Source organism: Lathamus discolor, chromosome 10 (genome assembly GCF_037157495.1).
Source record: "Lathamus discolor isolate bLatDis1 chromosome 10, bLatDis1.hap1, whole genome shotgun sequence".
NCBI classification, from domain to species: domain Eukaryota; kingdom Metazoa; phylum Chordata; class Aves; order Psittaciformes; family Psittacidae; genus Lathamus; species Lathamus discolor.
In genome coordinates this window covers 10309206-10380374 of record NC_088893.1, presented here as the reverse complement: position 1 = coordinate 10380374, position 71169 = coordinate 10309206, and the positions used below count along the sequence as shown (strand labels likewise).

At 49.6% G+C, this 71169-nt stretch overlaps 1 protein-coding gene across 1 annotated transcript; it reads left to right on the top strand.

Moving 5' to 3' along the window:
* The first annotated feature begins 37462 nt into the window (after positions 1–37462).
* On the top strand, positions 37463–70931 carry ADRB2 (adrenoceptor beta 2). The gene is made up of 2 exons (XM_065690711.1): positions 37463–38838; positions 68121–70931. The coding sequence occupies exons 1-2, from the start codon at positions 37665–37667 to the stop codon at positions 68153–68155; spliced, it is 1209 nt and encodes a 402-aa protein (XP_065546783.1). The 5' UTR covers positions 37463–37664; the 3' UTR covers positions 68156–70931.
* The last annotated feature ends 238 nt before the right edge of the window (positions 70932–71169 follow it).

Here is a 71169-nt window from a genome sequence, read left to right as displayed (position 1 = left end):
ACCAAACCCTCCTTGTTGGCGAGTACTAAATCTAGCAGCGCTGCTCCCCTAGTTGGTACGTCCACCATTTGCATTAAGAAATTATCATCAATGCACTCGAGGAACCTCCTAGACTGTGAATGACTGGCTGTGTGAGTCTTCCAGCAAATATCGGGGTAATTAAAGTCCCCCACGACGACTAAGGCATGTAGTCGCGAGGCTACTTCCAGTTGCCTGTAGAAAGCCTCATCAACTCCTTCGTGCTGATCAGGAGGTCTGTAATAGACCCCCACAACTGTATCACCCGTGCCAGTCAGCCCCTTGATTCGTACCCACAGACATTCCACTTGCTCCTCATCCGACCCCGGACAGAACTCAATACATTCTAGTTGCTCTCTCACGTAAAGAGCAACTCCACCACCTCGCTTCGCTGACCTATCTTTCCTAAAAAGGACATAGCCATCCATGACCACATTCCAGTCATGTGAACTGTCCCACCATGTCTCTGTAATCGCCACTAGATCATAACCTTTAGCCCGCACACAGACTTCTAACTCCTCCTGTTTATTCCCCATGCTGTGTGCATTGGTGTACAGGCATTTCAGGGAGCCAGTCCTAGTACTCTTTTTCCCCTGCGGGACAGGGTCTAAAGAGCTATCCTTTCCCACAAGTGAAACAAGAGATTGATAGTCCTCCTTAGCCCGCCACCCTTCAATCCCTAGCATGTTCCTCTTGGGCTTGTCCCCAACAGGCCCAGTTAAATCCCCTCCCCCCTTCCTAACTAGTTTAAAGCCCTGTCAATAAGCCCTGCTAACTCCTGCCCCAAAACCCTTTTTTTTCTCTGGGACTGGTGTATCCCGCCTGTCACCAGCAAACCAGGTGTCCCATACAGCAACCCGTGACTGAAAAACCCAAACCCCTGCCTTTGGCACCAGTCACGTAGCCATACATTAACCTGCAGAGTCTTCTTATATATCCCTTCACCCTCGCTTGCAACAGGTATGGAGGCAAACACCACTTGCGCTCCAGACCCTTTAACCAGCCGTCCCAGGGCCCTGTAGTCTCTCTTCATTGCCCTTACGTTCCTCGTAATAATTTCGTCACTGCCAACCTGAAAAACCAGCAGTGGGTAGTAGTCAGACGGCTGCACCAGTTCAGAGAGCTTATTTTTAACATCTCTAATCCGAGCCCCAGGCAGGCAGCAGACCTCCCTGTGGGGTGGATCCGGTCGACAAATGGGCCCTTCTGTTCCCCTCAGAAGGGAGTCACCCACCACAATTACTCTTCTTTTCTTCTTGGTTGGGGAAGTTCTGAGGCATGTGGGTGAGTGACTAGCCCTGGGTGACTCACTAGATAGATTTGCCTCACCATCTCCATTCACCTGGCCCTGAATTTCCAAGACCTCGTACCTGTTATTCAAGGGCAACTGGGAGGGAGGAAGGGATTGTGAGGGTTTTCGCTTACCTCTCCGAGGAGGAACCTCCCTCCATCCATCCTTGTCCATTAAGCTCTCTCCTTCTGTCTGATGGTAGGAGGGAAGGGGATCCATATCTTGTTGAACCACTTCCCTCTGCCCTTGCCTTAGGGTGTGGTTCCACCAATCTATTTCACTTTCACACTCTCTAATGGCTCTCAACCTTTCTACCTCCTCCCTCAGTTCAGCCACCTGCCTGAGCAGGTCATTTATTTGCTCACAGCGAACACAAGCAGTGTCACTGGCTCCCTCCAATACAAGTGCCAGGCTCAGGCATTCGCTGCAGCCAGAGACCTGCACAGCTGCATGTCTGCAGGAAGGCTCAGTCTGGATACCCACATTAGTACTCACTACAGCTTTCGATCGTGTTGTAACCATGATCTATCTGGTCAATCAATCCGTCTACGTCCCTCAGCACTCCTTCCCCCTCCTGTACTCCAGGCGAGTCCTCTCGATGAGGCGGTTGGAACGCTTCCCTGCCCGCTCGCCTGCCCGCTCGCCTGCCCGCGCGAACTGCCGCGCAAACTGCCTCGACCCTCTGCCTCGACGCTCTCTGTTTGCCGGCTCTGTTAACTGCCGCGCAAACTGCCTCGACCCTCTGCCTCGACGCTCTCTGTTTGCCGGCTCTGTTCCCCGCGCTCCCTGGGAAGGTTTTTTAGCCACTCCCAGCTGGTGCCACTCCTCCTGGCTCCGCCCCCTGTGAGTCAGCCCCTCGCGGGAGCTGAGCTTCCGAGTCCTGGGCAAGTCCTGTTGAGGACTTGAGGCTCCCTCCTCAGTGGCTCTTGTCGCTCTGAGGTGAGGCTCCTGGACGCTGATCTCTCCCCTCTCCGCTCCGGTGTTGCAGGCGTCCTCTCGCAAGCTGTGATTTCTAGGCTTGATGGATATACAGGAGTCAGCAAGAACTTGTCTCTTCAGGAAGTTTCTGGAACCAGCAGTCCATTTCCAAGGCTTTTTTTGAATTCTTGACAGTTTGAAGGAACTTAATTCATTGTTGCAGCTAAAACTTTCAGAAGAGACTCATGAGGCCATAAAGTGCTCAACTGAGTAATTTAACTGGAGCTTAGTGGTTAATGCATGCTTCGTCAGTAGTGGGTGGAAGACAAAGTGAGGGATTTCAGATTGGAAATACTCTTCAGGTATTTGGAGGCTCAGTGTCAGAGCCATTTCAGCGAGCTACTCACTACTCCCTCTGGGTTTGTTTTTAGGCACATGGGCTCATATTTTAGTCTATTCCTCAGCCTCCAACTTTTTTATATCCCAGATATACAAAGGTGCATTATTTAAGAGTGTGAGACACAGCGTACTGAAAAGGACTTGAGCTTGCCTGGAGGGTCAGACGCATATGCAAAACTTTAAGGACTCACTATGAAATCTCTTCTTATAAGGCCTTCTACTAAGTCTATCAAAACGAGAAGGAGCTTTTCCTTTGATTCTGATGGGCTTTGGAAAATGCCCTGTGACACAGCAGGGAGCCCTTATCTAACAAAATCTGCTCTCCTAAAGCAAACACAGTGCTCTCACTTGGAGATTAGATACTCCATCAAACCAGGTGCTCATTGTTTTCTTACTCCAGTGGGATTACAGAGAGGTTCTGCTGGGAAAGGGCTACTGGAGGGACTGGGCTAGGGTTACTTAGTTAAGGAGCTGATGCAACACGGGAAGAGAGATGCTTGATGGAACATGGCCAGGGGAAGATTGCTGCCTGATGTCTTCCTACTTATCACTGCCACTTCAATCAATGCAATCCGTTAGCTATGCAAGGAGAAAGTTGAGGCATTTTTTTGCCAAGCTGTTGCGCATTTAGGGAATGGTGAGAACTGGAAAGAGTTGGCGATGCCCCTTTTATGGCTGCAAATCCAGTGCCTAGGGCGATGTAGAATAGCTACTGGATGATGTCAGGGCTAGTGGGCAATGACAAAGGGCAGGGAGGGCTGTGTGTGCCCTGGACTGGGTTGATTTGTATTGCTGTAGCTATGATTCAGTTGTCTGCCACTTGCTAATGTCAAAGTATCATTTCCACCAGCAATAAAGAAAATGAACAGCTTATGGAACACTCCTGCTTCCTATTTCCCCAGGAATAAACATCAAAAGTCACATAACTCCTCTTGTTCTTTTACACCTTCTTGTGGCTGAGCTAATTCAAGAGGTCGAGTTGAACACCGTAACAGTATACACCCTCCCTGAGACATGGACATCACCCTAGGAGCCAGACATTCAAGGCTATTTATAGACCCTGCCCAGGCAGAGAGGGGGCAAGGGGTTTGTTTTAAAGGAAAACAGGCAGGGACAATCAGAAATATCTGGGAGAGCTCTGCTTCCTGCGAATTCCAACCAACACCAGCATGGGGTTTTCACTGGAGCACCAAGAAGGGGTTATGAAAGAGAAGGTTTTTTTTTTAAGGCCTCTATCACACAACCCCAAAACTGAAGGGAGGTGAAGCAGGGGGGAAATGCGTCCTGATAATTTGTTTGTAAAGTACCTGAGATTGTCACAAACTTCTCCCTGGAGCCTAATGTTCCCGGAGCTTGTACAGCTGCCTGGCTATAAAATAATAGGGGCACGCAAAGAGAAACGTTTTGGCTTTTGGCATGAGAACAGACAGCACTATTTAGCATCCTTTTTCATGTGAGAATGAAAGCTCTAATCTGTATGAACAGAGAGAAACCTGGGCTCTGAGAAACCCGCCTAATACGATAGAGGAATTCCCACTTTAGGAGACTTCCTTTGCTATCAGATAGACATAAAATGCTTATATAGGCTGTGCTCCATAATGCTGCCAGCACTTTCAGTCCTCATAACTAGCACTGCAAATGCACGCGGTGCTTTTCCAGCTGGTACGGACCATGGCTGCATCCCAAGGTGCCCAGGCTGATGGTAACCCAGGGGCCTGCACATTGCTGGCAGAGGCAGTCACTGACGGGAGGACCATCTTCATGGGAAGCTGCACAGGAATGGTTTGAAAGGGCAGAGGGGAGATGCTCAGCGTGGGTTAGTTATGAGTGGAGGGAGAGAGCTTGAGAAGGAACATGGCGGTGAGCAGAAGGGAGGATTGGTGAGGAAAAAAGGACTGTAAAGAACAGTGAGGAAGAAGGAAAGGAGCAGAGCTGGGACCAGGTGAACAATGTGCTCAATGGAAGGGTGGAAGAGCAAAAGCCAAGGAAGGGGTAGCCTGCGGGAATACAGGGAAAGAAACAGGGCATCTAATCCTGAGTCTCCTTAGACACAGCTACAACCAAGGATTTGACTGGGAATGGCAGCACCCAAAAGATGAAGAATTCCATCAGACTGCATTTGAGTGAATTGGCTATGATAAAGAATAGCCCTGGGATCCACCATATTCACAGGGAGTGAAGGGAGGGCGTGCAGCCTGTGGGGTGAAGGGCATTGCACTCTCTCACAGGAAGACGCCAGGCAACCCTCTAACAGCACAAAAGGAAACACGCCTTTTGCAAAAACAAAGTCATTGGGATCCTGGACTTCGAAGCTCCACGCTACGCCCAGAGCCGCTTGTGGCTGTGTTCATGGTGGCTGGGAGCCAGGTCCCAGAATTAAGTGGGGAAAAAATGCATTATCTTGTTCTGCTGAAAACCCGTGTCAGTGCTGCAACGACAGCACCCAAAAAGCTGGAGTGTGTAGACATGGGAAACACTCAGAGAGATGAGTTTCCAAACGCATCAACATCATTAGGGGTGTGAGTCCACTTTAAAACCTGACCTGTGTAGAGCTTTGTTTTCCACATCACCTTTCTGAAGGTAGTAAGTCACACAGATGTGAGTATTTAGTGCAGCAACTTCCAAATACAGCAAAACTCTGAGCTGCAGGCTCCCAGATTGCTGGCACGTCTCAGAAAAGGGTTCCTCAAAGCCATTCTGCAGTTTCACTGGAGCTGAACGTGCAGAAGGATGGCTTGGAGGGTAGCATCTGGAAAAGTGCACTTCAAGAATGAATTTGTTGGGAGAGAAATTAGGAGTCCAGAATTGATTGAATACTAAAACCAAGTCCGCTTCATGTTCGCAAATGAATACAACTAAACTGCTGCCTTTCTTAGGCTGACGCTGTTCCCAAGGGCCTCGATGGCAGGCACATGGAAACATGTACTGATCCCCAAAGTTTATTTGTGGCAGCACGAATTATCAGTTTTCTCAAAATGTGCCACATTTTGCAGCATTCAGTAATTGTTGCCTGCAACGTTTGCATCAACCAGTGAAGAAGCAAAGCGTGGCTTTCACAGAGGCTGAAGCCAGTGCTTTTTGCCATGGCCATGCCATTTGCTATGTGTGCTTTCACAGCGGGTTACCACCACCCAGCTGATGTGCAGCAACTTGCAGAGCTGCAGTGACTTGCCCTCGTGCCCCAGGGTTTTCCAGTCATCAGTTTGGGCTGCCCATGTGGGAGCAGTGGAAGATGTAACTGTTCCCAGCTATCTGTTCACCCCTGTTCAGTCCGGGGCTGCAGAAAGGATGGTGAGCCTCCTCTTTCAGCTGCGATTCCTCACTTGGGCATTAACTGCAGCTCGATGCACAGGCAGCATGAGGCCGGCTCTGCCTCCTTGCTGCTGGGCACTCACCCCTCGTCACAGACACCTCTGCTCTCTGCGATGGAAATTGTCAGAACCCACAAATCAGAGCCCGAAGCCTTCAAACCTTGCTTGGAGTTCAGCTTACATTGTTCTTAACTGATTAAAGCTGGTGTAAGCCAGGCTAATAGGAAGCTAGATGGATGTTTGCAGAGGGTCTGTCTGGCAGCACCCTCAAATGTGTGCTTGTGTGTGGGGGACCACTGAGCGACCAGATACCAGCTGAGCACAGTGCCTCCTCCAGCACTGCCCATGCAGGCACACACAGCAAGGGTCTCAGTCCTGCCTGTAGCAGGAAGCAGCAAAATCCCCTGAGCAGTGAGCTCAGCCCATGTACCGGGTTGCTTTCGCTTGCGTTATCTCACCTCTGATGCTCGCTGTGTTACTGTTAGCACAGAGGTGACCAACATACTCCTGGCCAAAGCCTGTGCCAGGGAGGGTACAGGTAGAGCATAGCAGGCCCAGGCAGTGAGCCCTGGGCTGTGCTGAGCCCATGTACAGTGAGGTGAGTGTTGTGCTGAGCTTTCTGGGGCTGACTGGGGGGGAAACTGCTCAGTGGGGTAAGTAGAGGCTGCACAGTCTGGTGCTGGTTACTGTCGGGGTCATCCTCATCTGGCCTGGAGAAGGCAGGACCTGCTGGCTGCAGACCGGTACAAACTGTGTTAAAACAACAACTCCACATCGGTTCTTCTTCCTGTTTTCATCCTCTGATAACCAAGGAGGTGATAAGCTCCTCATTACCTCTGAAATACCATCCCCTGTCCGAAGAGCTTTACATGGCAATTGCACACTAGTTATTCCTAATTATTTCTTTCTGGTCACTGCTCTTTCCTCCAGTAAATCACAAAAAAGGTTGGTCTGAAGATTGTGCTTGCGGCAATTTAAATAAGCAGGTGAAAAGAAAAGGTTGAACACTAAAACCAAGACACCCTTCAGCGCTGCAGTGTGGCATTGGCACAGCCCTGCGGAGGTGCTTGCCATCCATCATCTCTCCAGCCACGGCAAACGGGGCTGGGGGCAAAGGGGTTGGAACTCGGTAATCTTAAGGTCCTTTCCAGACCAAACCGTTCCATGATTCTGTGATAGCCACTTGGCACTCCCCACTGTAGCTGAGCTGGGAAAGCCCAAATGACCCAGCCTTAAATGCAACCAAGGCTGCAGCTTCCTCTGACCAGACCCTGGCCAATGCATCACCTCAGAGCAGCAGGACAAGCAGCGGGATGAGCAGCGGAATGAGCAGTGGGATGTGAGAGTGGGGCTGACGGAGGGCACATCCCAGGTCTCTGACTCACAGCCCTGCCACTTTTAGCCGAGGAGGTTTAAACATCTCCACAAGGTGTTCATGCCTGCAGGTTCCCCAGAGGAGGTGGTAACCGCTTAAATCAGCGCAGCCAGGGCTTGGAGAGCTCATGAGTCAGAGGTGTGAGTAAATGTGAAAACCCTCTGCAGCAGAGCTCCTCTCATGGAACACTCCCTCTTTCACACACTTAGCAGATGATTTTTGTCTTAATAAAATCTAAATGAGTAGAACATGGTGTGAGCAACAGCTAAGGAATTTATTTGCCCATGTGCTTGCTACCTCTCTCGCACACCTCTATTCCTCTAAATCCCATGGTACAGATATGGGTGGAGTGGAGTGAGTATAGATAATCTTCTTCATGGGAATATGTGCTTTTTTGCATGGTGAGGCTGTGTTAGCACCTACTACTTAGCAAGGGAAGAAGGAATCACTCTGTGGGGACTTGCAAGAAGAAAAGCAGGTGAACGGTCTTGAAATAATAATGGCACCATGTCTTTAGTAGGAAAGTCTATATAGGCCTTAGCTAAATAGTCAGGCTTCTGTGTCCAAATCATAGAATCATAGAATCATAGAATGGTTAGGGTTGGAAAGGACCTCAAGATCATCCAGTTCCAACCCCCCTGCCATGGACAGGGACACCTCACTCTGAATCATCCCACCCAAGGCTTCATCCAACCTGGCCTTGAACACCGCCAGGGATGGAGCACTCACAACCTCCCTGGGCAACCGATTCCAGTGCCTCACCACCCTAACAGGAAAGAATTTCCTCCTTATATCCGATCTAAACTTCCCCTGTTTAAGTTTTAACCCGTTACCCCTTGTCCTGTCACTACAGTCCCTGACAAAGAGTCCCTCCCCAGCATCCCTATATATATAAATGTATTTACCTTTCCAGCAGTTATTAGCTCTGCTCATGGAGAAGGAAGATTTAATGCTCAGAGTTGCAAGCTGTGCTGTCTGTAACTGGCCTGCAACTGGCAGTGGCCCAACTGCACTGGTCACTGCAGTGTGCCAGGCTCCTCGTCGTCTCAGGTGGAGGGGGGGATTTATTTGCTCCGTGGGAAAATACAACAAGGACATGTCTTTAAATGGTGGTAGACTTTAGAGGGAGATTATTATGGGATCAAGGGAAAACATTGTGCAAAACGGGAGTGGAGTGGGTGCAAGAAGTGGTGAGGAGAGCATTGGAAATGACCCTCCTTGGAAAAACACTGGTTGTAGCAGCCCCAACCCACCTTCTGCTGCATCTCTAAAACAAGGGATCTTGCCTGTGTGACAATCCTCTCTCCTCTATGGGCTGTGCTGAGCCTCATCAACCACAGGCTTGGGAACGTTCCAGGGTTAAAAGGCAGCTCCAAAAGCATGTGTGGGCTCCTAATGTCCCCCCAGGAATGGCTGTGTGTGTCTGGTGCCCAGGATGGGCTTGGACTCATATTTTTGCCCCAATACAAATCCCCACAGAGAGCTCTTTTGACAGCTTCCAGGGTGAAGTTGCTTGTGTGATGAAGTCCCCACACATGAAGCTTCTCAAAACCAGGACCAAGGACTCTCCAAGATAAATCCAGCCTAGCAGAAAACAGTCAACGGTGCGAGCACACGGCAAAACTCTGTGCATCGGTATCTGGGTGTAGCTGGATTTAGGGATTAGCTGAGATCAGCTCCGGCAGCTGACTCTGGGGCGCCAGGGAGCTGTTTCTGTGGATGGTACCTGTGAGAACCGTCTGTGAATGACTCAGCCAGAGAGCTTCACCATCCTTCAGAAACCATCCCACCTCATCTCCCTGCCCAGCCGTAACTGCAGCTTCATTGCCACCCCCTGCCATGCGGGACTGTCCCTGGTTTGTATCAACTGGACCAATTGCTCTTTATTTTTACCCAAAGCAGCAACGGAAATGGTCTTGGGAGCACCTGTGCTTGTCTTTATCTGAGGTTGTGGGAGAGCACCACAGGCTGGGAAGTGCCACTTCTGGGTGTTCCTGAGCCTGTGCTGACAAGGGGGATAAGAGACAGAGCAGTGCTGAGGTTGCTGAAGGAGTGATTTATCTTGCTGCCCTGGAATTCTTCCTTCAGGGCTTTTGTGGGTGTATGCCCAACATTTCCTTTCAACAGCAGGCTGTCTGAAGAATCAGCATAGACAGAGAATTGTGTTTCGTCAGCTGGCTATTTAAAGAAGGACAAGAGAAGTCTGCTCTCTGTTCTTCTTATGCCAACAAGCTGAGGATGTAGTGGTGGTTTGAGACACTTGTTTTCTTCCCTGACTCATGTGGTCTCCCTGTTCACATTTGTTTGCTTCTGGACATGTCATGCTAGCTTGCAGCTTGGTTAAAGGTGTATCTCACCTATCTAGGAGGGGTTTTCATTGTTTCAGGCCATGGCCATCATCTTTCACTGCGCCAGAAACAGCATCCAGTGAGTGTGCACTGCAGGCAGCATCAGGCTTTGTTCTGTCAGCCTGAATTTTAACTTATTTCACATAGTTACGATCAAACAGATGAAAGTCCTGCAGCCAATGGGTCCTTTACAGGACAGAGCCCAAGGGAAAGCTGATGATGACCCGAATCATCCGACCATGTTAAAGCTTTGGAGCTTTTGTTCCTTTACCCTCAAGTATTTAATGAGCGACTAGCATCCCCGGCTTGGTTTGCTGAAAGGGAGGTAGATGGCAGTGTCTCTCAGTCCCTTGCTAGCGTGGAGAGCAGCATCACCAGTGACACAACGTGGAAGTTATCAACTGGCATGAGATGGGGAATCTCCTTACACTCAGACCAGAGATGTTAGCGCTTTTTGTTCAGCTGCCTCTGAAGCAGTGTAACTGCTCTGTGCTTGGAACGTGCCTGCTTTCTCCAGGGAGAAGAAAACCAGAGAAACACAATAAATGGAAAGCCTCAAGCTGTTGACATATGAAAGAGAATGGAAGCGGTACAAATTAACCTGTGACTAATAGGACACTATAAACATCTGCAAGCACGAGAAGGGTGTACACACCAACATGAAAAGGAAAGCAATTTGGAGAACATTAGGGTATAGTTAAAAGAAATAGAATGACTAATTGAAGGAAGGTGTCCTGAATGTCAGGAAATAATCCCTAACTGTGAGCTGCTTGGGGTGTGGAGCAAGCTAATAAGAAGAATGGAAATACAATTTCCTGGATCAAACACTCAAGGTTTGAACCCACCACTGACCTGGCAATAGACCAGCTCCTAAGCCAGCTGCACCTGAGCCTGAGGTTTTGTCAGTTATCTTAAAAGCAAAAATGTTGTTAACATCTATAAAACACAGCTCAATTTGCAGTCAGCCTTCACCACGGGAATCCTTCATTCCTTGAAACCCCTGGTCAGACACAGACCTTTGGTTCCATAAAACAGCAACAGAAAGATCTCAAACACTGATTGAGTGCATTTGCCTTGAACCTTTCCTTCTCTTGAAGTTAAGCATAAAGCTAAACAACTTCAAATCATGATTCTATCTTTATTGTCCACCCTGGAAGGCACATTTGTTTTCTGATTCATTACTTCTGCGATCCGGGCCATCTTGAGTTCTTAAATTGCCTCTCTAGGGAGCTACTGCCCATCTGGGAGGGGTGCTTCGGTGTTTTCCAGCTCTGCTGGGGCCCTGTGGAGCTGACCCTCGCTTGCCATTCCTTTCTCAATGTCCCCTGCTGAGCCCTGGTGAGCACAGTGTGCCATAGGAACAGGAAGAGAGATGGCCTCTTGACAAAACTTGCTATTGTGAAATTCTAAGCTCTGGCTGAAGACAGTAACATTATTGGTGATAAACAAAAGTAGCCCAGCACTCAGAGTTTCTGTTGATCTTGAGTATTCTCCAGCCCCTTGAGAAGGGCTGAACTTTAGCAGAAAACAGGGATACAGGTCCCAGGAAAAGAGCTTGAAGAAAGTGGCCATCCCTGCCTGGCCCCGTGCAGTGCCATGGTTAGGTGAAGAGATAGTATGGAGATGCACTGGGAGGGGGTTAAAGCAGAGTGTTCATCATATGCATCAAAATGGCCAAGATCAGGTTAAAAAGGAGGAGGAAATGCAATGATACTCGTGGGACCTGAATGCTTAATATCAAGAGATAAAAAACACCCATTATATCTTCCTTTCCATCCCTTGACAAGCACAGGACTGCTCCGCATGTCTTTTGCTGGTTTCTAAAGCTTCCTATCAGTCTCCTCAGCCCAGCAGACCACACTGGCAGGAAACCCCTCCGAAAATCCATCCCACCCTGGTCCTTGCTGTCCTTGCGGTACAGGCAGTGTGTCACACATCACGGTTTCTGGGAGACTCCTTGCATTTTGAAATCTTGGGGCAGGAAGGAGAAGAAGGATCATTCCCTGAATGGAAATTCCCTCCCAGACTGCTGAACGCTGCTGCCTATGGGATGTTTGAATTCCTATGGTGACTTCAGAGCAGTGGTAAAGGTTGACTGAGAAGTGTCCAAGAAGCACACACAGAGATGTCACTGTTTGTGGGGCTGATTTAGAAAACACTGTGCATTTCACAATGCTGCCAAAGTGGATGTATAAATCAGGAATGACAGGAGAGCTCCCTTGGGAAGGTGTGTGTGAGCACAGGCACACGAGGGGTGCTTTGACAGTTACCCCCAGATAATTCCCACCGCGCTCTGGTGAACTTTGCTCTGTTCACCACACGTCATAGAAAGAGGCAATTAATGTTACTTAACATTTGGCTGTTTTTCCCAGATTAGATGTTGTTGACTCGTTTGGTAGCTGCATAACGTCCTTGCGAAGGTTAAAGGTTCCAGATCAAACTGGCAGAAACAGAGAAAGATCACTACGCCAGTGGTGGACATAGACCTTCTTCCGACCTTCAACTGTAGCTCCTGCCAGCTCCCTCAAGCTGCTTTTCTGTTACTATTCACATTTTTAATGCCGAGTAACTCTCTTATAACCTCAGAGCTTAAATTCATTGTTTCTGGTCTCACTGATTTACAGCATGGTATAAAATTTTAATCAAGTTTTGAAGAGAAAAGGCATAATTTGGGAGGATAAATGAGTCACAGATCTCACATGTTACAAGTGATGAAGCAAGAGACTTCTACTCAGATTGGAAGGATGTGACAATGACATCCTTTTTTGCCTGCTACTAACTCAATAGATCAAATAAGACAGCTACAAAGGCTTTAGGTGAAAGTAATTCACAATAGTGGAAAGCAGTGTTTTAAGGAAAAAAGCTCTGGTCTTTCTATAGGTCCTCTTGTACTGCTAAATCTGGTTTCATCTCAGAAGTCACTCAGAGACCAGCCATGTGGAGACTGCGCAGGGCTGTAGTGGATACTACTCACTTGGCAGCAGCAACCACACGATGCTGCACATCACTTCCACCCGCTTCACTGAGACAGATTTCTGTGTTTCTTGGATCACCCATTCAGAAATGAGCCCTGCCTGTGGCAGATTGCTGGGGAATGGCACGTGACGCATGTCTGCTCAACATCTTGTGCCCTGGGTGCTAAATATATTCTTGGCACTCAACGCCAGTGCTCGGCACTTGACCCACCTCTGCCCATGTCTCTGTGCCATGTCACCCGCGGTCTGAGCACGTTTCTTCTCTACAGTGGATGAGGGCTATGCTGAGCTCACCAAAGACCTGAGCCCTTAATAAATGACAGGTTATTATGCTTAGGTGGCCTTGAACTTTCTGCCCTCTTGAAATCTGTAGTGCGTCCCATCTTGATAGCCAAGAATAAACCTAAAGCCCTTCACAAACACACTTGCAGAGCAGAGCAGAGCAAACAGCCCTTCAGCAGGAAGTAGGTTATCTGTCCAACTGATCTTTCAACATGCTCTTCTGCTTAAACTAGTCACCTCTTCCAGCTTCCCCTTGGGAGCAGCCGCTGTGATTTGGCCAAGGATAGTCTGCCTGTACCTTGCATCATCATAGAAACAGCAGATCCAGCCAGTGCTCCCAGGTGATAACCTGTGGCCTGCTCATCCCTCTTGTCCTAGATTCAGCTAATATACATTGGATCTGTTGATACATTAGTGTAAGGGAATCTGGAGAGCAGGGCTGTGTGCCTGGAGGATGAAGACTTCCCTGACCATGGCCAAGGCTCCAGGACAGTGCCAGCTTGTCACTCTCTGCTCTGTACATCACTGACACAGGACTTTTGTGAAGTGTTTCTTCAGTTATCACCTCACCTGGAGCTTAACATCACCATTCCATTTGTAGCAGGAGAGGCTGTTCAGCAGACGGACAGCCCAGGAGAGCTGCAGGTGCCTCCGTGCACAGAGCTGGTGTCTGCAAGGACCTGTCTTTGGCTTTGCCTCAGAAATCACAGAATCACAGAATCCCAAGGGTTGGAAGGGACCTAAAAAGATCATCTAGTCCAACCCCCCTGCAAGAGCAGGGTAACCTACAGTACATCACACAGGAACTTGTCCAGGCGGGCCTTGAATATCTCCAGTGTAGGAGACTCCACAACCCCCCTGGGCAACCTGTTCCAGTGCTCTGTCACTCTCACAGTAAAAAAATCCTCATTTCCTATCTCTGACACACCGTGGGTACTTCACATTCCTTCTCCCCTCCTTTTTCCCCAAGCCACAGCCTTCCTGGTATTGTGACTGGAAGCACTGTTCCTGGAAAGGTCTTGCTGGAGTCATCGAGGGACTGATTTTCAGGCCTCATGTGGGCACCAGTACCAGAGAAACTGCTGGCTGGACTATCTGTCCAGCTGCTCTGTTACCATAATTGTGTGTGTTTGCTCAAAAACCATGTGGCTCTCTCTGCTGGCACTTGCTCACCAAAACAAAACAAAAACTAAATTTCCAGGCTTCTATTTTTGCCTTCAAATGCTTTTGAATTTTAGTTCAATCTCTGTGTACTGTCCCCTCTGCAAGACGACTGTTCTTCACTTTCACAGCTGCAGCTCGGCACTGTGAGTGCATGATCCTCAGCAAAGCACAGAGAGGGATCCTTAGGAGTCGTGTCCCAGGTTGGGCAGTCATTAGCTGCTCGCTTGGAGTGATGCTGAGCTTTGAGTGGGACCAGGCTGCATCTGAGCAGAGCTGCATCTACCCAGAGCTCAAGATGTGCCAGCTGAGGGAGGACAGATGATAACAGATAGAGCAATTTACTAGGACAAACATACCCCATTTCTCAGCACTGGAAGCAAACTTAGATTGGCAGCATAAATCTGTGCTGGTTCAGGGATCTGCAGTGTGAGGCTATGGGTTCTCAGACCTGGTCAAGCACCCTAAAACTGTGTTTAACTCTTGAATCTGTGATCTCATGTTAGCAAAGCTATCTAGAAGGTCCTTTTGGGCTGTCACTGATCTCTTTGACAGCATCTCATGAAGCAGCGAGTTACCATTCTCAGCTTAGCCATGGCTGCGTGACACAGCAGCAGCAAGAGCCGTGTGGGCTATCGGCATTCCTGCTTCCTACAGCTGGCAGAGACAAGGGTCAACATACTGGATGGGCTGGAGGTGGCCTCTGAGTTCATGAGTGTTTCAGCCTCCCTGACCCTGCAGTGAAGTCTAGGTGAAAACTGCAGCCCATGCTGAGCTACTCTCTGTTCCTCAGTTTTCATCTGGTTTCTCTCGGGAAAAGATACAAGTGGTGGTAGCAGCGCTCATGTTATAGATTTCTGAGCTCCAACAGCCCAGCCTGGGAACTACACGAACATTTAGTTGCTCTGCCTCTGTTTCTTCCTCTAAAAATGAATTAAAATCACAGTGACAAGCCTACTTTATCAATGCTGGACGCTGGCCAGGGATTGAATATGTGACTGCTCAGTTATTTTCAGCTTGGAATCCCCTATCATTTTCTATCATGGTTCCCTAGACAAAACGCTGCATTTCAACATCAAGATAAATGCAAGCATGAACTCGAAAAGGTCTACCTTATCTTGTCATCATCTGTTAACTGTGTGATGAGAATGGCTTGACATATGATACTTGTGGGCAATATTTTTTCCAGAGTGTTCCTGTGCTTCCAGATGCTGTTTGTCAGCTACCCCGAGGAGTCCCTTGTGAGTGTGGGGACACACTCTGCTCTGAGCCACACCAGGATGTGTCTGAAATACTTCAGTTGTCTGTAGTAGCATAACCGGATTTTTATCAATGTAACCGAGACAAGATTCCGTCCAAGATGTTCTAATAAAAACAAGAGTCTGCCCTGGGAACACAGAGCATGTGATAGGTTTTTTCCAGCTCACTCAGCACTGAAGAGCTGAAAACAAGATGGTGCTGCTTACAAAGCCATGGAGGTGCTGACATTCCTCGTGCCTTTCACATTACACATCACAGCAACAGGGCTACATGAGGCTCCCGATGTCTTCAGGGATGGAGGTTTTGCTTGGAGATGAACTTTGATACTGATGGACTCTGTAACTGCCTGATGAAATATGGGGCAGGGGCAGGAGGCCAGTGAATAGTAGGGAAATGTGGGTTGCTGTATGTACTGACACTGTTGTCACTACAGTAACCAAGTGTCCCCACAGTTGCGTGCCACCGTTTCTAGCCTGTTACGGTGTTGGCAAGCCCAGTTCTGTTTTCTTTCATGCCTCTGGATCAAGAGGGGGCTGGTTATGCAGAGGTGGTATATATGGCTGGTGGTGACTACATCACTTGCTAGCTACTCATGTTTTGATAAAGTCCTCTGCCATGGCTTCCTGGTATTTTGCAATCCGATGAGCAGTAATGACCAGTTCAACAAACATGAACCCTCATTAAATCCACAAAACATGCGTCAGGAGCGTGGTCAGTGGGTTTTTGCCAGCCGTGGACCTGCAAGACATGAAACCGAAGTGAGTTGATGTGCAGATCAAAACATGTAATAGCACAGAGCTCGTGAATGTGTCTCCTCCTTCTAGACCCAGATTATCAAGCAAGTGGCTCCGCAGCACATACAGGGAGACACCAAATGACAGGGGTCTCACTGCCCCCCTGATGGGCTGTCTCTGTTTCCTTTGAGAACAGCTAGCTCTTCTCTGCAATGATCCTACATTGTAAGTCTGGAGATATTAATTCTGATGTGTCCCCTCTGTTCGTGCCTGTGATTTGGATGCAACCTCTGGCTCAGGAAGACCTTCAGCTGCTGACTGCCAGAACTGGGAGTGCCTCTGAGAGAAGGGTTCGTGCACGTTTTGTTCTGCTGCTTATTATCTCTTCCTGATCATCCTCAGTTGGTCACAGCTGGAGGCAGAACACTGGTCAAGCTGGACTTCTGCTCTGAGCAGCTCAGTTTTGTGTTTTCCTAAGAGATGTTTAATTTCCAGCAGAAGAAAATGAGTCTCTTAATGATACAATACGGAGGCTGTTTGACCAGGCAGAGCCTGGGTTTTTTTAACTTTGGATAGGCAACAGGTTAAGAACAAGGGCAGACCATACAGCTAGTCTGTGAGGAAGTAGAATGGGCCTCATGGATGAAAGGTGTGAAGAACTACTCAAAGGCCTGGAGGTTTGCCCAGCTATACCTATTTCATCAGCTAATGCTGAGCTTTGGAAAAGTTTTCCTCACCAACACTTTGGTCCATCCCTCTTGAATTCCTGCTCTGAGAACTGGCAAGTTTCACCTTAGGGATGGAAAAGGATCAAGAAGAGGCTAGAGAAGCAACAGCTTGTTTGAAGAGGGCCTGCAACCCAGCCACTGTCCCATTGCTGAGTGCCCACAGGGCAGGGATGATGAAACCTCTGGTGTTTACCTTCCAGCATGTCAGTGACCAAGGATTCACTTCTACTGGTGCCAAACCTGCTCAGTGGGAATTGTGTCTCTGCATGGTGGCTTCCATCACAATGGAGATGCTGAGACCGCCCTCGCTTAGCATGTTGTCTTTAGCCCTTCATTTGCTGCGTCGGAAAGCATACAGTTAGGAATGAGGTAGGAGGGACACGAAGAACCCCCCTGCACAAATGCCCTGAGAAGCCTCCAAATAAAGGGAACCCAACTTTGCTCAGAGGGAAGCAAAAAGTAATTCACCATTGTGATTACTGAGATCCAGGCATCTCTGGATCTCATACTACCCTGCTCTGCGCATCTGTGGTCAGCCCTTGGTATCTTCTGCCGAGTGGGATCTCCAGAGGGGAATGGTGGATGCCTGCCTTCTGCACAGCCTGAAATGGCCTACCCACCCTGCCACCACCCTTTGTTCCTCTTCTTGGAAAGCAAGCACCTTGTTGCGGGGGCAGGGAAGGGGAGATGACGGCTTTATTGCTTGAAACAATAAGTACCACATCCTGCTCCATGTAGTGAAAACTGGTTTGCCCTTTTCCAGAACTGCTTCGTATGTGCTCAGGTTCACAGCAGTTCAGCCTTGTCAGGTCAAAGGCGGCCAAGTGCTTACGTGCAAAATTGTTTCATAGTGGGAACACAAGCAGAAATTCAAGGGGATGGACTGACAGCCAGTCGAGATCAGTATGAGCTGTACTGGGGAAAACTGCAAGGAAGGAATTAACATTGCATGGGAGGTGATGGACAGAGACTGGATGCTCATGATCTGGGGGGAAATGATGTTACAGTGTAGGGGAAGAGAGCAGTAGGACCACTTGCACTCCAGACCTCCAGTTTCCAGGTGTGTTGCAATAGTGGCAATGCTGATCTTGCGGATAGTGGCTGACATGAGAAAACACCCAGCGAATTACCAGAACTTGTAGGCTTGGGCTAGACTGGGGAGTGAATACAGATGTTCTAGTATGGATATCCAGGTGGTATGGTCATGAATACGAGCTTTAGTGCGTGTCTACCTACTGCTGATAGCACACACACGATGACATTGCCTTGGTATCATCTAATACCAACACACACATCATATTCTGAGTTTAATTAGTGGGTTCTAATTCAGATCTAAACCAAAAAAACCTGCCAAGACACATTCTGTTTGCGTGGTGTTTCTGCTGATTCTTCTCTTAATGCCAAAAATCACTGGACACTGCCAACCCATCTGAAATAAAAAAATACATAAAGATTTTTCTGTTTCATCGCTGCATTATTGGGTCTCAAGGATCTACACAAGTTTTAAGACATGAAAGAATGTCTTCCTGACATTTCCAGAGTACATTATTCACTCCTGCACCAGACATACAGTGGTAACGTGGCAGTGAAGTGTCCTGGTTCTGTTCCTGGCAGTGACACTACTCTTAAGCAATCCACTCAAAAGTATTCTCCTGATCCCGTTCTCCCACCTGGAAAGTGTGTAAATAAGCCAGGGTTCTGTGATGATGAATTGACTCTCTTCAGAGGTTTCCCCATGGAACCCAGTCATTGCATGACAGATTCCTGAGGTCAGGAGGCTGTGAAAAAGCCTGTGATCTCATAAAACATGGCCAACATCTCTGACAAATGGCCAGATCCCGCTGTCCTGCTCTGGCAGCAGCAAATGAAAACAAATACAAAGGCTAACGCCTGGAAGAACGTGTTACCCTGGGTACAGTGGAGTGCTCTTGCTCTCTTCCTGCTGGGACTGGAATGGTGCCGAGCTGACAGGACTTTGCTGCCTGGTTCTGCAGCTTCAAAGCCTGTTGGTATTTCCTTTGAGTCATCTTGGTGAAGAAGCTGATAAGGTTGGGCCAAGACAGCGCGATGTTAGTGCCTCTCTGTGTCTGCCTGGGGGTGCTGATCTCCCCAGGGCACTGTCACTGGAGCCCACTGGAGCCTGAGTCAGGGCTGGAGCTCTGGCTATTGCTCCTACTGTGTACAAACACACTTCGATTTGTATTAGCTCCTTTTGGGAAAAGCTCTGTAGAAAAGGTTGTGCCAAAAGGAACCAGTTGAAGAACAGATCTCATGCAGTGGCTGGGGGGAGGATGTTGCAAGCCCTATATCCCACAGGTCCCTCCATGATGTTTCATGTTTCAAGATGAGGTTTGGTGAACATTTGGACCCCCTGAAGATGTGGGAGGCCAAGTGTGCTCTGAGCACAGGCACGGCACGGGCGCCATGCAGCAATCCAGCAGCAGTGGACCATGGAGCCAGGACCTCTATCAACCAAGGAGCAAGTGGCAGCAATACAGGTGTATGTGAATGGAAGCTTTCTTTGATGGATGAGAAAAATGTGGAATCTTGGAGTCAGTCTCAGATTTTTAACCCAAACACTGAGCCAGGACATCTGCGATCGTTTTGGTGCCTGGTTCGGGGAATTAATTTCTCATTGCCAGTCCTGGACCTGCCTGTGGCACATTGTCCTCACAGACAGACACGTTTGAGCTGAACTCATCAAAATTCAGGAGCAGCTAAGATGGGATTTACTAGGATTTTCCTAGAGAACAAACCAAGAAGCAGCCTGACCCATCAGCGCCTCTTCTCAGCTGCTTATAAAAGTGCTGTTTCCAAAGACCAAGATGCCCAAAGGCTCTGACTGACCACACATGCAATAAAAAGTCAGAATAGCCTCAGTGGGGCTCTGCAATGTGCTGCAATGCCTTGCTAATGCAAAAGAAGCTCTTTGATAATTAAGAGATTGCAATTTGCTCTCTCTTTTTTCCCCTTTAGCTCTCGAAATTAATCACCCTTGCCAAGCTGTAGCTATAAAGCAGTTTTATTTCAAGCCTGCCCAGCAGATCTCAAATCCTGAGTATTCCCTGCTGCTGAGCTGTTGGTGTGTAGCAGTGCTGGAACTTGCAGAGCTGCCATCGTCGGGGGATGTGCTGGGACCATCATGGGGTCAGGAAGACTGCTAAACTTTGATTCCTGAATAGACTTGGCTTTGCCACTGGCTCCAGTGCCAGCAGTGTGAGGCCAAAGTTGCTTGGAAAATCCCACTGCCAAAGTGAAATATGGTAAGCAGCGTATGAAGGTCTGCTACCTGGCTGATTCACCTTTAAGGACTTTTAAAGACAATTCAGTGGTCCCTGTCTAAACAAGTCAATTTACGTATGCAAAACATCCTGATAAAGCTTTTGAGTTGTATCCCTGTGCCTAAATCATGTTCCGGTTTTGGTGGAATTTCATCAGTTTTACAGCAAGAAGCATGCTTTGTGCTGTGATTAATGTAGCGGGGATGGAGCTATGACTTTGCTTTTTAGCAAAGGGTTAGTTAAAAGACACAAAGGGAAGCTGGAAGAGCAACAGCTTCCAAGGGGGATGGATTGGGGTCATTTCCACCAGTCACTTCCAACTTTCCCTGTGATTCCCCAAAGTTCTTCCAAGACAAACAAAACCCTGTTTGCTGAGGCTTTCCCAATCCTCCCTCTGACACCAGAACTCTCTTTAGTGCAGACAAATTCCCTGAAGCTGTTTGCAGCAAATGCTGCCTAATGACTATCATGCTGCCAGTTCCTTACAGATTACTTCAAGATGCTGAGCGATCCTGCCTGTCTAATCCAATTGGCTTCACTTTGGATGCCTACGAGAGATGAAGTTGAACAAAATAAATGTAAACCCAAGCAAACCTCTGCTGCACGCTGCTGAGGAATACTGCTTGTCATGTAAAGGTCAAGTGGTGTCAGACTGCTGCTAAATCACAGCATTTTCTTTTTCCTGCGTCTGAGGAACAAACTGAAACAATAGGGCAGACCCGCAGTCGGAAGAGATGCAGGTGGCATGTGGGGCTGGAGACGGCCGTGGATTACCCACCACCAGTGGATGCTCTGGACCATGTGGCTGGGTGGACCACCACCACCTTAGCAGTGGGAGAGAACATCTGAGGGCACACACCCAGCATCTGGGATACGGGACTTGGAGGCTCTGCTCTGCTACTGATTGCCTGTATGTCCTTGAGCAATTCACTTAGCCTATCCATATTTAATCTTCCTTTGGATTAAAAACAAAGAGTATCGATACTGTTTCTCTGCTTCTGCAGGGGGCAGTGAGGACCTTAAAAGGTGTTTTATATGCTTTGGACCTTGTAAGTCCTGTAGATGGACATCAGTTCAAACTCACGTCAAACATTCTACATGGTGACAAGCAGAGATTGAGCTTTGTGTTTGCTATGGAGTGGTCATCACAAAATTATGTATCATCCTGAACAGTGCCAGAAACTCTCGTTAGCTTTATTTCTGCAGCAAGGGGCTTTGTTTACGTCAGCATGTATAAACCTTAAGGAATCTTCAGACTCTCTGCACCAGGCTGGAAGCTTGCAACAAAACCCTGGGATGAGGCTAATATTGTCCAGTGTCCTGGCCAAATGTACTGTACAAACCCTGGAGTTTTCTGCACGTTCAAACCGTATCCAGACTAGTTTAAAATGTTCAAAATCTAAGAGACATGGAAGCAGGAATAATCGACAACATCAGCGGAACAAGGAGAAATTCATCATGTGTTCCCAGATGTCACCACCAAATAACAGAGGAGAAGACCTGCAGAAGCTCCTTGTTTGTCTCTGTGTTTTCAGTCTCATTAACCCTGATGCATCTGCTATCACAAACATTGATCTCTGGTCTCACCTTTCCTTAGTTTGGAAGAGGAAAATGAGAAATATGATGTATAAGGGTCCTTGACACTGAAGTGACACTTTATTTTCTTATAGTCTGAATAGTTACAAAGTCTTGTCTTGACATTCTTCTAATTTGACTTCAGTCGAATAAAAATAAATACCAAAAGCACTTTTCAGCAGAAAGAATATTCTCTGGAGGCACATGTGGAAGGATATCAAGGAGGTGTTCATAGAGCTGAACAAAGTTACTTCCACAGACAGTGTGAAAATCTATTTCAAGTGCACTGCATACCTGAAACAGGAGGAAACAATCTTATTTCTGTGATTTGTTCACAAAGCTATTACCATCTCCTTTAATAGGACTTTGGAAAGAGGAGGTCAGCACTAATAATCTTCATCTACATGTCACTCACATACAGTCTTATCATAACGAGGCATCAGTAATGCCTTTTTAATCTTGCCTTTACATGGAAAACAAACCTATGCTTGCTATATAGAATAGGCCTTAGCTTAGTGTTCCAGTTTTAACCCTTCTCTGTTTGTGTCTGAAGTAGGAAGTATCCAATTTTTACCGATTCACCTTGAAGGTTATGAAATGCTCCTCCTGGCACTTAGAAACCCATTCAGTTTTCCTTTTCTTGCTGCAAAAAAGAACTGATATAATCCCTATTGTAATTGAGTTTTTTCTTCTCTGTTAAGTGCTTTGTTTTCTTCAGGACCAGTAGGGTTGTATTAGAAAGGTCCTTTCTTTGCATTTTGCAATAAACAGCATCCCTCATTACCCATAACCACAGAGCCCAGTTAGCATTCCCATGTGTTACTCCAAGTTATAACTTTGAAATGTTCTAAGGTTTAGAATGCAGGCAGCCATTTCTCAGTTCACTGCACAGACACAAGCTCATTTCAGTGCTTGCAAATACAAAGTCACAAAGGATGCAGAATACAGATTTCATGTTGTTTTCTTATTAAAACAGCTTTGGACTGTGGACCTTAATACCCTATATGGTCAGATATGAAGACAATTCACTACTAGGAGCACTGCCAGCTTCTAGTAGTGAACAGACAAATGTCCTAATCATTCCTCTGCTGCAGTGTATTCCATCCCTTGAAAATGGAGTACAGTATGGAAAGTCGAAAGGATGAGTTGAACTTCAGTCCTTCTACCCTAGGGATGTCAGGAGTTTCAATTTCAGATTATAACTCTGAATTATACTGAGCGTAGAGCCAAGCTGAGCTCCACTGTGATGTGGGATTTTATGAATATTCCTAGGACACTAACTAGAAATACATCTTTTCATACTGTATGACAAGAATCTGTAATAGGATCCAACATGGATAACCTTTACTGGGGCAGAGGGTTCATCCATATGGAATACCAAGACCATGAGCTGTGGAACAAACAAACAGAAGCTTGAATGGTTTGTAAATTTAGGTGTTGAGTGGGCACTAACAAATTAATCTAATTATTAGACAACCCTGGCTTGGCAACATTGCAAAAGTTCTCTCTAATTGCACATTGCTCTTTTCCTCTTATTCCACCTTTTCCTCTGCCTTCACCTGCTTTGACTTCAAGCACCCAAGAAGAATCAGATCACAACTAAGATGAGGGCACCAGCAAAGGACCAGCTTGTTCCAAGCATGGAGGCCCTGCTGCCGCTGTTACAGCACCTTGGACATGCCCAAACACATAGGACTGTAGTTTGTTCTCGTTGTTTATGTTGTAGCTCTGCAACAAGCAGCTTCTTCCAGACAGGTTTATGTCAGTCACAGCTTTAGGGAAAGAAGCTGCAGGCAAACGAACGTTGTTTTTGAAACAAGTCATCAGGCACAACGGATTATGCACATGCACACCCCTCCAGCGTGTCCAGAGGCTGCCTGGTAAACACTAGTGTCATTTGTGAGCTCCCAAGGTTCTGGCTTGCATCCATGCTGTGCTGTATGTGTTGTTGATGGTGACATGTGTCTTCAGTACACGCGGTTCCTGCTCTGGCTGGCATGCGTTTAGAGACAGAAATGGAGCCTGGGCAGTATGGAGGAAAATAAATGAACCTTCAATCTGAAAGGAGGAAGCCCCACACATGCAAAAAAGAGGTGTTACTGTCTTGGAATTAGGTGAAAACATTTCTTCAGCAGCTATTTAGTTTCTTCCTCTTTTTTTGTCTCCTCCACCAGCATGTTTTAAAGTTTATTAGGGAATTCCATAGGCTTTTGGCAGCATGTCAGCAAGACTTTAGAAGGGGCTCAGCAGAGGGTCTTTGGTCCATATTAAGGCCAGTTTTACAAGTGCTTCCCTTCTGAAGCACTGCAGGGATAATAAAAGCTCTTTCCTCCCTGCACTGCAACTAGAGACAGTACATTATAACTTTACTTCACACCAGCAGTTCTGAGTCATCTCCACGCTCAGAGGCTTTCCTTGCTGAAGAGAAGAGGTTCATCAGCCATCAGTATATGCAGCAGCTACTCCAGCCTAGCCACCCAGGCTGTGGTGCTTAACACTCTCCATCATTTCATTTGCCTCTTCACATCAAATTACTGAAATTCTACATTAATAGAACTAGTGCTCACCCTTGGGTGGATTCCTTATTTTCCTAAATCTTGTGTCTTTACATTCCAGACCCTGGCTTTTCTGGAAGACATTACTTCCAGCAATGGCCCCTTAGGGCCGTTACTGGGCAACTGACTGCCCTGTTTAGTTCTCTTCTGACATCCTGAACTGTAAGAGCAAAAGAGGTTTTAATAACATCTCCCAGCTACGCTAAGCATGCTGCCAAAAGAGCAGTGTCGCATGTTAATTTGGGTGCAGGCAGATACATTTTTGCTTACATTAAGGCACTGATACATGAAGAAGTGGATGAGTGAGCAGTTGCTGGCCTGCGGCTCTCTCCCTTCCCTTCTCTCCCTTCCACTTCCTTTTAAATCTGGGTTTTCCCTGCATAATCTGATAATGGAACCTGTTTGCGTGAGTGAGTCAACAGCACCCCCACCACATGTCCCTTTTGGGGTGTCAGACAAGCAGCAGATGGGGAGACTGCAGAAGAAAACATTTCTTCCTGGGGAATAAGAATCCAGGAAATCTTTCCAGCAGTACTACAGAGTCATGGTAGCCTCCACCAAACCCATCTGTTTTCATCTCTTCCTGATCCAGGCAAACCTCATGCTGAAGAGGCTTCAGCACAAGAACAAACCAGCCATCACATTTACATGTCTTTGCCCTTTGTCTCTGTTCTTTCCCTGATGTACCAGACCGTTGTCCCAGCTCATGATGACATATTTATGAAGGACACTGACCTACTCAGTTCAACCCTTGAAAGACCTGAGATGCTGTTGTGCCAAACCACAACTTTGAAAATAAGAATAATAATAATAAAACAAAACAAAAAAAAAGGGGGGTAAAAAACCCCTCCCTAATCCTTCTGTCTTGGCAGAACTTAAAAACAATCTTTAATGCATGAGTCAGCCCCTAGGCATCTCCATACATCCTTTTTTCTCCTAGCCACCAGCATGATGATTAGAAACCTGTTTGGATTGTGCTTTGCTATGGCCTGCCAGGAGCCTGGGCATGGTCTCTGGGTGTCACCCCTGCCTGCAGAGAGGGTGCTGTGCATGGTTCTCATCTCTCTTTGGGCCATGAGCTGACAAGCACTGGTCACAGTGGCACTAAAAGGACTTTAACTCCTACCCTGGCTTTTAAAACTGCTGTGCCAGGTGAAAGTGAACTTGAGAGAGGTGTCCAAAGCTGAGGTTTCCTTGGGTGCTATCAGACCTTCTGCTGTACAGATAAAGGATGCTGCCAGTGTGCACTTCTGCCCATGTCTGGCTCTTAGTGTCTCCTCGCTGTGTGTCAGATGAGACTCACTCAAACCAAAGGCCATCCCACCGTGTGAAAGCAGTCTTTTAAGAGAAGCAAATCAGACCCGTTGCCTTCCACTGTCAGCTGGCAGCAGCAATGGGCTGAGCTATCCACGATTCAGCTCTGCAGCTGACATTAGATCTTTCTCTTCTCTTATTTCCTGGGAGAGCTCCCCTGACAGCAGAGCAAGCAACCACCCTTTGCTGAACAGCTGCACAAATGGGAGCTGTCAGCAGCATCCCAGACCATCGGGGAGCCCTGGCTGCCAATAGGCCTTTCAGAAACCCATGGTTTTTAATTTGCAACAGGAGCTGCACACTCATTTTTCCCCCCTTGGTGAAGGAACAATGCTGTGTCCTTATCAGCAGAAACATTCGCTGGGGAGTGGTCCAAGAGTGACTGACGCAAGGCTCTCTTCTGTGAAGTGCTTTGTCCTATTCCCAGATGAAGTATGCTCGCATCCAGTTAAATCCTTTGAGCTTTTATCAGTGGGTGTATATATAGATGTGAGTAAGAAAACAGTGATGGACACAGTGGTGAAAAAAATGCCATAAGGCTCTTGCATTCCTTATTCCAAAGTAATACATTATGTGGCAGATGACTAGCCATATTTGTGCTATGCTATTAACCACAATAACCATATGAAGCATCCACTTTCCTAGACAGCATCATGGAAGCAGGAGTGGATACCTACTAGTGGCATCCAGCAATAACAGAGAGAGGAGGCTGCAGAGATGCACAGACCATTTACACAGAACATGATTTGGTTCCACTGACAACCCAGATAAATTCAGTAGTGCTTCCACCAGTAGGATGGAGGGACTATATGAAAGCATTAAACATGTGCCATTTCTTCCCATCCTTAGGAGTGTGGGTTTCTAAGCAAGATCACAGGTCCCAGTGCACACTGCAGGTGTCTATGAGGTATTACATCTGCTCAGAGCAATACGAAGCTGGGATTATTGACCCTCAGTCTCAATCACCTGATCCTCAGTCCCCCTCATCTGCATTGCTGGCAGCCAGACAATGTCATTCACATCCTCACACCCTGCAGCTCTGCCAGAGCCGTAAGCCCCAGGGTGGTTTGTGACATGAGCAAGTTGGACACAGGTGGGAAAGTGCAAGACCATGGCTGCTGCTCTGCCAGGCTGACAATGTGTTCCGAGGGCTGAGGGGCTGGTGCCCCCCTTGCTTCATACCACTGCCATGTGTCCCTGGTGCCCAGGGTTTTCCTGGGGGAAGGTGAAGATGCTCTTTCCTTCTCCAGCCTTGCTGAAAATCAGTTCAGGAGTTCAGGGGAAGTCCAGAGCATGCAGGGAACCCCCTGCCTAGGAGGCACCTTTTGAGACCGCCAGCACTTTACCTGTTCCTCCACTGCATACCTGGTGCTTTTCAGTCCTTCTTCCTGCCCCTGCTCCGTGGCCCTCCCAGCACCCTGGCTGTGTGTTAGCCTGTGCACTGACACCGGCTTTGAAGTCACCTTCGGTGGCAGAGGAGCAGGAAGCTGGGGATTAACAGGAGCATTTCTGGTGAGGGGAAAATCACGTGCACAGATCGGATAGCCCTTCACATGCCAGAGCTCCTAATGAGGTGTTTCCCCTGTGGCTGTTGAAGCACTCATAATCAAGGTCCTGCCCTATTCCGTTTCCCAGCAGTGACCGTGGCAGCTGTCTGACAGAGGCCCTCTCTCACAAATGTTTCATTTCTTGCCCTCTCCTGTTGCTGCCCTTCTTAATCCTCCGCACCGTGTGTTGGGTACCCCTGCTCCCAGCCCTGCGTGGTTTTGGGGCTCAGTATGCAGGATCTGCTCTGCAGCACAGCCTCTCTTGATCCCACTCCAGTGCTGCGTCCCAGCACATCCATGTGGACCCATTGCAGCCATCCTGCTCCTCCAGGCCGCTGCTCACCAGGACACACTGCACGGCCACCCTCACTGCTCAACCACCTTATTTTCTTACAGGGTTGGACTGTTTAATTGTAATTAGTATTTACATAATGAATAGCGAAGCAACAAGCTTGTTTTTCATCGAGGCAGTGCTAAACAGCTATCATATACTTCTCATTTTGCCAAGCAAATGTGTCAGTGGAAAGTAGGTGAGTAAAGTGGAGATTTTACCTTTATGGCATACAGATGACACTGTGCATGGAGTGACATTGTTTAAAGGTGGTTTGGATGTCACACAGCAGCATCATATTCTTAAGTCTAAGGGCATCAAAGAAAAGTGTAATTTGAAACAGTGCTCCTGGAAAAGATTTGTATCTGAAGAATGGCAGAGGGGTTGGAACTGGATGATCTTAAGGTCCTTTCCAACCCTAACTATTCTATGATTCTAAATCCAGACCTCAGCAGGACTTTGCTGTAGTCCTGATGATGGACCTGAACATGAGGGTGAGGATACTGAGAAGTGGCTATGAATGAGGTGGTGCAGCCATGTAAAGGACACAGCGGAGGGGTTTCAGACTGTGCTCAGCTGCAGTTTTGCCTTTTCAGGGTTCCGTATGAGGCAGCTGCTTCCTGACATGGGCTCCCCTTCGAAAGACTTTAGCTTCGGAGAAGCAGTGACCAGGAATGAAAGAGCCAAGAGCTGGGTCTCATGGGTCTGGTCCAGATGCCTTTGTTCCTGCCCCACAGCAAAGCTCCTGTGAACTGGGGTCTCCCACATTTCCCACAAAATCTGCTAACTTCACTCATAATGATAATAATAGCACAGACTGCGAGGGCTGTTGAATTAATGAGCTTCAGATTCTTGGGGGAAAAGAAAGGTTCGATGACTTGGCTGGCAAAGTGAGTGATGGGGCCAGGACCTACGGCCTCTTGGTCCCACACTCGCTCTGAAGGAGAAGGTTGTTACTCTTGGCACCAGAGCCCCGTGAAAAGCAGCTGCTCTGTACGCTCTGCACTGCTTTACCTGCTTCAATAAACCATCCACATCCACCCTGGGGGCTGGGAAATACAACTACTAAAGTCAGGTTGACAGCAGGTGAAGGATAGGGGTGCTGCGCATTTCATTTTTGTTTATTTAAAGCCTTGTAATTACTTTTCACATGGCTTTATTGGTTATTATTTATTTTGGACTTCAAGCAGGATTTTCCCTTTTAAAATTGCACCCACTCAGCAGCTGCCTTAACTCATGCAATAGGAATGAGCTGAGATTTACAAGGAAAGGGAATACATACCTTCCTAGAAAATGTTTGTCTTATCAGGGTCTATCAACCACAGCCACACTAAAACTCTAAATCTGGAAAGGGACAAGGCTTTCTTCCAGATGAAAAGTCTGTGATATGCTGCGCAGGACAAGTATAGCTGATGCAGCGGACGCCAGACACAGTGAACCACCAGGTCTCCTCCACACCTCTGCTTGGCCTGTAAAATCGCCAGTGGTCTTTTAACTTTAGGCAGTCTCTTTGGAAGCTATTTAAGTTGTTGTGTAAACTCTTTAAAGGAGTGAGCTATTCTCAAAAGGAAGCCTTCACCTCAAACATCTACTGTGTTCTTGTGGCAGAAAGCCCCATGCTGCATTGACAGCTCCTGACCCACCTTAGTCTGCAGCTGAGTGTCAAACCTATTCAGGTGACAGGCAAAAGTTCCTGTTTCTGGACCAACATACCTCCGCCCTGATGTGCACAGCCCTGTGTTGTCAGCTCTGGGATGTGGATGCTGCTCCTGTGACACACTTTAGCCTTGAGAAGCAAAAGCAGCCGCTGTGCTGGTAAAGGGACAGATGGCCACCTTCCTGTGTCTCCTAAGCAAGCAAGAACCACACACACCAACCACTGATGGGGAGCTTGGAGGTCCCTGTGGTCCTGCCCCACCACTCTACTGCCTAATGCTGTGCAGAGCGAGCTGCTAGCAGTGGCAGGGATGCACACAGGTCTCCCCCTGTGAGTGCTTTACCCGCAGCACACGTACATACAGCTGGTTGCCTGTGGTTACATTACACAAACAGCGGTGACTGTTGAATTCAACAATGACGGGGCTAACAGGAGAGTGGGGAGCTGTGGTGACTCATGGAGAGGTTAAAAACTGGAATAAAACTCCCTTGTGCTACTGCTGGGAAACACATGGGCTCCTGTGCAAAGGAGGTGGGACAAGGACAAGACAGCGCATAAGCTCTCTGCTGGTGTTGGGGTACACTGGAGGACAACACAGAGGCCCTTCTAGCTGCTGGATCCCCAAGACTGATTCATTTTAAGAATGAAGACAAGTCATTTGACTGCATCTGCATTTATAGCATGTACAGCACCATGATTCCCATGCATGGTGCTCCTGTTTGGCTGCACAGCAGAGCTGCCAGGCACAGGCATGACCTTTTGGCAAGAGCCTTCAAACCCTGACTCAGAGGGACCTGGCAGCAGTGGGAAGAGCTCAGTATGACTTTCAGGGTAATGAGCATCTCAGTAGAGGAGCCAAGTGGGCTGCTAGAAACCCCATGGATGAAACCATAGGACTTCTGCCCCCTGAGAGGGCAATGGCATTTCTGCCTTCACCTCTTCCTCATCCTCAGCCAGGATCCATGTTTACATCTACCTCTGCATTTTGGAAAAGCAGGATCTCCCTCATTGCTGCACCAGGTCTCCATCAGAGGTTACACAAGTGATTATGAAACCAAATAGCTTTGACCTTTGAAATGAGAAATCAATGGCTGGGCAGGGCTCAATTCACTACAAAAATATTTCCAGGCACCTCGGGAACATCGCATTAGTTTCTTTCATTCTGGGGAGGTGGCAAGGAGCCAGCCTGTGTTACGCTTGATTCATACATTAAGATCTTCATTATGACTCTTGGTTTACCTGCCCTGGCCCTCTGCTGTGCCCAGCACAGCACAGCCTGGCTGCGGTGCAGAAGTCAGATGCATTTTGGGGGCAAAATGTTTCTAGAACTGGAAATATAAGTGCAGAAAACTCCTCTGGGGTGTTTAGCAGCATGGAGGTCCCCATGGCCTCAGGCGATAGGAGTGCAGGCACAGAGGTTGGGTTCCTGGAGAGTTTTCTGTGTCGACTGCTAGAGCTGGACCATCGCTGCAGCAGCATCTCCAGGGATGCAATCAAAAAAGTCCTTAAGCATCATGCACAACGATGCAAAAAGCATTCAAAAAAAGCTGTTGATACTTTCCTGGTGAACTGAGGGACAGCATGCCTGTTCTTTGGGAATGGGTAGGAATTTTGGAGGATACAGGGCTCTCAAAACGTTGTGTTTGTGCCTCCATTGAAGAGGTGAATAGCTTGAGCAGGAGGGAAAGCCCAGGCTGGCAGGTTCTCCATCTATTTAGCTAGTTGGACCTTCAACCGTGTTTTATCCCTAGTGCTCTGCAGTGAGCTGGCGGAAGGGGTGAATTAGACTTTGCCAGGGCTAATTTTAGTCAGAGACATCCTTACACCATTTCCCCCAGGGCTAGCTACATTAACGAAAATATAAAATCAACCGCAGATTAAAATCACCCAATTACCATAGTATAGCGAATAAAAACACTAGCCAGAGATGTAATCTCACGTGCTATTAAAATGCACTAGCACACAAAACACCATTCCCAGATACCATCTCCTAGATGAATGCCACACACAATAGCCCATCTAAAAGTGATTACTTACATTGTTTGGGGAGTTACACACGGTGTTTGTCCTGACATTCCAGAGTGGGCTGGGGTGGGTAAAGAGTCTGGGTGGTCGGGAGACACGGTGCCTTTCACTTCGTGTGCTGCTCTGAATTTAGCCCGAGTTCATTAATGGGCAGAGAAAGGGGGGACTGCCTGATGTATTGCAGGTGGGATACGAGCTGGAATTGTGCTGCAAACGTCTCCCAGGGCTAGGGAATAAGTTAAACAGGATTCACACCAGATGTCATGTCCAGGTTGAGTTGGGGCAAGTGATGCGTGAGCTATGGAGACTGAATTCTGACTAACTCTGTTGTATACATCACCTCGGCATCTTGGTGTTTACACTCTTCTTGCTACCAGACATGGTTCCCCAATTAAGCAAGTCTGTTGATGGTAACCAGCATAATAAGTATCTTTGCGTGTTCTGGAGATGTTTGTATTCAGAACTTCCAGCGTGATAAAAGCAAAATCCTCATGACAATTCCCACTGCAAATGTCCAATCTCTGTAAAACAGGCAGACTGGTGGCTACAGTCATACTGAGGCACTGCAAAGAAAGAAGACAAGCCTGGCTTATGCTAAGCCACTTCTGCACTGTGATTTCCTTTCTCTAGCAAGGCATTTAGGGAAAGGATGGGACCATGTATGTTGTAACCACAGAGAAAAACAACCTTTTTAGCAATATCTTGTGCAGTCCCCTCCAGAAGACCTGTCAGACATTAGTGGATGTCTTCTTTAGATGCCCGGAGGAATAAGGATTAATTAATTCTGCCTCACTGAAGGAAAACAGAAAATTAGGGGCACAATGACTGAAAAGGGCTGGGTGATCTAGGAACCAAACGCCAAAGACTATATTCTTTTCTCTGTGTGCATATTGACACTCCAGGTCTGGAGCCTCCCATACAAATGCTAAGCACTTGCCCAAGGGCTCAGAAGACATTGTGGCTCCGCAAGGATTGCATCCCTTTTGAATGATGCCCACAGAATGGCCAGGCAGCTGCAGGGCACCCATGCACCAGCTGTTGGCTTGGCCCAGCACGTGTTGGTGTACCCGCTTTCAGACCATGCCAACGGCATTCCAACAGTGGAAAAGTCAATTAAACTAAATTAATGTCCCTCGGGTTTGCAGCAGATGAAGATCATGCACACAGCACCCACCACAGCCATGCCACCCTGCAGCAGCAAGCTAGCAAATCCCCCTCTAGCTCCTGAAGCATCCCTCGGAGCCGAGGGAAAGCTTGGTCTGACCAGCAGCCACACAAGCTATTTTGGGTTTGATATGCAGCAGATTTGATAAGAAAGCTCTCAGGAAAAAACAAATTTCCTCTTTGACTCAGTAGAACTGGGCACATATTCCGGCACACACAGTTCCTTTTCCTAGAAGCTCATGAAGTAGCCTTCTAAAATTAGGAATGAGAGGTGAAGTTCTGGCCCCAATTCAAGCAGGAATTTCTATCTCCAGGACCAGGATTCACTTTAGGGGTACAGTAGACCTTCACTGATGGTGGAGAAGTGAGGAGGGGAGAGGCCCCTGTGCTTTCCGTGTTGCTTCTCTGGTGTGCCTCCTATATACAAACCTGTTATCTATGTGAAACAAAGGTTTCCATTGCATCAGTGTAGGTGCTTCATGCCTAATGATGCTGAGCATTATCTGAGATGCTTATACCGCTTTGAAAGAACAAGGGGTGGATGTGAGAAGCAAGTCACCTCAGTACAACCACAATTTAGTGCATCTGTGTTTGGGTCAGGCTTGTTTGCCTCACACTCTGTATGTGCAATTGAGTGTGGCTCCAGCCCAGGCTTCTGTGAAATTATGGCTATGTTTATGTAGCCTCATCTGCTCTGCAGCCCCGGGTGCCCATTGCACCTGAGCAGTGTCTCCTCTGAGCTGCTGGTTGGAGGTAATGGAGCAGAAGCCACCTCTGTGCTGATGATGCCTGAAGGATGGGGTGCATTTTGCACTCAGAAAACCTCTCTTCTGTGGCAAACTCCCCTGCTGCAGCCTCCCACCACATGGGGAAACAAGAACCTGGGCAGTGGACAAGAAAAGACTGCTGGTGGCATGGGCTCGGAGGTCATTGCCAGGGACAAGTAGAGAGGGAGGTGTGGGTTAGCGACAGTGATCTGCTGTGCTTATGAAAACAGCGCTCAATTATAGGAAAAACAGTAATGAGAAGGAAAAGAAGTCTCGATAGCAATCTTTTATCTCTAACTATTATTCCGATGCTCTCTTCTGTTTCCTCTGCTGCCCTCACGTTGTGTCATTTTGTAACCTATATTCACCATCAGTATTGATTTACACATGAGTAGTTCAGAATTTGGCCCAGAGACAATGAATCTCTGGTGTTCAGCTGTCCCAGCCAGTGTCATGTTCCATTTAAAGCACTTCAGTTTTCACTGGGGTCATTGCTCATATTCAGCAGTTTCCTTTTTCCTTGGTCTAGTCAAAAAACAATAAACAGTAACAGTCTTCCTCCAAATGCCAGTGCTCCAGAGGTTAAGAGCTGTGATCTCCCATACTCAGCAGATGCTCTGGTTGATGCACAGAGAGGACCAGAGGGTCCTGCCCGCCTTGGTGCAATGATTCCAGCAGTGGAATGATTCTCCCCCTTCAGTTTCCCTTCACACCTCCACAGCACCTTCACAAGGGAGGACGTGGGGACAGGCACTCTTTAGCAGTGGTAGCACATTTGGAATCATTAGGGATGCTCGTGTGAGGTGGGTGCTGTCTCAGGCACTTCACACCATCCTGCAGCCCTCAAGAGTGGAGGAGAGCCCTCCGCAGCCCATATCCCTGCAGAACACAGGATGGGAATGGTCCTTTGGGGCACTGGGGATGGGAATGGCTGCCCAAGGGTGGAGGTGGCAGCATCTCCGTCATCAAAGAGAAGCAGGAGTGCTTCTCTCCCTTCTGCTGTCCTCCCTGCTGTAGGTGGGGGCCAGCGGCAGCCCTGGGCTTCTCCTGCTGCAGGCTCCTGAAGCAAGCAGATGCCTCAGGGCTCACACCAGACCATGCAGGGAGCTCCAAGAGAGAAACAAGCAAACAAAGAAAGAAACCCATATTTTATCACTCAAACCTTAATTTCCAATTGCACTGTTGTTCCAAACAAGCATAAGCGAGAGACTAACGGAGAGCTGGAAGTCATGGGTGGCTCCCCCTCATGGCTTATGAAGCAAGAGAGAAAGAGAAATCAAAAGCCAGGAGGCTGCAGTGCTGCTGCCACAGCTAACCTGGGAAAGCTCCCTGACCCCTGCAAGCAGCCACAGAAGAAGGATGCTCCCATGCTGTCTGCAGGCTGCTTCTGCTGCTCTGCAGCCTCCCCGCAGCGACATACCAAACACTGTTATTTATCAGGTCTGTGCAAGAAGAGGATTTTACAAATTCCTCTCCTGCCAAACATTGTGTCAAAGACTGTCACTTCCCAGCTTGCCAAGGGCCTGATCTGGCCAGCTGCTTAACATCAGAGTGCCTGTGCTTTCCAGCTTGTGACAAGCATCTGGGCAGGCGGGGTTAAGGCCAGCATCGCTGCTAGTCACAGCCCTCGGGAAGGTCTTGCATGCCCGAAAGCCTGGCTGTTTTTTCCAATTATGTCAGTTGGGCTGATAAAAGTGATTACCTCTCGCTACCAACCCTGCCTCTCTCATTGATCCCACAGGCCGTTCTTCAAATGTCACCCAGCAAGGAGGGAGCACACATCCAATTATAAAAAGAGAAAAGATTAGTGTGATGACGAAGCAGCAGGGTCAGTGGTGCAGCACGAAACAAATGAGATGTGCTTGGTTTTGACATCTTCCAAGCTCAAGGAACCCAGAAGGAGGCATTTTGGAATGGGCTGAGGCTCTCCCTAGGGCCTTAGGCAGTGCAAGAAGTGCAAACTTGTCTTCCTCTGAGGTTTGGTATTGCATTTGTTTAAATAAGAAGTCTTGAACATGCTGGAAAGCCAATAACTACTCAAAATTGACCTGTGGTCACTAGTCCCACTTGGTGGGGGTCACCACGGCTTAGCCAAGGGCAGAAATCAGCTCGAGCCATGGGCCCACCCTGGCACACCTCACAGAGGTGGACAAAGATTGCCAACACAAGCAAGAGCTGCAGAATCAAGGAAGAAAAATCAGCCTTTCTCTGCTTCTTTCACCACACCCTGTTAACCAAAGCAGAGGTTCAGGCTTCTTTAAATGTAGTACAACAAAGACAAAACACCCAGATGTAAGCTGGGTTGGCTGATTTCTGTACCTTGGGCCACAGAGACTTCCAGAGGTCTGAAGCAGGCTCTTGGGAGGGATGGAGGACTGCTACTGGGGATGTGCAGGACATAAAGATGTCTTTGATAAAGCACTTGTTATGAAGCAGAGATTTGACTCTCTCAGAGCTGGTGTTTCCTACCATCCTCAGTCCTGCATCTCCTCTTTCCAAGACTCAGCGCTTCATGCAAGGAGGAACATTTGCATGGCTGATAAGGTAGGGGACCTAGTGCTTTTTGAACTCTTTGATTTGGTGTCGGAGTATTCCTACATGTTCGCCTAACCCATGGGAAACTTCACAGCAAACTCTGCAGGTTATTTCCAGAAACTCACCCTGAGCACTTTCTAGAGCCTTCTGATCAGCTCTTACAAAAGAAGGGGGAACGGGGAGCTGAGGACATGTAGTGCCCAAATCTTCTCTTTTTCCTGCCCCGTGGCTCTTTTGTTCACATCTCTTCATTTTCAAAACCTCTGAAGTGTGCAGAGTGTGGAAACAGCACGGGGAAGCCACTGGTTAGGGAAGATCCCTGCCTAGACAGAAACCTCCTCGTTCCACTGAGCTGCCTTTCATCTCATTTCCTGATTCCAGCACCTCATTTGCCCCTCTGTTTAAACCACAAAGCTTCCTCCTCATACACTCAGCTCCTCTATACTATAAATAGCCAGGCACAGGCTGGTGCGACACGGACACCCAGCGGGCTGTAGCACAGGGCTGGTGGGGTGAAGGCTGTGGCTTTGCTGTCTGGGAGAAACAAGGCAGAGTTGTGAACCCCATGGGGCTCCAGCAGCCAATGTGTTTCAAATGAGAATTAACATTAGCGACTGTTTATTTGCTAGTGAAGGCAGGAGTCCTCCACTGCCTCAGCCAGGGGAGGGACATAGCGCAGCACTCAACCAGACGCTCCTGGTGCAGCTGGAGGTTTGGAGGTAAATCCAGGCAAAAGCAGCTCTTTCTTTTCTCCCATTCTGTGACACAGGGCAATTTCAGAACCACAGCCTTTAGGCTTCGCTGTCACCTCCACAAGCCCCTGGGGCCTGCAGGCAGCGTGATAAATCTCTGTGGGAGAGCAGCACTAGGCGGGACAGTGGCAGCACAGAGCAATGGGCAGAACTGAAACTCCAGCAGCAGCGTTATCTCCTGTTAGGCTAAAAGGAAGTTTCCAGGATTCCTTAGTCCTTATTTAGCAAATTTGTTTGCTTTGGAGGGAAATACGTGTGACTGATAGTGTCCAGGGCTAATCACATGCCTGGCTGCAGCATGGGGGACTGTGGTGCGTGGCAGTGGCACAGGCTCCCTGCCTGCCTCCTGGGGTAGTCGAGGGTGTCTATACCTTTGACCAGCTCTGGATTCTGGGGCTGGACTGCATCTCCAGCACTCGGATGCATCCCACCACCCTGGATGCCTGTGTGCCAATGGGCTGGACTGGGGGTAAGCCACAGCCATGGTGCTGGGCTGGGGGCTGGCAAAGCCAGACACCTGTGTGTCACAGAATCATAGAATGGTTTGGCTTGGAAAGAACCAGTTCCAACCCCCTGCCACGGGCAGGGACACCTTCCACCAGAGCAGGTTGCTCCAAGCTCCATCCAACCTGGCCTTGAACACTGCCAGGGAAGGGGCAGCCACAGCTTGTCTGGGCACCCTGTGCCAGCGCCTCAGCACCCTCACAGGGAATAACTTCTTCCTAATGTGTCATCTAAACCTAGCCTGTTTAAGTTTGAATTCATTACCCCTTGTCCTGTCACTACAGTCCCTAACGAAGGGTCCCTCTCTGGCATCAGTGTCACTGGTGAGGATGGGGGCTCTCGGGAAAGGCAGGCTCCGACGCCCAGCACCTGCGTCCCGACTATCTCCTTAGTGCCGTGTGTGCTGGAGGCACCGCGGGCAGGGAGCGCACGGGCTGCAGGGGGGCGAGACACGGGGACACCCCGGGGCTGGGGGACACGCGTGGGGCGGGCGGGCGGGGTGCGGAGGGGTACGGAGAGGGGGGTGCGAGGTGCGCGCGGGGCGCGGCGCGGGCCGCTATTGGCTGTGTGGCGGTGATGTCACGGCGGGTGTCGCTATAAGCTCTGCGGCGCCTAACGGGCTGGGGGAGTCGGGCGGGCGCGCTGCCGCCGCGACGGGACGGGACGGGACGGGACGCGCACGAACAGTGGGGAGCGGAGCGGTGCGGTCCCAGGCACGCTCGGCGGCAGCACCCCCGTGCCCAGCCCGCCCCGCACCTGCCGTCCCTTATGCGCGGCGCCCAGCGCGGCGCTGCCGCGGAGCAGCTCTAGGCGAAGGCGAGCCCCCGCCGCCTGCCTGAGGGGTTCGCTGCGGGGCCATGGGGGTGGCAGGCACCGAGCTGCCCGGCGGCAACGTGAGCGCGAACCAGAGCGCCGCCGACCCCACGCTGTCGCGGGACGTATGGATGGTGGGCATGGGGATCCTCATGTCGGTGATCGTGCTGGCCATCGTCTTCGGGAACGTGCTAGTGATCACCGCCATCGCCCGGTTCCAGCGCTTGCAGACTGTCACCAACTACTTCATCACCTCGCTGGCTTGCGCCGACCTGGTGATGGGGCTGGCCGTGGTGCCCTTCGGAGCCTGCCACATCATTATGGAGATGTGGAAGTTTGGGAACTTTTGGTGTGAGTTCTGGACCTCCTTGGACGTTCTCTGTGTCACAGCCAGCATTGAGACTCTCTGTGTCATAGCCGTGGACCGGTACTTTGCCATCACCTCCCCTTTCAAGTACCAGAGCCTGCTGACCAAGAGCAAGGCACGTGTGGTCATCCTTGTGGTGTGGGTGGTCTCTGCCCTCACCTCCTTCTTGCCCATCCAAATGCATTGGTACCGGGCAGACCGTGACGAGGCCATCCTGTGCTACGAGAAGGACACGTGTTGTGACTTCTTCACCAACCAAGCCTATGCCATTGCCTCCTCCATCATTTCCTTCTACCTGCCGCTCGTGGTCATGGTATTCGTGTACGCCAGAGTCTTCCAGGTGGCCAAGAAGCAGTTGCAGAAGATAGACAGGAGCGAGGGAAGGTTTCACACCCAGAACAAGGAGCAGGAGCAGAAAGGGGGAGCTGGACACCGCCGTTCCTCCAAGTTTTTCTTGAAGGAGCACAAGGCCCTCAAGACCCTGGGCATCATTATGGGCACCTTCACTCTTTGCTGGCTGCCCTTCTTCATCGTCAACATCGTGCACGTCATCCAGGATGACATCATACCCAAGTACGTGTACATCCTCTTGAACTGGCTGGGTTATGTCAACTCTGCCTTCAACCCTCTGATCTACTGCCGGAGCCCGGACTTCAGGTATGCCTTCCAGGAGCTCCTGTGCCTCCGCAGGTCCGCCCTGAAGATGTATGCCAACGGCTACTCCAACAGCAACGGCAAGAGCGACTACAACGAGGAGGACAACGGCTACCCCTTGACATCGGATAAAACCTGCGAGCTGCTGTGCGAGGAGGGTTCATTCCCCCACCCCGAGGAGTTTTTGCACTGCAAAGGTACCGTGCGGAGCGGGTGGAGGCTGGGGGGGGGGGCGTGTGCTGGTAATTGAGGCTGTGCAGAAAGCTCGTCCCCGGACGAACTTCCTGGCAGTGGCCGGTCTTGAACTTGACCTTAGTGTAGGGACCGGTAGCGGGAGCAGGGCCCGGCTGCACGCCCCGCTCGGCGGCAGCGGAGTCGGGTCCCCTGCCGGAGCCTTCCCGGTTCCTTGCTATAACCCAGCCGGTGGCCGTGGAACGCCTCCCCGGGCAGAAGGGCAGCCTCGGGCGGTGGTGCCGGTGTTGTCCAGACCAGGGGACAGCGCGGAGACAGCAATCGGTGACATCCCCCTCCCCCCGAGAAGGGATGCTGTGGGGCTCGGTGGGATTGTGTCCGATCCGCTGCAGTTGCCGTCGGTGGGACAGTTTAAACAACACCCAGAAAGAAGGAATGCTTTCCTTGCCAAGTGCTATAGGACTTTCGGCTGAAATAATAATAATAGAAATAAATGGACCGTTTGCCCAGAATGTGATAGTGTGACTGTGGGACTCAGGAATGTGACGCTGGGAAGGAGGTCGGGTGAAATGCTGCTACAAACCATTCTTTCGTTGAGGTTCCAACCAAAGCTTTTAAACTGCCCGGCTTGTTTAAGCACAAGTCTCCAATGACAGCGAGCCCGATGAGGTGGGAAGGGAGGAGGTGGGACGGGAGGAGCGTTTGTTTTCCGAGGCTGGCAGCGCAGCTCCGGCCGCAGGACGGCCGGGGGTCGGCCGGTTTGAGGAGGGTTTCCCCTGCGCAGGCTTTGCTGTTTGCTCCCGGGCTGGCGGCGGGCGCCCAGTGCTGTCAGCGGGGAGACACGGGCGGGCAGGTGCCGGGCGGCACCGGAGGGTGGAGGGTACGGCAGTGGCGACGGGGACAGTGACCCTGCACGGCAGCGGCACTGCTGCCATGGGGGTGTTCTCTCCAAGTCCCTGGCTGGAGGGAAGCAGCGATCGGGGCGAGAGGAATGGAGCTTCCCCCTTCCCTGCACCCAGGGCTGCCATGTAAAAGGCTGGACCCGAGGGCCTTCTCAGAAACAACCGGGCGCGGTGGGGAGAAACGGTGCTCACGGGACATATGGAGCCGTGGTGTCCCGCAGAGAGATGGATGCTCAGGCACCGCTTGTATGAGCATCCCCTCCACGTCCCCCCTTCCTCCCGCATTTCCACGCACTTGCCCTGCAGAGGGCTTGGGGGGGGGAGGGAGGTGGGTCCTGCGTTGCTGCTGGGGCCGTGCCGTAGTCGGTATGTGGTGTCTGGGTGTCGCTGAGTCCTCGGGGAAGAACTGGCTTTGTAAATGCGGGAGTCCCCAGGGCTGGCACCCCCCGCTGCAGGCGGCAGAGGGGCTTTGGGGCAGCGCTGCAAGGAAGCAGCAGGCACCGTCCTGGGGAGACCAGAAGCTGAGGGGAGAGGGATGGAGAAGGGATTCTGGCTGCCGACACCTCTTTGCAGTTCCCGCGTGGCCCAGGCTCTCCTGGCTTCTCTGAGAAGGAATTGCCCCACGCGGTGATGCTGAAAGGGGCCGCCCCAGGGAGGGCTGGAGGGGCGCTCCCCCGGAATGGCAGTGTCGGGGGGTGTTGCTGCTGGTCTCTGCTGCGGCTGCTGCAAGGTGCAGGGCAGTGACAAACTCCCCGGTCTCTCACACCCCTCGCAGTAAAACCCCACCTGGCTTTTGTGGGGCTGGGTTCTGGAAACCGTTTGTGCTCCCTTCTTTTTTATCCCAAAGAGGTCCTGATCGTGCCTGGAAAGAGTGCTGTGAAGGAGGAACAGCTGTAAGAGCCCTCTCCTCCTCTAGCCCTGTGTTGGGTGCTGGCTCAGCTCTGCTTGCCTTTCCAGCTCAGCACTACAGCAGGGAATGTGCCTGAGAGCCCTTCCTTCCTGCCTCTTGCTGCCTCCTTTGGTGCCCATTCCTGCTCATGCCCATGCCCTCGCCTCCTGCCTTGGTGGGGTTGTTGGCAGTGCTTGAAGTCCTCTGAGTGTGAGCCACAGGGGCAGAGGAGGGTGTGATGGCATGGTGTGGTGTGCGAGGCCCCAGGTCAGCAAAACCCGTGCTCCTCAGATAAACATTAACAGGCTGTTGGAGTACGGGAGATGCAGCACAGGACCAGACCTGCAGTCAGGTGCTGTTTGCTTCCTACTGCACAAGGACTGGAATGCTGTGTGTGCTGTGGTGGAGGTACACTGAGATGCACTCTAGCTTAGAAAGGGCCGTGACTCGTATGTAGTGTTCAGGGGGAAGTAAAAATTAACCTCTTGATTGTAGTGATCGATATCTCCTCCGTTTTTAACCTCGCCACTTGCTGTCAGTCACTTGCTGTGTTCCACAGCACCCAGGGGCAGTGTAGGCTGGCAGGTAGCAAGGGCACAGAGGGAAAGGGTGTCCCGCAGTGACAACTCGTGAGTAGGGGTCACACCAGCCTCCAGCAGGTTCAGCAGCCAAACTCTCCTGATAGATTGGGGCACAAAGAAACCCAGTGTCCACATTTCAGTTGCTGTCTGTGGTTTTACTGTTACTAATTATTTGCATTTCAGCAGCATATGTTGTGGACCAGGGCTTCTTGTCCTAATAATTGCTCTATTTACTTGGCTGGCTGTGTTCCTGCTTCAGATGTTGCGGCCGTATGTAGCCAAAGCTGAGAGATGAGCAAGTGTCTTAATTGCAGAACCACTGCAGCATCCAGAGTACATGGATGTGGCAGGGACTGGAGACATTGGGCTGTTGGCACTGGGCAGCTGACCTCGGTACTGCCATGCTTAGCTATGCTGTTAGGTAACCTCAGGCTTGCAATGAATTCTGAGTATGGAAGAACTGATTTCTTTCCTCCATGGCAGTATCAGTAAAACTGATGAAATATGAGCTGCACAGTTCTCAGGGCAGAGGCAATGGAAAGGGGGTAATATTGAGGAAAAAAGCTGAACTTGAAAAACCTTTCCTGTTCCATGGTTGAAAAAGAAAAGCTGTGTAAGGAATCCTTTGGCCTGTTTACACATTTGATAACCAAAGGATAGTTTTATAGGCATCAAAAAAATGGAGCACTGAAGTCAGGACAACAGTTGCTTAAATTGATTTAGCGTATTTAGGATTTCACCTGAGCAGACCGTTGGCTCAGGTTAAATGTATCTGATAAAACCCAGAGAGGTGACTTAATTTGAGGAGAATCATTGTGACCAAATGCCAAATTCTTATAGCAAACTGAGCTGGCTACCTGCTATGCTGCTGGTTTGTACCTTACACCACTGCCACAAAGGTGAATGGAGCGAGGGTGGGATACAGTCCAGCCTGGTGTCAATGTGTACAAGTAACTGGAGCTCTGCGGTACATTCCCTGCTTTTAGCCGCTTTGGCCAAACAGATTGTTGTTTTTAAAGTCAAGAGGAGCGTCACGAATGCAGCATTTGTGTTGTTACAAAATACTGACCTCGCCGTGTGTCCTGCTTGTGATTCAGGCAGCTGTAGCTTTCACATCAGGGGCTGTCTTTGCTTTGTCCTCCAAAACAGGCAGAGTACTGAGAGCTGCTGAGTTATGTTGGTCCTTCTCTTCCTGGGAGCATTCCTGGAGAGCTTTTGCTTTCTGGGAAGCCAGGCCTTGAAATACAACCCGCTGCTTGCTCTGGCACTGGGGAGGTGTGGAAGTGCAAGTGGAGCTGGCAGAGGGAGCAGGGTCTGGAGGCAGACCCCCACCTGGGAGCACGACTTCAGCACATCTTCAGGACTGGCCATTCCCAAAGCACCTCATATCCCTGACTGCTCAGCAATTCATCATGTGCAGCACTGCACATCACTGCATATCCCACTGCCGGGGGGTGTCGGGGTATGCCTGCCCCAGCCTCACTGGTGAAGCCAGGTCCATGCCTGTGGCCTCCCCTGTGGTGCAGGTGAAGGGAAGACCCTGCTGACAGGGGACACTGCTGAGGCAGTGGGTACAGCGGGTACAGTGGAGAGGGACGGAAGAGCCTTAAGTTACCAAATGCACCCAAATGTTTGAAAATAGGCCAGGGTTTGGTAGTGCAGGAAAAGAGCCTGGCTTCTCTGGAAAGGGAGCAGATGTGTGAGCAGGCACACAGCGTGCTCTTCAGCTCTCCCACGTCACAGCCACTGAGCTTTTCAAAGAGCTTATTTATGTATTTACTTACTATAAGGGATGTGTTTTTGCTGTAGAGGGGAGGGTATTGACAGCGCTGTCCAGGAGTAAACATCAGGCTGCAATCTGTCTCCCAGCATCTCGTGCCCCTGTGGTATGTACTCATAGAATCATTTAGGTTGGAAAAGACCTTTAAGACCATCAAGTCCAACTGCTAACCCAATGCTGTCAAGTCCATCACTAAATCATGTCCCCAAGTGCCTCATCTACACGTCTTTTAAACACCTCCAGGACTGGTGACTCCACTACTTCCCTGGGCAGCCTGTTCCAGTGCTCAACAGCTCTTTTGGTGAAGAAATTTTTCCTAATACCCAGTCTAAACCCTCTCTGGCACAGTTTGAGGACATTTCCTCTTCTTCTATCACTTGCTACTTGGGAGAAGAGACGGACTCTCACCTTGCTACAGCCTCCTTTCAGGTAGTTGTAGAGAGCAATGAGGTCCCCCCTGAGCCTCCTTTTCTCCAGGGTAAACCCCTCTCCCCCCCAAGTCCCTTAGCTGTTTCTCATCAGACTTGTGCTCCAGACCCTTCCCCAGCTTTGTTGCCCTTCTCAGGACCCACTCCAGCACCTCAACACCTTTCCTGTAGTCATGGGCCCAAAACTGAACACAGGATTTGAGATGCAGCCTCACCAGTGCTGAGCACAGGGGGACAACCACTTCCTTAGTCCTGCTGACCACCCTATTGCTGATACAGGCCAGGAATCTGTTGGCCTTCTTGGCCTCCTGGGCACAAGCTGCTCATATCACCCAGCTATTCACCCCAGGTCCTTTTCTGACTGCAGCTTTCCAACCACTCTTCCCAACTCTGTAGTGTTGCATGGGGTTGTTATGACCCAAAGGACATGGCACTGAGCCTTGTTGAACCTCATACCAATGGCCTTGGCCCTCTGAGACTGACAAGTCTGCAGTTCCCTGGATCCTCCTGCCAGCCCTTCTTGTAGATGGGCAGCACATTTGCTGATTTCCAGTCAGCTGGAACCTCCCCAGTTGGCCAGGACTGATGATGAGTGATGGAAAGTGGCTTGATGAGTCCCTCAGTCCCCCTGGGTGAATCCCACCCAGCCCCAGAGACTTGTGTGTTTGTCTGGAGTAGCAGCTGGTCACTGATCATTTCCCCTTGGGTTATGGGGACTTCTTTCTGCTCCTTGTCCCTGCCTTACAGCTTAGGGGCTGGGTATCCCGAGAACAACTGTTCTTGCTATGAAAGACTGAGGCAAAGAAAACATCAAGCATCTAGATGAAGTTCTAGCTGGGCTTTGGCCCTTCTGATTTTCCCCCTTCATAACCTCATGACATCCTTGCAGTTCTCCTGAGTTGCCTGCCCCTTCTTCCAAAGACCATAAACTCTCCTTTTCTCCCTGAGTTCCAGCCAACATGTCTCTGTCCATCAAAGCCAGTCTTCTTCCCTGCTGCTCGTCTTTCGGCACATGGGGACGGCTGCTCCTGTGCCTTTAATTACAGTGCTCCAGCTGCCAGGAGTCTCAAACACCAGCAATGGCCAAGGGAAGGGCTTTTGTCCCCTCCCTTTGCCTGTCCTCTGCCTCTGAGGGTTTGTTTTCACTGGTATGATGAATCCGTTTCCCAAGGAGATGGGTTTATGAGCACGTTCATTCCTCTGGCAGGAGGGAGGATGGCCGGGCTCGCACGTTCTGTGCTCTGCTTTCTGTTCAGCAGATAGCAAGTGCCACCCTTCCAAAAGCAGCAGGGAAGCAAAGGTTTGACCTGGCTGACCATGGCAGTGCCTGGCTGTGCTCCTGGGATGAAAGGGGGAGCAGGGAAGGTGCCTGCTGCTCCTCTCACCAGCATCACCCCAGTCTTCCCCCTCCCCAGCTGCCTCTGTGAAAGCATCCATCCCTGGTAAAGCACCTCATACCCTGGCTGACCGCAGCTTTTGCTAGCATCTAAGAGCAGTATCGGTGCACGCACTTGGGGTTTGCAATGTGTGTGGTACCCAGAGTGGTTCTTAAGGTTCAGATGAGCAAGGGCTGTTTTGAAAAGCCCCTGTGGCCTTGGGTGCTATTCTCAGCAGAGAGGTGCTGTGACCCCAGGCCCCCCAAGATGAGTGGTTTGCAAGGATTAAGGTTCCTTTCACTGCTGTTTTTACACTTGTGCTTGGTTTCTCAGGCCCACATGTAGAACTGCAGCCACTCTTTCACATCTCCCTGTGCCACATCAAGTCTCTTGATGTGAAAGCTTGTCTCTTTCTGAAACTTGAACCCAGCCACCTGAACACTTCTTCCCCTTGTTATTCTTTTATTGGAGCTGTTTTGAAAGCAGGCATTAGCCATAACCTTTCTATCTAGGGGCACAGAGAACATTTTGCAATGAGCACACATCCCGGGCTGTGAGGACACCGTCATTTGGCATCTGGGGTAGCTACACCCTCGTATCAGACACGTTCCTGTGGGGTGATCAGCTGCATGGGGCACTCATGGGAACCTGTTGGTGCTGCTTGTCCCACTGCAGAGTACAGCACCAGTATTTCACCCATCACTGCCTCCTGGGGAATGCACTATGGCTGTTCCTCAAGCTCCTGCTGGCGGTATGGGCAAACCCTGTGGTACAACTGCTGCCTCTTGCACCCTCGGCCAAAGGACCGAGGTTTGTCTTTGCCTGACACAGAGCAAAGTACATCCAGCTCAGCCGGGAGCACAGATGCTTCCCCAGGGTTTCAGTGACACAGCCTGGGTCTAGACAGAGCAGCTCACGCTGGAAGCTGGAGTTCACACAGATCTGGGAAGGAGGTTATCTCTCCTGGTAAGTGTTGTAAGAGCAGGACACAACGCTGATTCCCCTGGATTTGGCAGTGAGTATCTGCTGGAATTGCTGTGTGTGAGATTGCTGGGAGTATTTTGAGGTGGTATTGAGCCCTTACAATCTTTGTCATGAAAAAAGTGGATTTGATGCTTCTCCACCCATTCAATTTCACTTTTTCTCCTGTTTTGTTACCCTCCCAATGGCAGGAGCATACAGCTGAATTTCAGTGCAATATTGCCAGCGCCAGTGAGAGTGGGTTGGGAAATATTTACTTGTTTACTGTCCTTGGTAAGGTCATTTCTGCACAAGTGCATATATATTTAGCTATTGTATGTATCTACATCTCCATTATCTGTAGACAGCACCATACAGATCTGTGTATAAACAGGGAAACTGGAAGATGTTTTGTTGTGCTAGACAGATAGATGCATAGATGAATATCTCTAAGTTCAAAAGTTTGAGTGTTTATTGCAGGCCCTATTGACTGACATTGTGGTTGGATAAAGAGTATTTATGGTATGTTTGTAGTCAGGTGTCCTTGCTGAAAGCTGTTTGCTGGCTGTATTCGCACCGTACTCTCAAAGATCCTTCCAGTTAATCCTTCAGGGATCATTAAAGATAGCCAGCACCTGAACGGTGCTGGTGGGGAGGCGCACACAGTGGATGAGGATTCCCTTCATTTATCCGGTGGTCTGAGCCCTGGAAGTGGTGAGCAGGATGTGGATGCTCAGCACCTTGCTGTAAAACGGCTTCTCTGGTTTTCACCATTTACACCAGGGTTTGTAGACAAAGTGATTTTTAAACCTTCACCTGCTTTTCTGCTTGTTTGGACTTCAAACAGCGGCAGACTTGGATGGTTCCTGTGCTGCCACTCCAGAGCAGGGCTGCTGCAGAAGCATGGATGAGTACAGCTGTGGGCTTTACTCCTCTATTGCTGGTCTCTGCTGCCAGCGTTCCCTGGGACTGGGAGGAAACACAGATGTCTGGTACGGAGGCTGTTGGGATGGGAAACATGAAACACTGCGCAATGGGTGCAGGGCTGGTCTGCAAAGCCCGGTGCTGTCACTGCTCTGTTCTGTCCAAGAAGCAAGCCACAGCACTCGCATTGCAGCAGAAAGGAGTGAATGATGACTCTGCTCCCTCTCAGCTTTCGAAGCAAGGTCTTACCTTGCTCAGGATGAGCCCCACACTGCAGGACTCCTGCACCCTGCGCTGTAGCTTCTCCAGCTGGTGGTTTGGAGCTTGGGCTGAAAGCAGGCATGAATTGCCCTGCAGGAACAGGGGTAACAGGAGCACATTGTGGTAGGTCACTGCTGTCTGTCCCAGGTTGCTTTATCTCCTACTTGGGATTATAAAAGCTTCTGGGGGGGTGTCTTTGGAAAAGTATCCTAGTCTCTTGCCTAGTTCTCTGTTACCTGTTGCTCAGCCCGGTTGTCCTGGTGCACCTCTTACTGCTTCAGGTGGGGCTGAAGAAAGAGCATGGTTGGTGTAAAGTAGGATCCCAGCCCAGCGTGTTGCAATGACAAGTATTTTGCATTCTTTATGGCACTTAAGACCATGATGAAAGTCTTGGCAGCAGAGGCCAGTGTGTGCCCGGCATGTTTTGAAGCTTCCCCTTTCCAGAAACAGCAGTGGGGAGTCACTGTGCAGCTTGGACAGGGAGGGATTACACCAGGCACTTCCAAAACACAGCAGATGCCCAAATTATAGTAATTTATAGGTTTGTAACTTTGTGCTTTCAAGGGATAGAGAGCCCCAGCTAGAAACACAAGCCATTGCTGACTGAAGGGGTCCTGATGAAGGGACACATCAGACCTTCAGCATCTTTGTGAGGACCCTCAGCTGCCATCCAGCTCCCCCATCCCTGTTTTAAAACAGGACTGGTGAACATTTCACATCCCACCTTGGAAAGGTGCTTGGTCCTCAAAGATGCTTAGAGCCCAGTCCCTGCTTCCCAGCACGTTTGTGGCTCTGATGCTCCCAGCACCCTCTCCTGGCTCTGGTCCTCCAGTCATGCAAAGGAAAGGCATTAGAAAACTGCAGTGGCCGCTGCCAGAGGTACCTGCGGTCTCACGAATGACTTCACTGCAGGCATAGGCACCGGAGCAGTGGCAAGAAGATGTCTGACCACCAGCTCTAGAGACAGTCTGAACGCAGCTCCCCACTCTCACCACCTTCTCAGCAGCTGGGGGTGGTTCAGGCTCCATCGCTGAGCTCCACAGCCCCAGCCCAGTCCTGGGAAATGCATAAACAGCAAACGGCCTCTGGGGAGCCCCTGCCAAGTCCTCGCTCCCTCATGTAAATATTTTTTCCTCTTAAGTGGATGCGAGTGTGAAAAATGGTTCCTTAATCTTTTTTCTCCCCATCTGAAGGAAATGTTTATTCATCTCTGGGTGGGGGCTGCCCTCGTCTTGAGATTCTTCAGCCACCGGCCCAAGCAAGAACCACACTGCTGAAAGCACTTCTTACCACCCCCAAAGCCATGCTGCTCTTCCTGCCTCCCGAGCTCGCTGGCATCAGGTCAAATGGTGCTTACCACAATGGATGCCTGTCAGGATGTTACATTGCCTAGTGGCTGTTGGATGGAGGTCCTGTGGGCTGCAGTTTGGTTAGGCAGCACTGAAGGAGCCTTCAAAAACAATGTAAAATATCCATAGGGTTGCAGGGTCCCTGCTCCAAAGCCTGAAATTCCCATCCTATTGTATTGGACTAGTGTCTGGAAACGTGGGGCAGTTTTTTCTGAGGAAAACTGGAGCAGAAGCCCTTGATGCCTGCCCTTGGGAGCAAAGGGCTCAGGGGGAGATAGGCTGGTAGAGAGAGGAATGTAGAGAAAGGAAGTGTCTGCATGTAGCAGGGGCAGTAGAAACCCCAATGTATCTATGCACACACAGGGGAGTAGGAGCGGAGGAGCTGCTCAGGTACCTGTTCACTGGGGAATCTGTTCTCATATTCAGATGTTTCATTACTGTCCATTCACCTCACCTGGTGTGTCCTGCTTGGGAATGGGTGGAATCAGGCATAGGCTGTCACCCCTCTCTTCCAGCTGAGATCTCATGAAAATAGGACATCGCTGCTGGTTTCAGAGAGGAAGTGTGTCAGCGCAGTGGGCAGCCTCTCACAAGGGAACGATGCTGAGATAAATCCGCATCAGCCTTGACTGTAGGTCTTCTGTGGTACCTCACCATAACCTAGATATTGCTGTGATACTCTGCCTTGACATGAGTCTGGCTGAGCAGGGGACTTTATAGAGACAAGTTGAGGTCAAACACTGGATTACAGAGCTGCTGAGTGGGACGGGCTGTACAAATGGCTTTGTAGCTAAAGAAGAGGAAACAAATGGTTCTCTCATGCTCAGATGAGAAACACCTTTGCATCAGCCCACTAATTTGATATGGAGAGACATTGACTTTCTAGGCTGGGCTTTAGGATGGTCTTCCAGGGGGTTCTGCTGGGCATTGCAGTGCCTTTCCTGCCGCTGTGCCATGCCTTGCAAGGCTCTGTTTAAGTTGCCTGGTTCAAGCAGGACCTCTTTCCACTCCACTTGCTCTGCGTCAAAGATCCATGTGGTTAAACCATCAATCACAGACTTTCCACTGGGATGTGTGTCTTCCCAGTCCTGCAGTGCCACGGACAGTGGTGTAAGCCAGAAGATAATGTGTGAAATTGGTTGTGATGGGGAATCAGTCAGCACTCTGCATGATCTTGAAAGCCAGTCTGTAGCTACCACAGAGATCTTTGGTGTGGAAAGTGGGAGGCAAAGAGAGATGCTTGCCTGGTTGTGCTGGAGGGATAGGTGCTTTCACCAGCCCTTTGAAGTGCTGTGGCTCAGAGACACCCTTCCTGTGTCTTCTCCTGGCAAGCACAGGTTGTCCTCTGCTTTTCAGCTTCATGACAGTGGAGTCATTTGTTGAACTTGCCAGGGTTTTGCACCATTGTTAGCACTCTCCCTGCTGTAGAAGATGGAGCCCTGAGCAGTGCCAGTGGCTGTGGCAGTGGCTATGGAGAGGCAATGAAGGCAAGTCCCACCCAAACCTGGAGGTCCTGCTGTATCCAGCTGAGATACAGTTGCAGAGAGTACAAGTATATAGACTTAGGGGATATGGTAGTGAGGAAGGCACTAATCTGGAGATGCAATCCTCCCCTATTGGAGTTGATTCGTATCACTTCGGCACAGCAGCTGAGGCAACGGGGAGGCTGTAGAGGGAATACCCATGGGGAGAAAATGTGAGAGCAGAACCACAGAAAGATCTTTGTGACTCAGAACAAGAAGGCCATTCCTCACCGACTGCATAGCACGATTTGTTCATCTTATTGAAAAGCTGGCTGTGTGCTTCCACATCCCTCTGGGGCTCCCTGCTGCAGAGAAAGACCCTTCTTAAAAGGGGATCCTCAGGGTACCTATTTATAGCGTGGAAACTGCTCCAGGGGAGTCACCCAGCCTCGAATGAACACCCCCCTTCCCTACCCGCAGAGTGATGCACAGCCTGCTCCTCCTGCGGCCCCAGCCCCTCCTTCACGGGGCGCAGCTGACATTTGCTAGCAGACTGTACGGGACAGTTGTGGACACCTCTCCCTGGCACGGGAGGTGATGACACCACGGCTGCCACCGCTCCGGGCTGGCGGCGGCAGCAGGAGGCAGGGAGAGGGGCAGGGTGCTGGGCTGCTCCAGCCGGGCTGCCCCTCCATTGGCACTGCAGGGCCATCAGGTGATGGGAGAAGAGTGCTGCTCCCAGAAAGGAAAGGTCAGGGCACAGCCCCGTGGCAGGAGGGATGGGGCCAGGGGTCTGGGTTTCGAAGCATGGCTTGTGGATGGTGGCCAGGAGGGACAGAAAGGGGGAAAGGATTGCTGAAGTGAAGCATGGGGCTCCCTCTGCCCAAGTGCTGGCCAGGGGCACGATGAGCTCTCCCTACCAAGGCCCCCCTGGACCTTAGAGGGATGCTAAGCGGGGGGGGGGGGTGTGCTGGCATTGCACTGGCTCAGGTTTGGTCTCAGGCTGGGCTGATTCCAACCCTCCCTGTTGAGGACAAGCCACTTGGATTCACTTGTTTGGCTGAAGGATAGGATTTCAGTTTGCTCCAGTGACATGGCAGAGCTTTGGGGATTTTACTTGCTGATAGGATTTGCAAAGCTAAAGGCTTATAACAGTCAGAGTGATTTTGGGATGTTTTCTTCATTTGCCTAAGAATTCTCTTTAACACGCAAAACTCAAGAGGGGAAAGATAATGATGAAACCAGATGGAGCCAACTCTTACAGCATAGGTTTGGAAAACCGCAGCTTGCTGGGGGCCTGTGTCTGTAAGGAGGCTTTCATTAGCTCTGCCATTAAAGTCATAAATGCAGTACAGACTGGTGGTAGATAGAGAAGGACTTTAAGGAGAATGGTTGAAAGGACAGATGGAGGCAACCAAAGAACAGAGGCAAAATGAGAGTGTGAAAAATGACAAAGAAACAAATGAGATGAGAAATCAGTCCTGAGGGTGACAATGACTCAAGCAGGAGTAGGAAACTCAGGTTGGAAAGCAAGAGGCTGGATCCCATGGGACAGGAAGGAGAAGGTAGAAAGGGACTGCAGAAGAAGAAACAGGGCTGGAGAATGCCATGACAGCAGGATTTGTATTTCAGTGCAGGCAGTTGGCTGGTGCCTCTTCCCTCCTATGTTAGTACTTCCCTTGTCTGCTTTCAGCCAGTATGGGTTTGATTTAGTGGATCGAAGCAGCAGGATGAAGGGAGGGTGGGCAGCTTGTCAGTGATAGGCTGAGGAAGTTGGGGCTGTTCAGCCTGGAGAAGAGAAGGCTGCATGGAGACCTCGTAGTAGCCTTCCAGTACCTGAAAGGGGGGCCTATAGGGATGCTGGGGAGGGACTCTTCATCAGGGACTGTAGTGACAGGACAAGGGGTAATGGGTTCAAACTTAAGCAGGGGAAGTTTAGATGGGATATAAGAAAGAAGTTCTTTACTGTAAGGGTGGTGAGGCACTGGAATGGGCTGCCCAGGGAGGTTGTGAGTGCTCCATCCTTGGCAGTGTTCAAGGCCAGGTTGGATGAAGCCTTGGGTGGGATGGTTTAGTGTGAGATGTCCCTGCCCATGGCAGGGGGGTTGGAACTGGATGATTTTAAGGTCCTTTCCAACCCTAACTATTCTATGATTCTATGACACAAACTTGCGAGGGAGCAAGGATGGCCACTAGTGAGGCAATGCATGCACAGTGTGTTCCCGGCGCAGGGGGAGTTGTCCGAGGCAAGTGGCCAGCCTAATTTATGCTCCTAGGGCCAGGAAGGTGAGTGTTGGGTTATTTTTAAAGACAGCCTCCTCTGCCTTATGCCGTGCTACCTCCTGCACTGGGTTTCCAGTTTCAGGAAGAGCAGGGGACAAACAACCCCAACCAAATAAAAGCGTTCTGCTTTTACCGTAAACAACATCAGAACTTTTTGTCTCAAATCATTCTCTTCCCTCCTGCCTGACAGAGCCAGTGCTGGAAGCCCTGGCCTTGCAAGCTGGTGCCTCATGAGGATGGCCCGGGCAGGGATCAGGCAGGCGGTGGGGCAGGTCCTGGCACAAGGCAGTGGGATGATGTTTAAACACAAATGACCCGAGCGGTCAGCACAGTCAGAGCACATCGTGCCAGTTAGCTTTAGGCCTCACTGGGCTGAGCCATGCAGTGGGACCGTGCTAGGGAACCGGTGACAAACTGGAGCTGGAGCGTTTCCACCCAAAGCAGAACAAGCACTCAATTCACTGAGAGGGCTAGTGAGAGATAAAGGGAGGTGTTGTTTGAGCACTCAGAGGGAAGGCAGGCTGTTTGACAGGCTCTCCTTTCCCTTGTCTCCAATGCCTTGCGCAGGGATCGGTTCCTCCTGGGAACGGGAGATGCTGAGGAATAGCTGGCTTACTGTAAGCAACTGGTATGCAAGAAAAAGCAATGTGCATCTGCAGACTGCAAGTAAGGATTTAAGTGGCCCAAGTTATGTGTTTGAACACAGTGAGCACAACCCTGTCCCTGCCAATGATCAAATAAATCAGCTGGGACAGGGCATTAAGACCAAATGAAAGGATGTGGAGGTGATTTTCACTGGAGATGGGTGAAAAAGTGACAGCTGATCCTCCTGTCCAGTAAAAATCCAGCAAGTCCTGGCCCTGGGCATCCAGCCTGGGTGTCACCTTCTCACTGTGCCATTCTCGGGGCCAGGGATCAGAAGACAGCAGTATGAACCCAGTCTCTAGTGACGTCCCATCCTAGCCCAACACTGGAGAAGGCACGGAGCATGTCACACCTCTACGGCGCTGCTGAGGTATTTTCCCCTACCAGCCCAAACTTTCAGCAGGCTCATTACAGCAGCTTCAGGGCTCCTTTGCACTGCTGGAGTGGGAAGAAAAGCCAGGGATTTTGTCATGGGAGGAAACTCCCACTGCAAACCTGAGATGCTCCATAAGCAGCTGGATCGTTTCTGCCTTCAGTGCTTATTTTCCTTCAGCGTAGGAAAAGAGCCACATCTCGGCTGACAGGGCACTGCAGAGCAGTCCCACACCATGGTGGTGTCCGAGCCAGAGCAGGGATGTCCCTTGTGTTGTGCTCCTGATTCCAGCATTGCCCGCAGGACCAGACTGTCTGTCCTGTGCCTTGGTTTTGGATGCGGGTGTCCCTTCTCTGTGCTGCATATTACGGTCCTGATCCCAGTATTTCTTTCTCTTGTCTTGTTTTCCAGCCAGTACAAATGTGATGATAGGCACAAGGTGGCCTAAATCTGACTTTGGATTGCGTAACCAAGAACTCCAATGGATGGGATGAAATGCTTATAAGCATCCCCAGAGCACCACAAATCAAATGGCCTGAAAAAAGAGTCCCTACCAAATGCATTGCTTTCTGAATAGAAGACATATCTGGGGTGAGCAGCATCTTGATTTGTAAACAGGGCCAGACAGGCCAGTGTAGTGCCTGCTTGTTCTGTGGCTGCTGCTAGCTGTGGTTTTCAAGTTCTGATGTCCAGGAGTGCTGAAAGAATTCAAGGTGTCTTAAAAAAGGCATTTTTAAATGTGTTTTCTATTGGAGACCTCCACCTGCAGATGGAGGTGCCCAGAGAAAACCAGTGATGGACAACAGATGAAGAAAGCCTGGCGTCCATTTCCAAAAACATACTGTCTACCTCAATGTACCATCTTTATTTGCCTTATTTTCCAGCCCTCCCCTTGTATTTCCAGCATCCTCTTCCTTGTAGAAGACTCAGAGACAAGCTCATGCATTTGGAAAGTCCCTTTCCAGTCCTTGGCGCAGGGCAGGACTGGGTAAAGCAGTAACTCCCAATTTCCTCTGAGCCCCGTGGTTCCTTCCTGAGTGGCTGAAGCTCTGTGTGGAGCGATGATGGCCTCAAAACGAACAGCAAGCTCGCTTCCTTCTGGGAGGCTGCTCTGCAGCGTGCCAAGGCAGGACTGGGAGGGTGTGGAGCAGCCACGCGTGCCTTTGCAGTGAGTGTGGCTGACAGGTATGGAGACAAACCAGGACAGCCATCTGCCTGCCCCGGCGCAGCGATGGCCTTGGCGATAAGCGGGAGATGCAACCGCAAGGTTCAAGTGGGGAGACGGGGTTTTCCCAGAGGAGAGCCATGGGAAGGGGTTGGGTGCCTGGGCTTTGGCATCAGCATCGCTCCCACAGGTTTTGCTGCTCTTAGTTTGGCTTTATTCTTTATGTGTCTTTGTTTGGCTATCGTGGGGTGTCTCTACAGCAGCTGTGGTCTGGAAGGGACAGGTCAGTGTAGCTCACCTCTCCTGGTATGTCCATCATGCGCACTTGTCAGCGGTGAAGGGGCTGCTATTTGCAGTGCCTGCGGTAACACGAGTGCGTGCCATGTGGCTAGTGTCAACGCTGCTTTGCTAAGATGGTTTTGCCATGAGCAGCCCCAGAGGACGTGTGGAGGAGCCCATAGCTACACTGCTCCCCAGGGAAGGTGGGAGCCCAGCAGGAACGGAACCAGGCAGGACCCTGGCTGTATTAGGGGTGTAAACTTATCCATGGTCCAGAGCTGGAGCAGTCCTGCTGTGCAAGGCATCCTTGGAGTGACATGGAGATGCCCCCAGTCTCCACTGTCCATAGCTGTCCCTGAAAAGCAGTCTGGGTTATATTGCCACTGGGTAGAGATTGTTCTGTTACTGAAATACATATGACTCAGTAGTGCCAAGATGTTTGTTCAGGCTTTGCATATAACCGCAAGACCTCAGTCCTCTCTGATGTACAAAGGCTTTTATGTGGGGTGCTTTTTGGGTTGCAGGAACAAATACAGCATGAAAGTGTCACTCTGTTCCACAGTGACAAACATCTATGATGCAGGACCCAGATTAGAAACCAAGAGTGCTAGGCTCTGCACTCTGCTGCAGTGACTTGTCTCACATCAGTGTCCCTGTGCACTTGCCCGCAGATGGAGCCTGCCAGGCAGACGGTGCCTGGAAGGGCAGCATCTGCAAGTGGTGTCCAAAAGTTTGGAGAGAGGATGCTTCATATCTGCCAGATACTGTCATTTCTTGGCTTCCACAGCAGGAGTCTGAACCTCAGCCCCATCCAGATTCACTTAATGATGAAACCCTTTTCTTCTTCTGCTAGTTTACCTGGAGTGCAATGAGGATGCATGTAAGACAGCTACCATCAGGTCACTGAGCCTTACCACTGAGAGGGTGAGAATGGAGCTAGATCCCCAAAGGAAGAGACACAACCTTTTGCACCAAGAGGGCAACATTTGCTAACAGCGTTAGAAAACCATTCTGTGTTATATCTTCGACTCATTCAATCAACCAGGTTGGAAAAGACCTTTAAGATCATCAAGTCCAGGTTATATTAGCTGGACTTGAGTGATCCTGTTTAATTTGAAAGTGACTGCATCCCCTGCGAATGAGACATTTCCCGTTTTCCTTAACCCCAAGTTAAATTTCCTTCCTTCAGCTGATGACAAAAAAAGTTGTTTTTGCAGAGAACTGTCTTCCTTTCTCTTTGCTTCTTGCATGATTCACCCAGAGACCCCACATTCCTGTGTCAGGGGATACAAGAAGTGAGACTAAGGAGGCAATTCCATCACTAACATCAATGCAAACTGGGCCAGAGAAGTCTGCCATGCTAACGGATATGTTTCTGTACACATGCTAATTATAGCATCACCAAAGCCAGGTCCAAGCTATGGCTTTGCCTGAGGAAATCCCCTGTGATTTTAGCTACGAGTTCCAATTACTGTTTGTTACAAGTAAATGACTAATAGAAACTAGACCTGTTAGGTCATCCTGTGCATTTCTGAAGGACTCCTGTGCTGTAGTATAAACACAAGGATGGGTATATTGTGCTCAGAAGTCACTCAAGTTTTTCATGCTGTTTGCCCTGTGCAGGTCAATGGGGTGCCTTTTCCCTGGACAGAAGAGTCTGAGCCCCCCAGAGGCACACCTTTGCCTATGCCTGTGTCTCCCCTGTTTTACCTCTTTGCTCCCAGCAATTCTGTTTGGATCCTCCTTCCTGAGCTCCCTGTTCAAGGAGCACAGCAGAGGCTCTTTGCACATTCCATGCCTGTGCCATGCTTCTCACCGTACGCATCCTCATCCCCAGCCACAGCTCCTACAAAGGATGGTGATGCAAATAACAAGCACTTTATTGTTAATTATAGAGTCAATTTAGAGATGAGCAGCTGAGTGATTAAAGGGCTGGCTGGACTGGTTTTTGAGGCGAGAATAATAGAGCTGAGGAGATGCATGCATCTAGCCCTGCTCCACATTTTATCTTCCTTACATGGAAGTTGTTAACATTTGACTTCCAGTAATTTATGAAAAGCTCAGTTATGATTTCCACGTGGACTCCCTCTGGATGGATTTCCATGCCACAGAAACCACTCTTTCATTGCACATCACGGGTTCTTTACTGGCCATTTTAGCACGCAGTTGGAAACACTATGATCCTGAGCCCTGCTCTATCCTCCCACTGTCACAGCGAGCCCTTGTGTCCCAGGGTCCAGTGTGGAGGAATCAGACAGTTTTACAGAGCTGATGGTCACTCTATAAGAAGTTGGAGGCTTTCAGATTTCAACACCGTTATGACTATGTAACTGATTTAAAATACAATAGACCTGAAAGCCCTTCCATATCAGACCATCAAAGGGCTGTAGATGAGCTGCTTCAGCCTTTTGTAAATACCAGGGCTGTGATTCCTGCAGAAGCTTCAGGACCACCCATTTTCAAATGGGGCTTCAGGTTTCAGCTTCACATCACAGCCTGTGATTGCTGCAGGGTCATGGTGCTGTGAGGTAAGAGTTGGGCCTTCCTAAAGAGCAGGAAAATTGCAGTAAATCAGTCACTGAAATGAGAACCTGGTGTCCCTTTAACATTCTGGCCCTGCCGTTTCTTCATGTTCCTGGAAAGGTTTTGCTGGGCTCTCCTCTAGCTAACTTCTGCAAGGGCTGTCTCACTTCCAGCCCCCTCTCTGGAGGCCAGGAGGACAGGTCTTGCTTTTGTGTTGTGTGCGGCTGAGATTTGCACTGGGAAGGATGGGTTAGGCAATTCAGGTTGCAAACTCATCTGAAGACAGGAGTAGCTGCTGCTGATGGAGGGCAAGTGCAGGGGCACATGAGGAAGGGGAGCATCCATCAAGTGCAGCAGGTCACCATGACTGAAATCATGAGATCATCAACATGACAAGCTCCGCCTCGCAGGGAAGTCTTTTTATATCTCAGTGGCAGATGCCAACCATTTGCTCACTCGCTGGAGAAGGCGCTTGCTGGAGAGCAAAGCACAAAAGCCCCTGAGGGCTGCTGTGGTGCAGTCACCAGCTCCAAGCCTGGCTCTGGGAAAACAGGGCTTCTTGCTGCGGGTGTTTACCCAGGTGCCATGCCTGTTCCACCCATGGATTCCCGGCCGCTGGCTTCACACTGTTTGTGCTGCAGAGCTGGGTGCTGCCCGCTGCAGGGCTGTGTTGTGTCTGCCTGGGATCCCATCTCAGTGTGCCAGCCGCTGCTATGGCAGCTCTCGCTTTGCTTTGATGAAGGAAACCAAAGCATAGTGTGAACCCGGTGTTTTCCACACAGCTTCATCCCTATAAACCCTGGGAATATTTATAAGCCCTGGCACAAACCTCTGTGCTCCACCCTTTGATGTGGATGAACAGGATAAAGGAAAAAAATTGGACTTACTCTCATCAAACAACATCTGTTTCTGAGTGAATTATCCAAGGCAATCCTGGAAACGAGACTTAAGTTCCAGAGCTGCTTTTGAAAAAGTTACTGGAGATCTATTGCACAAGAGAGAAATAAAGGATGGCCGGGGCTCCACTTCTCCCTGCCCACAGTTGTGTATTTCTAATAGGGTTGCCACTGATTTAGTCAGATGACAGAGCCGCAGGCCTTCTCAAGAGCAGTGTCCTCCAAACAGCTTCCCCGAGCCACGTGTGTCCTGTGGGACAGTGACTGCGCACCATGGCTGTGGAGAAAGCTGTGACAGGGATGGCCGTGCTGCTAACGCTGCTTTCATGTTATTTACATACTGTTAGTCAGAGTCACCGCTGCCACCGGAGGGGAAGGACTCGCAGTCTCCAGATGGTTTCTTTGTGCTGAATCACTTACATTTACGTAAGTGCCTTTTCCCAAGCGATAGCAGACCAGTCTGCTTCAAGGAAATGTCCAAAACCTGTGGCTTTTCTTCCTTCTCCCTCTTCGGTTTGCTTTCCCCTGTTCTCTTTGCCTGCTCCCTTCTGAGCCATCAACATGCATGCCAGTGTCGTTTTTGAGCTGCTGTGCACTATCCCAAGGGGCACCAGCATATCCTTTAGTTCCCAGTGGCAGCAGCATTACCTTGCCAGGTGAAATGCTGTCAAAATTCAAGGCTCTAAAAAAGAAACCCTGACCTTTACCAGCCCTGTAACCACCCCCTGAGAAGAGAGCGCGCTTCCTGCACCGCTGCAGCGGTAACGTCTCACCAGTTTCTCTTTCTGCTTTGATTCCCATTCATCACAGGAGCTTCTCTTTCTCCCCATGCACCTACTACAGCCTGGGTAAAAGGCAGCCTGAGCCCTGAACAAACCTGATCTGACCTGGGCAGCCCCTGATATATTTCCACATCTCTGGGTGCAGTTCCAGCAGAATGGGAGCAGAACAGAAACTGGTGACTTCCTCCTCCTTCCTTCCTTAAGGATGCTTAAAAATACAGTCACCAAAGTCATGTTTAGGAACAGCTGCTTTTGAGCTGCCCCATGGCCTGCATCCTCTTGCCAAATACAAGTTTGTGTAATACGATGGAGTGGTTTGAAATGGCAAGAACTGAATTTCTCCCATAATCACCTCTCAGCTGCTGCCCTGTCCCTTGTCCTCTTTGCCACGTCCCAATCCCAAGAAGTGAAGCAGGTGGATAACACACAGTTCTGGAGGATATGTTCTTCTAAGGGAAAGGAAGAGCTTTGTTTGAAGAATTTTATTTGTGGGTAAAATGTCATCTGCTATGTCTCTGAGTCTAAACTAGCATCCATGGTACCTCATTAGTCACATTAGTCAGCAACTAACATTGGTGTTAGCTCACACATTCAGCAGGGGATGTCAGAGCTGCACAGAGCTGGCTGAAGGTCGGGAGATTTGGAAACCAGACTTGTGTCACTTGTGGCTCTGGCTTGCTAAGCAACCTTGGTCAGATCCTAATCCCTTATCTGCTGTATGGGAGAGATAACACTGCTCCGAGATCAGCCGATGAAACACACTGGTTTGAAAAGGGGGGAAATACTTTAGCGCTGACGCAAACAGGCAAATGCCTTCCTGTCCTTCCTCCTGGTCACCTCCAACACCAGCTGCTGGCTCCACACCATGAAGGAGCTGCAGGCAGGAGCACCCCTTTCCTTCTCAGGGAGGGTCACAAGAGCCATTTCTGCTGTCTGGCCTCACTTCAGACCCTTTCTGGCATCCCATGGGGTCAGCGCTCAATGCACGTCACACTCTGGCTTTAGTCAAGGAAGGAGAAGAGCAGCACACAGGCGGGCTGGGTGGAAGGAGCATTGGAGGTGGGTGGACACAAACCACCGTGTCCTTCCCTGATGAGGCTCTGCTCCTCCCCAGCAGGAAAGGAAACCCTAGTGCCCACCAGCTCCGGGTGTATGGAGCAGGCTGCGGTGGCTCAGCAAGGCACAGAAACCAGTAAGTGTGGTGACAGTGTCTCCCTGCACTCTGCGTAGCCCCCGGGCTAGTGTAGGGTTTGTAGGCTGCCTGAGGATAAGGGACGTGGTTGTAAACCATTTCCCACATCCTAGGCCGTTCCACCCATGCCCTAGGGATCATAGATCATCTGCATTGGAGCTTTGCATGGGAACAGTGCCTGCGAGAGAGACAGCCGCAGAGCTGCACGTGGGAGATGGAGGGAGAATGTCCTCTGTGTCTTGCACTCTCTTGTTGCCTCTTTCCCCCAGGAAGAATCTCGAGGGAACCACAGCAGCATCACAAAAGCTCACAGCAAAGCACAAACAGGAGGGGTGTTCGGTCTGTTTCTGCAGGGGGAGATGGTAATGCCCGGTTTCACCTGTCTTGAATCCCACGTGTCCCCATCCCTTGTTCAATGTTGACAGCTATCCTGGAAGGCAGTATTTAGGTGAGAACAACCTGGGTAGGTGTGACTGTCAGTTATGGCGGTAGGAAATGCATCAGATTCCCTTAAAAAAGGATTCTGTGCTCTGACGAACCACGGGACAGCCGGTTTGGATGTTTACTCATGAATTAGAAGCAGAGATCTGAACCTTCATCCCCATTTCCTTATCTGCAGCTGGCTCACTGGTTGTGTATTAAGCCTCTGAATCCAGCTCAGTCCCTCTTCAGTCCCTCTTTACTAGTGATGATATGCTAAGCATGGAAAAGCTTACCCTTTCCTCTTAATTCAGTAAAAATGAAGCCTTCTTCCAGGGAAAAGGAGCAGATTTGCTTTTGCTTGTTACCTGTTGGACCCTTGTACCAATAGAGCATGGAGGTAGCATGAAGGTGATGGCTTCATGCAGCTTTGAGGACACTAATGGCTTTGTTATGGATTCACAATGGCTTCTGTTAAGCCACCTGGCCTTGCCAGTTTTACTCCTAATTTCCTGAGTTTGCACTTTCAAACCGGACCTTTAAGAGCCATTTAGCTCTAGAGGGTTGTGGGTGGCTGCTGCCATCTCATGGAGTCCCTCAAAAGAGCTGAGAAAGATGGAGTTGTGTGAGCATCTCCCCATGTCGCAAGGCAGTATGGAGAGGATATTCTTGCTTTTTGTGACAGAAAACCAGACCCTGGCTGAACACTCGGTGTGTTCCCAGAAGGCTGCCCCTGACTTTCTGAAATAGCAGTTCTTTGGCATTTTCTCTGGCCCCAGGTTGTCTTGCATAGAACAATTCAACAGACCACCCAAAATCCATTTACAAGGCTTCCCACAAATCCTCGAAGCATTTGAAGCAGTTGGAGGACATCAGTCTTCAGACCTGAATTCCACAAACCATGACGCTAAGTCTGGATTTTCATTGCTTGAAGCCAAATGTCCACAAACATTTACTTCTTAAAACGCAGGACTCTTTTTAAGTGTGAAGCTGATCCAGGCAAGCACTGAACGACCTGCTGATGTGACACTTCTGTCATGTTTGTCAGATCCCTGCCCCTTTCTCATCCACTGTTTGCAATTCTCATCTATGAATTTATATCTAAAAGCAGGGCAGGGAAGGCATCTGGGTTTAATCTCTGTCACAAGGCTCTTTTGCTCCTGGTCCACCTCTGTTAACTGAGGCTGGCAGTCTGTCCCTTCAGAAACTCCTGGGCCAGAAGGAAACCAGTGGAGCCTTGGAACAGCTTGACCCTAAGTGTGATCCCACCTCATCAAACTTGAGAAAACAACCATGCTCTGCTCTCCCATCAGAGAATTGGCTGCCTTCAGCTTGATTTCCATCAGTGGCTGATTCTTTTGATTGTTTATTTGCAAGTAGCCTACATGGCCACAAATCACAGTGTAGCAGGAAAACAGAGAACTTGAGAATTAAAGGGAAAAAACACAGTTGTAAAGAAGTCAGTCTTGGGGCGTCTGACGTGGTAATGCCAACGTCACCATCACATTGCTACTCAAATGCCAGTGACACTTAACTGAAAGGTCCTCCACTCAGCAGTGCTCCTACCTGCTATATTTCACAGGACTGCAGATCGTTAGGGGCTGGAAGGGACCCCTGAAGATGATCCCACCCAAACCCCGTGCTCAAAGCAGGGTTGGTGAGAGAAAGTTGCTCAGAGCTGTGCCCTTTGTGGCAGGAGGGGAGCTGAAATCCTATACCCATTCTTTGGTAGGGTGCGGAGTACAGAGGTAGATAGAGGATGAGGATGCTGTTTGGGTATTCTGTTGTTCCTAAAGGGAGAAGGATGTTCTGCTCATTGTTAACTTTTTTGGTTTGGTTTAAAGCCCATATTAGCTGAAATAACTGCATAGGAGACTGGGTGTAAGCCCAGCTTAAGGACAGATATACATTATGTTGGCATCACACCAGGAAAAAGAAATTACAGTGTGCCACAAATGAAGACAGAGGCATTGCCTGCATTACCTGGCATGCAGGGCTCTGGTCATAACAGCACACTTACCTCTGTCATCACTTCAGGTCTGCAGAGCACTGAAAGTATGTGGTTCTTCATGTGGCCATGAAATCATGTTTCTTGTACCTTGAGAGCATAGTGAGATCCCACATGCCGGCTATTTGACATTTACATCATGTGTACATGCAGCAGCTCCTGTTTCAGAATAAAACTCCTCCACAAGGGCTTCAGAAACCATCATCCCTTTCTACAGTCCTCCCACTTGCCCTTACAAGTCACAGTGGCAGGATTTGAGTGAAGTCTATCAGCTGCAAAGAGTCGAGCACACAATAGCAGCACATGCCCTGGCGCATTGCGCTGTTGTCAGGAAAACACAGGGAGGAAAATCATTATTTGCCAAAACCCATAAAACCCCAGAAAAGGTTTACACAAGGCTCCTAACTCTCCATCAAGAGCTCCTGCAGGGGAATTGTGGGATTTTACAGTTTGATTTAATAGTTTCTAAGAAAATTGTCACTCTGTTGGGAACCACTTTCAATCTCTTCAATGGTCATAAAAAAGCAAAGCAAATAATGTCCTCCTCACTTCCCCAGAATTCAAAAAGAGAAACAACCACCACCCCCCCCCCACCCCCCCACCCGGCCCCGAAATGCTGGAGCAAGCAAACGAGAGAGAAATAAGATAACAGAGCTTTTAAAAGCCTGTTGCTTTGCAGCTGTTCACATTCTGGCTACTTTCCAGTTACTTTGGTGATCCTCTGCCAGGAAAAGAAGAAGTCCTTCAAACCTAGAATTTGATGAGGACATTATTTCTCAGAAAAGTAAATGAAGATCCAGATTTAGGATTTAATGATGGGACTGCAATCTGCATTGATTTAAGAGTCAGTGATCATTACCAAGACCCTGGCATGATGAAGTGTTATCCTAGCGGTGAGAGATGCGTGTTCTTCAACTGGTGATACAGGACAAAGAGGACTTGGGTCTTCAGAGAAGTTTGATACCCAGACAAGTGAAGATGTGAACTTACAGTGGTTCTTGGCTAGTGGGGAGCAAGCTGGACATGTGGTAATAACTGATAGTAACTGGGAAGCTGTGTCAAAGTTTGGCTTTGTTGCGTTGGCTGCTGGATCCTTGTCCCATAGGAGAGCTCATGGGGAGGGAGTATAAAGTAAGCACAAACTGGTTCAGGGGAAAGTGACCAAAAGAAATACTACCCCTGAGCTGATGGATGCATTTTAAAGTGTGAAGAACCACTGCCAGGCATTCCCGAGGCCATGAGCTGTAGCTAAGAGAACGCTGTGGTGAAGGAAAGATGCTGTGTCAGAGCCCTGCAACAAAACAAGGAGAATCATCATGTGTCACCCAGAACATCACCTCATTCAGCCAAGTACAGATGCCCTAAAGCACAGATTTGGGTTACAGCAAACTAAAAGGGCTGAGACATAACTTTTTCCTTTCTTTAGTAAGTATGTACATACAGTTGCCTAAATCTGGGATTGGTACATTTTGGGTTTTTTTCTGCCCTTACGTTATACCTCGGCTTCTTATCACACATTAATTGGTTCTGCTTTTACCTTAATCTGTGAAGAAGCAACTGATGGTTCATTTCATGTTGTTGTGCCCTAAGACTCTTTTTTATACTCTGCACTCTAACATATGCTATTTAAAGGTTATAGGAAGAATTGTTGGCAAATGCTAGATGACAGGTTGCTGAAACATGATAAAATAGCAAGAGTTTCCAATGAGAGACTGAAGAAGCAGGAAAGGAAAGAGGGTAAAATCCATAGACAGTCTGTGCCAATCTTTACTAGGTTGGAAGACCCCCATGTAGATGCAGAGACTGTGCAATGTAAGGCTGACACTGTCTCGTTTGCCTGGAATGCAGGGAGGCTCTAGAGTGAAACCTCATTTTGCTCTGCCCTCACTCCATCCCAAATCCCATTGATGCTCAGGGGAAGAGCTGCTCACCTGCCTGGCAGATAGCTATATTAGCCTGAGGACTGGGCTTCTAAAAGTGCCAATTTCTCTGGGCAGCTAGCTCAGATGGAGATTTCCACAGTGTACGTGCCTCAAATTGAATGAAGCAAGTCTTCTAAGATTTGCAAAACCATTCAGCAAACCACTAAGACAATCTACTGCCAACCTACAGCCTGGGGCCAGGGAGGGAATATTTTCCTTCTTCGTCTTTTCCTTGTGGGCTATAGTTGATTCCCATTGATTGAAAAGGTCATTTTTTGCTTTCTCATCAGATCTTCACCCTGCAGAATGGCTGCCCTTAAGCCTGGGATGTGTTATGACTAATGACCAAAAGTGATTTCATTATTAGTCTTCCACCTCTTCTAGGGCTGTACTGAAACAAAATAAAGGAATGTAAATCAGTTATATCCAGCCGGATTTGTAGTTAGCAAGATGAATGCATGCGGCCTGTCTCCACACATCCCCTGCTTTGTGGGATGCGGGTGGTCCACCCCACTCATCGTGTTTGTCTGATGAGCAAACCCAAGCTGCCCACAGGTGAACAGGCACTGCTCAAGAACAGAGGCCGCAAAGTTTCTTCAGACGACTTCTGGTTTGAATATTATGCTTTGACTTGTGAACCCTGAGGAATTCAGATCTCAGGGCAGAGGAAATGTTGGAAGAGGTCAGCGCCGTGCTCCCTCTGTGTTACTCGGAGCAGCAAATAGCAGGCGTTCCAGGGCAACATCTGATTTTCTGCTTTTATGAGGCAGATGTTTAGGATAAGTGATCTGCTGTTTATTTGAATTGCCATCTTCCAAACCTCCTTCCTACGTGCGCACACACATTCGGAGACCATAAAGAAGGATTGTTCAGATTATGCCGCTATTTGGGTAGTTAGCCCTGTCTTCCATCAGTGCCTGGACAGGACTGTGTGCTGCAAACCCAGTTCCCCTTGCACATCAGTTTTACAGTGGTGTAAATCAATTGGGTCTAATTCCTTTCTCAATGACACTAGTGTAAATCTGAACTAGCTCCACTGACGTCAGTGCCATAGTGTCAGTGTAAAGGAAAGTTAGACTCCCTTGACTTCAGAATGTTGCTGCTGATTTATACCAGAACAAGAGCAAAAGTCAATGGGCTCAGCATGTCCTAGCACTGTGTTACTGAACAGCAGGCCAGGGTTTGCTCTGCGATACAGTGGTGACGATGGAGACAAACTCCATCGATTTTGCTTCTATTAAGTTGAGAAATGAGTTGGATCTTCACTACAGTTTGTGTGTCAAAGAGCTCCATATAGTCGGTCATTGATGAAAAGGATAAACCAATGCTTCTGTATAAAGTTATTAGTCCCGTTGCCTGTTGCTATTCCAGGAGAGTCATGAAGGGATCAATCTGACCATTTGGCTTGTGTTGTGATGATGATGATGGAGCACAAGGCAGTATATCCTCCTTACATCTTGATGGACACCATGCAGGTGTCCATGGAGGAACTGGTGGTCCAGCTGACGGCAGAGGGGCACGTGGAGGAGCTGCCCTTGCAACTGGTGCTAAGAGGAGTGGGAATGCTGCCTGCACTTTTTTCCTCTGAGAGGACACAAGCAGTTGTTCAGGCATTCTGTGCTGGCATCATTCAGGGTGTTAATCCTCACTCACTTGTTTCTCTGCATTTTTCTGCCTTGTCTCTAAAGGGCTTGACGTGAAAGCCTGGATGTAAGAGGGGTTCTGGTCCCTCTTTCTGCTCTGCTGCGGATTCAGCCTGCAAACTGTGGCTCTGAGCAGAAGGAGATGAGAAGTGGATGTTTCCTTCTGAAGCTGTAGGGCTTCCCAAACAACCTTGCTGTTTAAAGAGACTTTGGCAAGGAGGGTCTGGATTTCCGGAAGCTGCGCTTTTGGAAGTTAAGAGAGCCCAGCGGTAGACTCAGAGTCCATCAGCCTTGCTCCATTAAGCCGTTGGAGACAAGCTGATTTACACCCTTCTTCTGTGGGCATCTGGCCAATCTCCTAATTGTTCATAAGTGACTTTCCTTTCCATAGCACATGTTTGCTCTGAGTGGCTCCGTCTGCACACAGTGAAATGCAGCCATGTGTGGAGTAATTGCTTTAAAGCCAGCAAGTCAAAACAGGGTCCATGTGAATCACCAGGTAGCCTGGAAGTGCCACAGAGCAGGACAGGATCCATTGACTTCTTTTGGACCCTTGGGAAGAACCAAGTCAAGACCTTGGGGACTGGCCTGTGCAGGATGGGAGTGGTCAGTAGCACCACTACAAAGACCAATTAGGAAAGGAGGCAGTTAAATCACAGTGACTGAGGGATGCAGAGTCAGAACATAACCTTGCTCTGCTTCATGGCTCTCTTTCCTGAATGTAGGCATGCAATTTGTTTAGAGAATTCCCTCCTCCTTCCCATTTGAATTCTTTACAACAGTTGGCTTTGCCCTGGGAGCTTACAGCATGGTTCAAGTTTCCTCATAAGCTTACAAGCTCCATCTATAGGATAGTCGAAGCAGAAGCTTTTGGCTTCAAGCTGATGAAAAAGGGCAGAGAAGCTTCACGCAGAGATTCCAGGTTTGTTCTGGAAGAATTCCAGCAAGCTTAGCATTCCACATTGCAGAAAGTCACTGATCTCATCGCTGTTACTTCATATTTGGGTACAGCTTTCCTCCCCCATTAAACTGTCAGTCCTCAGCCCCATGCAGCATGATTGTGGGGCTGTTTGTTGCCTGTGGAAATTATTCCTGGAGTTGTGGAGCTGCTATCATTCCATATGCGCAGTGTCAGGGGTTTTCTAAAGAGCTCCTGACCTTCAAGGTTTCTGGGCTACAGTTGTGACACCTTTACATAGCCCACGGTGCCCCATTGTATTGGGTTTGCAGGGCAAGGTTTTGGTAGTGGCGAGGTGCTGCAGGGTGGCTGCTCTGAGAAGCTGCTAGAAGCTTCCCCGATGCCCAATGGAGTTGATGCGGTTCTAAGATGGACCCACCACCGGCCAAGGCCAAGCCCATCACTGACAACGGTAGCACCAATGGGATAATGTATCTAAGAATGGGGGAAATTTACTGCACAAGAGCAATTGCAGTGGGAGGGAGGAGTGAGAATATATGAGAGAAACAGCCCATGACCCACAAGCCTATAGTTATATTCTGTCTCCCCTGTCCAGCTGAGGAGGGCAGTGATAGAGGGGGTATGGAAGGAAGAAAGAAGGAAGGAAGGAATGATTTGCACAAGAAATGCAACTTCATTTTGGATGCCCAGAATTCTTCTGAGAGAGGCACTGTATTCCCAAAGAGCAGCTGTTTTTTCCTCTCTGCAGATGCATTCTGGTTTAAATGCTGCTTCCTCTTCCTCCGCACACAGACCATAGTCTTCAGCATGTATTTATTAAAATACCACTTTCAAGTGAATAAAAGCACAGGCATATCCAGTACTTGTTCTTTTCTCCACCTAAAGATAAATTTCCCGTTTTTCCATCTAACATGTCTGTCATTTGAGTATCTCCTCAATCAAGAAAAAGCCCCATTTCTTCCCTGTTGTAGATTCACAGATATTAAAACCAGAAGGAAATGTGTTCCCATCTCCTGGGCAGCTGACCTGAGTGTGTATGTAGAGATGCATCTGTTTATTCCAATTACTCCATGCAAAGAAGCTTTGCTGTTTGGTAGCTACTGTGGGAAGATCAGGTACTAAAGCACCCAGTTGTCCAGGGGCTGTTTTGGGTGGTGTTCGGTAGCTGGGAAGGGGCCCTATGGATAAGATAGTGCCAGTGGGCATGGTGTGGACTTCTGGGGAGGTGTAATCTCTCTCCTGCCTTCAGCATCTGAATCCCTCGTCTACCCAACCTCTACCAGGCTGAACTGATGGGTTTTTTCTTTCTTTCTCTGTCCCACAGAGATCCCTGGGTGTCCAGGCATGGTCGAGAGCTGAATGGGCTGACCTCTCTTCCTCACCACCCTGAGCTCATGAGGGCTCTGAAGAGATTGAGTGGGATCATGACCTTGCTTCTCTGAGCCTAGGGATGCTGTGGGAAGTGATTGCCTTGGCAAATGTCTTCATCCCAACCCATAGCCCATCGTGCATCACCTGAAGGAGAAGCTGATGGATAACCAGAGGACCAGGAAAGGCTCTACTAGCCTCAGAGGACACAGATGGGGGACCGGCACTAAGAGAGGCACTTTGCAGGAGCCACTGCATGTGAAACAAGCTCTGCAAAGAAGCTACAGGAGCCCTGTGAACTGATGGAGGGGAACGTCCAAATCACCACAAAAGGCGCAGAGGGCTTTCCCTGGCACAGCATCCTTGGAAAGCACTTTCAAAGGGGAAAGGGGTGTCCGGACCACATGGCTGTCTCCAGTGGCTGGTTTGGAAGAGGCACAGCAAGGTGAGGAGAAAGCAGGATGCGCTCTCATTGCTGACTGAGGCTCCAGCCGGAACAGGAATCTGACCAAGACTGAGAGAGAAGGAGCATGGAAGATTGCTTTGATTCATTCTGTGCTTGTTTCTCCTTCTGCTGTCTTCTCTGTCTACCTCTTTTTCTCCCTAGGCCTGTGTGTACTGCATGTGGGGCCCAGACCCTCACAAACAAGTATTAGCACAGGGCAAATCTGTGCTGCCCAGTGCAGTGCTGTTGCTACGTGGGGCTGACTTTGCACAGTGCGGATGTAACGTGGCCTTCATTTGCTCCTAATGCCAACAAATCTGCAACTGTAATGCCTGGACTTCAGACTGGAGAAAGGCTTGAACCTGGCAATCTTTTTACTTGCAAGCAGTCACATGCTAGCATGGCCACCCACACTTGGGAGACAAGTTTTAACACCCGAGCCCCAAAACATTATAGAGCATCCTTCCCTCTCCTATAGGTGTGGACATGAGCATGCTAGCAGGCTGCACACTCATCTGTTCTTAAAGCTCATTCAGCAGAGAAAGAAACAGAGTGATGGGGGCTCCGGCAGAAAATAGGAAAAACTGATCCAAACCCATAGGAAAATGTGCACCTCCTAACGCAGCTGTGAGCCCAGCCGGGCGGCTGCAGGTCTCTGTTCACTGAGCTGCTCCCAGAGGCCTGGGCAAAACTTGCTGGTACCAAGCTGTGCCGGGAGCCCCATCTCAGACCTTCTCCCCGGGGCTTCCAGCTGCACACCCCCTCCCTCACGTGCAATCCTATTTATTTATTTATTTTCTTGCTGTTTGATGCAAAGCTGCTAACGAAGCACCCTCCCCTCCGACATCCGCAGCCGAGAGGGGCCGGAGGGAGGGAGCGCGTGCTCTGTGTGTGTGTGATGGGAGCGGGCAGAGGGACGGGTGCATGCCTTGGGCGGGCACACGGGGTGTGCACATGAGGCAGGAGGAGAAGGCTGCAGTGAGCCAGAAATGCTTTCCCTGGGGTAAATGTGCGATGCTGATCTTTCAGGAATTGCAGACAGGGTGGGGAAACCTCGGCTGGGAAGGACGGAAGGGCAGCATGAGCTGTGCTGTGCTCCTCTAGCCAGGTTTTCTCCATGCAGCTGTGTGTGCAGGGTATGAGTCTCTGTGCATGTTTCCGGGCCGGATTGTGTCCTTCCACTGCTTGGAGCTGTAGTGAAGCGCGTCCACATCCACTGTGTGGGCATCCTGGCTTTGGACACTTGCGGGGAGCTGTATCCCCATCCAAGGAGGTTCCCACCAGTGTGCTCACAAGGGTTTAGTACCTGGCAGCCTTTTCTGCTCTGTCCAAAAGAGATAACCGTGTACAGACTCACTTAACGCAGCCAGCTTGAGATCAGGGGCAGGAGCCTCTCTAGACAATGCTGTAGCTGTAATGGTTCACGCTCAGCAGGTGGTTGGAACTAGATGATCCTAGGGTCCTTTCCAACCCAAACCAGTCTGTGATCCTATGATTCTATGGCTGTTCTTATCCATTTTGCTAAAAGGCTGGCACACCAGCAGCATCCAGGTATCCCATTTTGTGGAAAGCCTGTGTGTCCCAGTGCAGAGGGGAGCCATTTCTCTGGGAGAAGGGCTTCTCTGGTGCCCTGCTGCTCTCCCGCAGCTCCCATGCTTAGGAGGGAGCCAGGGTTCCCGGACATCCCTGGCAGGGCTCCTGGCTGCTCCAGGGGAGCCTGGCTTCTCCCATACCCTTCCCTCTGAGATGCCCCACCAAGGCTTTGTCCAAACCTGTCTGGCTGCTGAATCGAAACATTTCCCAATCAAAACCTGTTCCTCAGAAGGTTCCTGGCTGCCTCTAGTCACTCATTATGTACCGGAAGCGCTGCCCTTGGGACTCGTTTTCAGGTTAGAGACGTGCATGGGATCGTTGTAGTTCTTTTTCTCACAGATCCTCCGGTGTGCAAGAGCAGGTTGCAGTAAGTGAAATGGATACACTTGCTCTGGTAATCTGCCAGCATGGCCCAAAAGCAGTGACCTGCTTATTGCTGATTGCTTCCTTGCAGAGTTGTAAGAGTTGGAGAGAGAAGATGCGTATTACAAATCCATCTGCCTATGGCCCTTCAGGCCTGTTCTATGTGTTACATTTACTGGTGGTGTGCTGGGTCTATTTTTAAATGCCCTGACACCAGGGTTATTGTGCTGTCCTTTGGGAAATTGCTCTGTAGTCCAAGTCAGAAGCTGCTATTAGTATTCCACCTGCATTTCCTCTTGAAACTTCATTCCGTTATTCCTAGTGATGCTCTTCAAATACCTGCTGCTCATGTCCCAGCCAGGCTCCACCACTGTACTCCTCTTTCCTCCTCCAAGAACTTCTCTGTATCCCTGATCGCTGCTGCTCCTTCCCACAGTTTGGCACAGAATGAGCCTGACAATTCAGCCGTGCAGTTTTACCAGGGATCCGACTGACCAAGCAGCAGCCAGGATCTCTGGCAATGCCTGGTCTGTGGAGCTGCAATCCCCTCACTGCACATGGGATGCAGGAAAGGGGCAGGCACAGAGACGTTTCTGAAAGCACT

Coding starts and splice junctions, on each gene's coding strand:
- ADRB2 (XM_065690711.1), top strand. CDS start 37,665: ATGGGGGTGGCAGGCACCGAGCTGCCCGGCGGCAACGTGAGCGCGAAC. Junction 38,839..68,120: donor GGAGTTTTTGCACTGCAAAG/GTACCGTGCGGA, acceptor TCTGTCCCACAG/AGATCCCTGGGTGTCCAGGC.